This window comes from Hemitrygon akajei, unplaced genomic scaffold (genome assembly GCF_048418815.1).
Source record: "Hemitrygon akajei unplaced genomic scaffold, sHemAka1.3 Scf000076, whole genome shotgun sequence".
Taxonomy (NCBI): Eukaryota; Metazoa; Chordata; class Chondrichthyes; order Myliobatiformes; family Dasyatidae; genus Hemitrygon; species Hemitrygon akajei.
In genome coordinates this window covers 2,483,507-2,555,595 of record NW_027331962.1, presented here as the reverse complement: position 1 = coordinate 2,555,595, position 72,089 = coordinate 2,483,507, and the positions used below count along the sequence as shown (strand labels likewise).

General features: G+C 48.5%; 1 protein-coding gene across 1 annotated transcript; it reads right to left on the bottom strand.

Annotated features, from left to right (window-relative positions):
* Positions 1-22,373: 22,373 nt before the first annotated feature.
* LOC140722391 (uncharacterized) lies at positions 22,374-52,559 on the bottom strand. The gene is made up of 8 exons (XM_073037142.1): positions 52,489-52,559; positions 51,977-52,294; positions 37,696-37,822; positions 32,615-32,670; positions 32,129-32,193; positions 26,378-26,419; positions 23,190-23,233; positions 22,374-22,839 (listed from the first exon to the last, which is right to left on the bottom strand). Exons 1-8 carry the CDS (start codon positions 52,538-52,540, stop codon positions 22,836-22,838), a joined length of 708 nt encoding a protein of 235 aa, XP_072893243.1. The 5' UTR covers positions 52,541-52,559; the 3' UTR covers positions 22,374-22,835.
* Positions 52,560-72,089: the final 19,530 nt, after the last annotated feature.

Sequence of the window (72,089 nt, the reverse complement as noted above, 5' to 3'; positions counted from 1 at the left end):
GCTTTGTCCATGTCAGAACATTCCGTGTGATCCCATGTCCTCCTGCCAATCGGCCACGGCTTTGTCCATGTCAGAGCATTCCGTGTGATCCCATGTCCTCCTGTCAATCGGACACGGCTTTGTCCATGTCAGAACATTCCGTGTGATCCCATGGCCTCCTGCCAATCGGCCACGGCTTTGTCCATGTCAGAACATTCCGTGTAATCCCATGTCCTCCTGCCAATCGGACACGGCTTTGTCCATGTCAGAACATTCCGTGTAATCCCATGTCCTCCTGCCAATCGGACACGGCTTTGTCCATGTCAGAACATTCCGTGTAATCCCATGTCCTCCTGTCAATCGGACACGGCTTTGTCCATGTCAGAACATTCCGTGTAATCCCATGTCCTCCTGACAATCGGCCACGGCTTTGTCCATGTCAGAACATTCCGTGTAATCCCATGGCCTCCTGCCAATCGGCCACGGCTTTGTCCATGTCAGAGCATTCCGTGTAATCCCATGTCCTCCTGCCAATCGGACACGGCTTTGTCCATGTCAGAACATTCCGTGTAATCCCATGGCCCCCTGCCAATCGGACACGGCTTTGTCCATGTCAGAGCATTCCGTGTAATCCCATGTCCTCCTGACAATCGGCCACGGCTTTGTCCATGTCAGAACATTCCGTGTAATCCCATGGCCTCCTGCCAATCGGTCACGGCTTTGTCCATGTCAGAACATTCCGTGTGATCCCATGTCCTCCTGTCAATCGGCCACGGCTTTGTCCATGTCAGAACATTCCGTGTAATCCCATGGCCTCCTGTCAATCGGCCACGGCTTTGTCCATGTCAGAACATTCCGTGTAATCCCATGGCCTCCTGCCAATCGGCCACGGCTTTGCCCGTGTCAGAACATTCCGTGTAATCCCATGTCCTCCTGCCAATCGGCCACGGCTTTGCCCGTGTCAGAACATTCCGTGTGATCCCATGGCCTCCTGCCAATCGGACAGGGTTTTGTCCATGTCAGAACATTCCGTGTAATCCCATGGCCTCCTGCCAATCGGCCACGGCTTTGTCCATGTCAGAACATTCCGTGTAATCCCATGTCCTCCTGCCAATCGGCCACGGCTTTGTCCATGTCAGAACATTCCGTGTGATCCCATGGCCTCCTGTCAATCGGCCACGGCTTTGTCCATGTCAGAACATTCCGTGTAATCCCATGGCCTCCTGCCAATCGGCCACGGCTTTGTCCATGTCAGAACATTCCGTGTAATCCCATGGCCTCCTGCCAATCGGCCACGGCTTTGTCCATGTCAGAACATTCCGTGTAATCCCATGGCCTCCTGCCAATCGGCCACGGCTTTGCCCGTGTCAGAACATTCCGTGTGATCCCATGGCCTCCTGCCAATCGGACAGGGTTTTGTCCATGTCAGAACATTCCGTGTAATCCCATGGCCTCCTGCCAATCGGCCACGGCTTTGTCCATGCCAGAACATTCCGTGTGATCCCATGGCCTCCTGCCAATCGGCCACGGCTTTGTCCATGTCAGAACATTCCGTGTGATCCCATGGCCTCCTGTCAATCGGCCACGGCTTTGTCCATGTCAGAACATTCCGTGTGATCCCATGGCCTCCTGTCAATCGGCCACGGCTTTGTCCATGTCAGAACATTCCGTGTGATCCCATGTCCTCCTGCCAATCGGCCACGGCTTTGTCCATGTCAGAACATTCCGTGTAATCCCATGGCCTCCTGTCAATCGGCCACGGCTTTGTCCATGTCAGAACATTCCGTGTAATCCCATGGCCTCCTGCCAATCGGCCACGGCTTTGTCCATGTCAGAACATTCCGTGTAATCCCATGCCCTCCTGCCAATCGGCCACGGCTTTGTCCATGTCAGAACATTCCGTGTGATCCCATGTCCTCCTGCCAATCGGCCACGGCTTTGTCCATGTCAGAACATTCCGTGTGATCCCATGTCCTCCTGTCAATCGGCCACGGCTTTGTCCATGTCAGAACATTCCGTGTGATCCCATGTCCTCCTGTCAATCGGCCACGGCTTTGTCCATGTCAGAACATTCCGTGTGATCCCATGTCCTCCTGCCAATCGGCCACGGCTTTGTCCATGTCAGAACATTCCGTGTGATCCCATGTCCTCCTGTCAATCGGCCACGGCTTTGTCCATGTCAGAACATTCCGTGTGATCCCATGTCCTCCTGCCAATCGGCCACGGCTTTGTCCATGTCAGAACATTCCGTGTAATCTCATGGCCTCCTTGCAATCGGTCACGGCTTTGTCCATGTCAGAACATTCCGTGTAATCCCATGGTCTCCTGCCAATCGGTCACGGCTTTGTCCATGTTAGAACATTCCGTGTAATCCCATGTCCTCCTGCCAATCGGACACGGCTTTGTCCATGTCAGAACATTCCGTGTAATCCCATGGCCTCCTTGCAATCGGTCACGGCTTTGTCCATGTCAGAACATTCCGTGTGATCCCATGGCCTCCTGTCAATCGGACACGGCTTTGTCCATGTCAGAACATTCCGTGTAATCTCATGGCCTCCTTGCAATCGGTCACGGCTTTGTCCATGTCAGAACATTCCGTGTGATCCCATGTCCTCCTGTCAATCGGCCACGGCTTTGTCCATGTCAGAACATTCCGTGTAATCCCATGTCCTCCTGCCAATCGGACACGGCTTTGTCCATGTCAGAACATTCCGTGTAATGCCATGTCCTCCTGCCAATCGGCCACGGCTTTGTCCATGTCAGAACATTCCGTGTGATCCCATGTCCTCCTGCCAATCGGCCACGGCTTTGTCCATGTCAGAACATTCCGTGTAATCCCATGGCCTCCTGTCAATCGGCCACGGCTTTGTCCATGTAAGAACATTCCGTGTGTTCCCATGGCCTCCTGCCAATCGGCCACGGCTTTGTCCATGTCAGAACATTCCGTGTAATCCCATGGCCTCCTGCCAATTGGCCACGGCTTTGTCCATGTCAGAACATTCCGTGTAATCCCATGTCCTCCTGTCAATCGGCCACGGCTTTGTCCATGTCAGAACATTCCGTGTAATCCCATGGCCTCCTGCCAATCGGCCACGGCTTTGTCCATGTCAGAACATTCCGTGTAATCCCATGGCCTCCTGCCAATCGGCCACGGCTTTGTCCATGTCAGAACATTCCGTGTGATCCCATGGCCTCCTGCCAATCGGACACGGCTTTGTCCATGTCAGAACATTCCGTGTGATCCCATGGCCTCCTGTCAATCGGTCACGGCTTTGTCCATGTCAGAACATTCCGTGTAATCCCATGTCCTCCTGTCCATCGGCCACGGCTTTGTCCATGTCAGAACATTCCGTGTAATCCCATGGCCTCCTGCCAATCGGACACGGCTTTGTCCATGTCAGAACATTCCGTGTAATCCCATGTCCTCCTGTCAATCGACCACGGCTTTGTCCATGTGAGAACATTCCGTGTGATCCCGTGGCCTCCTGCCAATCGACCACGGCTTTGTCCATGTCAGAACATTCCGTGTAATCCCATGTCCTCCTGTCAATCGGCAATGGCTTTGTCCATGTCAGAACATTCCGTGTAATCCCATGTCCTCCTGCCAATCGGCCACGGCTTTGTCCATATCAGAACATTCCGTGTGATCCCATGTCCTCCTGCCAATCGGCCACGGCTTTGTCCATGTCAGAACATTCCGTGTAATCCCATGTCCTCCTGTCAATCGGCCACGGCTTTGTCCATGTCAGAACATTCCGTGTGATCCCATGTCCTCCTGCCAATCGGACACGGCTTTGTCCATGTCAGAACATTCCGTGTGATCCCATGGCCTCCTGTCAATCGGCCACGGCTTTGTCCATGTCAGAACATTCCGTGTAATCCCATGTCCTCCTGCCAATCGGCCACGGCTTTGCCCGTGTCAGAACATTCCGTGTGATCCCATGGCCTCCTGCCAATCGGACAGGGTTTTGTCCATGTCAGAACATTCCGTGTAATCCCATGGCCTCCTGCCAATCGGCCACGGCTTTGTCCATGTCAGAACATTCCGTGTAATCCCATGTCCTCCTGCCAATCGGCCACGGCTTTGTCCATGTCAGAACATTCCGTGTGATCCCATGGCCTCCTGTCAATCGGCCACGGCTTTGTCCATGTCAGAACATTCCGTGTAATCCCATGGCCTCCTGCCAATCGGCCACGGCTTTGTCCATGTCAGAACATTCCGTGTAATCCCATGGCCTCCTGCCAATCGGCCACGGCTTTGTCCATGTCAGAACATTCCGTGTAATCCCATGGCCTCCTGCCAATCGGCCACGGCTTTGCCCGTGTCAGAACATTCCGTGTGATCCCATGGCCTCCTGCCAATCGGACAGGGTTTTGTCCATGTCAGAACATTCCGTGTAATCCCATGGCCTCCTGCCAATCGGCCACGGCTTTGTCCATGCCAGAACATTCCGTGTGATCCCATGGCCTCCTGCCAATCGGCCACGGCTTTGTCCATGTCAGAACATTCCGTGTGATCCCATGGCCTCCTGTCAATCGGCCACGGCTTTGTCCATGTCAGAACATTCCGTGTGATCCCATGGCCTCCTGTCAATCGGCCACGGCTTTGTCCATGTCAGAACATTCCGTGTGATCCCATGTCCTCCTGCCAATCGGCCACGGCTTTGTCCATGTCAGAACATTCCGTGTAATCCCATGGCCTCCTGTCAATCGGCCACGGCTTTGTCCATGTCAGAACATTCCGTGTAATCCCATGGCCTCCTGCCAATCGGCCACGGCTTTGTCCATGTCAGAACATTCCGTGTAATCCCATGCCCTCCTGCCAATCGGCCACGGCTTTGTCCATGTCAGAACATTCCGTGTGATCCCATGTCCTCCTGCCAATCGGCCACGGCTTTGTCCATGTCAGAACATTCCGTGTGATCCCATGTCCTCCTGTCAATCGGCCACGGCTTTGTCCATGTCAGAACATTCCGTGTGATCCCATGTCCTCCTGTCAATCGGCCACGGCTTTGTCCATGTCAGAACATTCCGTGTGATCCCATGTCCTCCTGCCAATCGGCCACGGCTTTGTCCATGTCAGAACATTCCGTGTGATCCCATGTCCTCCTGTCAATCGGCCACGGCTTTGTCCATGTCAGAACATTCCGTGTGATCCCATGTCCTCCTGCCAATCGGCCACGGCTTTGTCCATGTCAGAACATTCCGTGTAATCTCATGGCCTCCTTGCAATCGGTCACGGCTTTGTCCATGTCAGAACATTCCGTGTAATCCCATGGTCTCCTGCCAATCGGTCACGGCTTTGTCCATGTTAGAACATTCCGTGTAATCCCATGTCCTCCTGCCAATCGGACACGGCTTTGTCCATGTCAGAACATTCCGTGTAATCCCATGGCCTCCTTGCAATCGGTCACGGCTTTGTCCATGTCAGAACATTCCGTGTGATCCCATGGCCTCCTGTCAATCGGACACGGCTTTGTCCATGTCAGAACATTCCGTGTAATCTCATGGCCTCCTTGCAATCGGTCACGGCTTTGTCCATGTCAGAACATTCCGTGTGATCCCATGTCCTCCTGTCAATCGGCCACGGCTTTGTCCATGTCAGAACATTCCGTGTAATCCCATGTCCTCCTGCCAATCGGACACGGCTTTGTCCATGTCAGAACATTCCGTGTAATGCCATGTCCTCCTGCCAATCGGCCACGGCTTTGTCCATGTCAGAACATTCCGTGTGATCCCATGTCCTCCTGCCAATCGGCCACGGCTTTGTCCATGTCAGAACATTCCGTGTAATCCCATGGCCTCCTGTCAATCGGCCACGGCTTTGTCCATGTAAGAACATTCCGTGTGTTCCCATGGACTCCTGCCAATCGGCCACGGCTTTGTCCATGTCAGAACATTCCGTGTAATCCCATGGCCTCCTGCCAATTGGCCACGGCTTTGTCCATGTCAGAACATTCCGTGTAATCCCATGTCCTCCTGTCAATCGGCCACGGCTTTGTCCATGTCAGAACATTCCGTGTAATCCCATGGCCTCCTGCCAATCGGCCACGGCTTTGTCCATGTCAGAACATTCCGTGTAATCCCATGGCCTCCTGCCAATCGGCCACGGCTTTGTCCATGTCAGAACATTCCGTGTGATCCCATGGCCTCCTGCCAATCGGACACGGCTTTGTCCATGTCAGAACATTCCGTGTGATCCCATGGCCTCCTGTCAATCGGTCACGGCTTTGTCCATGTCAGAACATTCCGTGTAATCCCATGTCCTCCTGTCCATCGGCCACGGCTTTGTCCATGTCAGAACATTCCGTGTAATCCCATGGCCTCCTGCCAATCGGACACGGCTTTGTCCATGTCAGAACATTCCGTGTAATCCCATGTCCTCCTGTCAATCGACCACGGCTTTGTCCATGTGAGAACATTCCGTGTGATCCCGTGGCCTCCTGCCAATCGGCCACGGCTTTGTCCATGTCAGAACATTCCGTGTAATCCCATGGCCTCCTGTCAATCGGCCACGGCTTTGTCCATGTCAGAACATTCCGTGTAATCCCATGGCCTCCTGCCAATCGGCCACGGCTTTGCCCGTGTCAGAACATTCCGTGTAATCCCATGTCCTCCTGCCAATCGGCCACGGCTTTGCCCGTGTCAGAACATTCCGTGTGATCCCATGGCCTCCTGCCAATCGGACAGGGTTTTGTCCATGTCAGAACATTCCGTGTAATCCCATGGCCTCCTGCCAATCGGCCACGGCTTTGTCCATGTCAGAACATTCCGTGTAATCCCATGTCCTCCTGCCAATCGGCCACGGCTTTGTCCATGTCAGAACATTCCGTGTGATCCCATGGCCTCCTGTCAATCGGCCACGGCTTTGTCCATGTCAGAACATTCCGTGTAATCCCATGGCCTCCTGCCAATCGGCCACGGCTTTGTCCATGTCAGAACATTCCGTGTAATCCCATGGCCTCCTGCCAATCGGCCACGGCTTTGTCCATGTCAGAACATTCCGTGTAATCCCATGGCCTCCTGCCAATCGGCCACGGCTTTGCCCGTGTCAGAACATTCCGTGTGATCCCATGGCCTCCTGCCAATCGGACAGGGTTTTGTCCATGTCAGAACATTCCGTGTAATCCCATGGCCTCCTGCCAATCGGCCACGGCTTTGTCCATGCCAGAACATTCCGTGTGATCCCATGGCCTCCTGCCAATCGGCCACGGCTTTGTCCATGTCAGAACATTCCGTGTGATCCCATGGCCTCCTGTCAATCGGCCACGGCTTTGTCCATGTCAGAACATTCCGTGTGATCCCATGGCCTCCTGTCAATCGGCCACGGCTTTGTCCATGTCAGAACATTCCGTGTGATCCCATGTCCTCCTGCCAATCGGCCACGGCTTTGTCCATGTCAGAACATTCCGTGTAATCCCATGGCCTCCTGTCAATCGGCCACGGCTTTGTCCATGTCAGAACATTCCGTGTAATCCCATGGCCTCCTGCCAATCGGCCACGGCTTTGTCCATGTCAGAACATTCCGTGTAATCCCATGCCCTCCTGCCAATCGGCCACGGCTTTGTCCATGTCAGAACATTCCGTGTGATCCCATGTCCTCCTGCCAATCGGCCACGGCTTTGTCCATGTCAGAACATTCCGTGTGATCCCATGTCCTCCTGTCAATCGGCCACGGCTTTGTCCATGTCAGAACATTCCGTGTGATCCCATGTCCTCCTGTCAATCGGCCACGGCTTTGTCCATGTCAGAACATTCCGTGTGATCCCATGTCCTCCTGCCAATCGGCCACGGCTTTGTCCATGTCAGAACATTCCGTGTGATCCCATGTCCTCCTGTCAATCGGCCACGGCTTTGTCCATGTCAGAACATTCCGTGTGATCCCATGTCCTCCTGCCAATCGGCCACGGCTTTGTCCATGTCAGAACATTCCGTGTAATCTCATGGCCTCCTTGCAATCGGTCACGGCTTTGTCCATGTCAGAACATTCCGTGTAATCCCATGGTCTCCTGCCAATCGGTCACGGCTTTGTCCATGTTAGAACATTCCGTGTAATCCCATGTCCTCCTGCCAATCGGACACGGCTTTGTCCATGTCAGAACATTCCGTGTAATCCCATGGCCTCCTTGCAATCGGTCACGGCTTTGTCCATGTCAGAACATTCCGTGTGATCCCATGGCCTCCTGTCAATCGGACACGGCTTTGTCCATGTCAGAACATTCCGTGTAATCTCATGGCCTCCTTGCAATCGGTCACGGCTTTGTCCATGTCAGAACATTCCGTGTGATCCCATGTCCTCCTGTCAATCGGCCACGGCTTTGTCCATGTCAGAACATTCCGTGTAATCCCATGTCCTCCTGCCAATCGGACACGGCTTTGTCCATGTCAGAACATTCCGTGTAATGCCATGTCCTCCTGCCAATCGGCCACGGCTTTGTCCATGTCAGAACATTCCGTGTGATCCCATGTCCTCCTGCCAATCGGCCACGGCTTTGTCCATGTCAGAACATTCCGTGTAATCCCATGGCCTCCTGTCAATCGGCCACGGCTTTGTCCATGTAAGAACATTCCGTGTGTTCCCATGGCCTCCTGCCAATCGGCCACGGCTTTGTCCATGTCAGAACATTCCGTGTAATCCCATGGCCTCCTGCCAATTGGCCACGGCTTTGTCCATGTCAGAACATTCCGTGTAATCCCATGTCCTCCTGTCAATCGGCCACGGCTTTGTCCATGTCAGAACATTCCGTGTAATCCCATGGCCTCCTGCCAATCGGCCACGGCTTTGTCCATGTCAGAACATTCCGTGTAATCCCATGGCCTCCTGCCAATCGGCCACGGCTTTGTCCATGTCAGAACATTCCGTGTGATCCCATGGCCTCCTGCCAATCGGACACGGCTTTGTCCATGTCAGAACATTCCGTGTGATCCCATGGCCTCCTGTCAATCGGTCACGGCTTTGTCCATGTCAGAACATTCCGTGTAATCCCATGTCCTCCTGTCCATCGGCCACGGCTTTGTCCATGTCAGAACATTCCGTGTAATCCCATGGCCTCCTGCCAATCGGACACGGCTTTGTCCATGTCAGAACATTCCGTGTAATCCCATGTCCTCCTGTCAATCGACCACGGCTTTGTCCATGTGAGAACATTCCGTGTGATCCCGTGGCCTCCTGCCAATCGACCACGGCTTTGTCCATGTCAGAACATTCCGTGTAATCCCATGTCCTCCTGTCAATCGGCAATGGCTTTGTCCATGTCAGAACATTCCGTGTAATCCCATGTCCTCCTGCCAATCGGCCACGGCTTTGTCCATATCAGAACATTCCGTGTGATCCCATGTCCTCCTGCCAATCGGCCACGGCTTTGTCCATGTCAGAACATTCCGTGTAATCCCATGTCCTCCTGTCAATCGGCCACGGCTTTGTCCATGTCAGAACATTCCGTGTGATCCCATGTCCTCCTGCCAATCGGACACGGCTTTGTCCATGTCAGAACATTCCGTGTGATCCCATGGCCTCCTGTCAATCGGCCACGGCTTTGTCCATGTCAGAACATTCCGTGTAATCCCATGTCCTCCTGCCAATCGGCCACGGCTTTGCCCGTGTCAGAACATTCCGTGTGATCCCATGGCCTCCTGCCAATCGGACAGGGTTTTGTCCATGTCAGAACATTCCGTGTAATCCCATGGCCTCCTGCCAATCGGCCACGGCTTTGTCCATGTCAGAACATTCCGTGTAATCCCATGTCCTCCTGCCAATCGGCCACGGCTTTGTCCATGTCAGAACATTCCGTGTGATCCCATGGCCTCCTGTCAATCGGCCACGGCTTTGTCCATGTCAGAACATTCCGTGTAATCCCATGGCCTCCTGCCAATCGGCCACGGCTTTGTCCATGTCAGAACATTCCGTGTAATCCCATGGCCTCCTGCCAATCGGCCACGGCTTTGTCCATGTCAGAACATTCCGTGTAATCCCATGGCCTCCTGCCAATCGGCCACGGCTTTGCCCGTGTCAGAACATTCCGTGTGATCCCATGGCCTCCTGCCAATCGGACAGGGTTTTGTCCATGTCAGAACATTCCGTGTAATCCCATGGCCTCCTGCCAATCGGCCACGGCTTTGTCCATGCCAGAACATTCCGTGTGATCCCATGGCCTCCTGCCAATCGGCCACGGCTTTGTCCATGTCAGAACATTCCGTGTGATCCCATGGCCTCCTGTCAATCGGCCACGGCTTTGTCCATGTCAGAACATTCCGTGTGATCCCATGGCCTCCTGTCAATCGGCCACGGCTTTGTCCATGTCAGAACATTCCGTGTGATCCCATGTCCTCCTGCCAATCGGCCACGGCTTTGTCCATGTCAGAACATTCCGTGTAATCCCATGGCCTCCTGTCAATCGGCCACGGCTTTGTCCATGTCAGAACATTCCGTGTAATCCCATGGCCTCCTGCCAATCGGCCACGGCTTTGTCCATGTCAGAACATTCCGTGTAATCCCATGCCCTCCTGCCAATCGGCCACGGCTTTGTCCATGTCAGAACATTCCGTGTGATCCCATGTCCTCCTGCCAATCGGCCACGGCTTTGTCCATGTCAGAACATTCCGTGTGATCCCATGTCCTCCTGTCAATCGGCCACGGCTTTGTCCATGTCAGAACATTCCGTGTGATCCCATGTCCTCCTGTCAATCGGCCACGGCTTTGTCCATGTCAGAACATTCCGTGTGATCCCATGTCCTCCTGCCAATCGGCCACGGCTTTGTCCATGTCAGAACATTCCGTGTGATCCCATGTCCTCCTGTCAATCGGCCACGGCTTTGTCCATGTCAGAACATTCCGTGTGATCCCATGTCCTCCTGCCAATCGGCCACGGCTTTGTCCATGTCAGAACATTCCGTGTAATCTCATGGCCTCCTTGCAATCGGTCACGGCTTTGTCCATGTCAGAACATTCCGTGTAATCCCATGGTCTCCTGCCAATCGGTCACGGCTTTGTCCATGTTAGAACATTCCGTGTAATCCCATGTCCTCCTGCCAATCGGACACGGCTTTGTCCATGTCAGAACATTCCGTGTAATCCCATGGCCTCCTTGCAATCGGTCACGGCTTTGTCCATGTCAGAACATTCCGTGTGATCCCATGGCCTCCTGTCAATCGGACACGGCTTTGTCCATGTCAGAACATTCCGTGTAATCTCATGGCCTCCTTGCAATCGGTCACGGCTTTGTCCATGTCAGAACATTCCGTGTGATCCCATGTCCTCCTGTCAATCGGCCACGGCTTTGTCCATGTCAGAACATTCCGTGTAATCCCATGTCCTCCTGCCAATCGGACACGGCTTTGTCCATGTCAGAACATTCCGTGTAATGCCATGTCCTCCTGCCAATCGGCCACGGCTTTGTCCATGTCAGAACATTCCGTGTGATCCCATGTCCTCCTGCCAATCGGCCACGGCTTTGTCCATGTCAGAACATTCCGTGTAATCCCATGGCCTCCTGTCAATCGGCCACGGCTTTGTCCATGTAAGAACATTCCGTGTGTTCCCATGGACTCCTGCCAATCGGCCACGGCTTTGTCCATGTCAGAACATTCCGTGTAATCCCATGGCCTCCTGCCAATTGGCCACGGCTTTGTCCATGTCAGAACATTCCGTGTAATCCCATGTCCTCCTGTCAATCGGCCACGGCTTTGTCCATGTCAGAACATTCCGTGTAATCCCATGGCCTCCTGCCAATCGGCCACGGCTTTGTCCATGTCAGAACATTCCGTGTAATCCCATGGCCTCCTGCCAATCGGCCACGGCTTTGTCCATGTCAGAACATTCCGTGTGATCCCATGGCCTCCTGCCAATCGGACACGGCTTTGTCCATGTCAGAACATTCCGTGTGATCCCATGGCCTCCTGTCAATCGGTCACGGCTTTGTCCATGTCAGAACATTCCGTGTAATCCCATGTCCTCCTGTCCATCGGCCACGGCTTTGTCCATGTCAGAACATTCCGTGTAATCCCATGGCCTCCTGCCAATCGGACACGGCTTTGTCCATGTCAGAACATTCCGTGTAATCCCATGTCCTCCTGTCAATCGACCACGGCTTTGTCCATGTGAGAACATTCCGTGTGATCCCGTGGCCTCCTGCCAATCGACCACGGCTTTGTCCATGTCAGAACATTCCGTGTAATCCCATGTCCTCCTGTCAATCGGCAATGGCTTTGTCCATGTCAGAACATTCCGTGTAATCCCATGTCCTCCTGCCAATCGGCCACGGCTTTGTCCATATCAGAACATTCCGTGTGATCCCATGTCCTCCTGCCAATCGGCCACGGCTTTGTCCATGTCAGAACATTCCGTGTAATCCCATGTCCTCCTGTCAATCGGCCACGGCTTTGTCCATGTCAGAACATTCCGTGTGATCCCATGTCCTCCTGCCAATCGGACACGGCTTTGTCCATGTCAGAACATTCCGTGTGATCCCATGGCCTCCTGTCAATCGGCCACGGCTTTGTCCATGTCAGAACATTCCGTGTAATCCCATGTCCTCCTGCCAATCGGCCACGGCTTTGTCCATGTCAGAACATTCCGTGTAATCCCATGTCCTCCTGCCAATCGGCCACGGCTTTGTCCATGTCAGAACATTCCGTGTAATCCCATGGCCTCCTGTCAATCGGCCACGGCTTTGTCCATGTCAGAACATTCCGTGTAATCCCATGTCCTCCTGCCAATCGACCACGGCTTTGTCCATGTCAGAACATTCCGTGTAATCCCATGTCCTCCTGTCAATCGGCCACGGCTTTGTCCATGTCAGAACATTCCGTGTGATCCCATGGCCTCCTGCCAATCGGCCACGGCTTTGTCCATGTCAGAACATTCCTTGTAATCCCATGGCCTCCTGTCAATCGGCCACGGCTTTGTCCATGTCAGAACATTCCGTGTAATCCCATGGCCTCCTTGCAATCGGTCACGGCTTTGTCCATGTCAGAACATTCCGTGTAATCCCATGTCCTCCTGCCAATCGGCCACGGCTTTGTCCATGTCAGAACATTCCGTGTCACCCCATGGCCTCCTGTCAATCGGCCACGGCTTTGTCCATGTCAGAACATTCCGTGTAATCCCATGGTCTCCTGCCAATCGGCCACGGCTTTGTCCATGTCAGAACATTCCGTGTAATCCCATGTCCTCCTGCCAATCGGTCACGGCTTTGTCCATGTCAGAACATTCCGTGTGATCCCATGGCCTCCTGCCAATCGGCCACGGCTTTGTCCATGTCAGAACATTCCGTGTGATCCCATGGCCTCCTGTAAATCGGTCACGGCTTTGTCCATGTCAGAACATTCCGTGTAATCCCATGTCCTCCTGCCAATCGGCCACGGCTTTGTCCATGTCAGAACATTCCGTGTAATCCCATGGCCTCCTTGTAATCGGTCACGGCTTTGTCCATGTCAGAACATTCCGTGTGATCCCATGGCCTCCTGCCAATCGGTCACGGCTTTGTCCATGTCAGAACATTCCGTGTAATCCCATGTCCTCCTGTCAATCGGCCACGGCTTTGTCCATGTCAGAACATTCCGTGTAATCCCATGGCCTCCTGCCAATCGGTCACGGCTTTGTCCATGTCAGAACATTCCGTGTAATCCCATGGCCTCCTGTCAATCGGCCACGGCTTTGTCCATGTCAGAACATTCCGTGTGATCCCATGGCCTCCTGCCAATCGGTCACGGCTTTGTCCATGTCAGAACATTCCGTGTAATCCCATGTCCTCCTGCCAATCGGACACGGCTTTGTCCATGTCAGAACATTCCGTGTAATCCCATGGCCTCCTGCCAATCGACCACGGCTTTGTCCATGTCAGAACATTCCGTGTAATCCCATGTCCTCCTGCCAATCGGCCACGGCTTTGTCCATGTCAGAACATTCCGTGTAATCCCATGTCCTCCTGCCAATCGGACACGGCTTTGTCCATGTCAGAACATTCCGTGTAATCCCATGGCCTCCTGCCAATCGACCACGGCTTTGTCCATGTCAGAACATTCCGTGTAATCCCATGTCCTCCTGCCAATCGGACACGGCTTTGTCCATGTCAGAACATTCCGTGTGATCCCATGGCTTCCTGTCAATCGGCCACGGCTTTGTCCATGTCAGAACATTCCGTGTGATCCCATGTCCTCCTGTCAATCGGCCACGGCTTTGTCCATGTCAGAACATTCCGTGTAATCCCATGGCCTCCTGCCAATCGGTCACGGCTTTGTCCATGTCAGAACATTCCGTGTAATCCCATGGCCTCCTGCCAATCGGCCACGGCTTTGTCCATGTCAGAACATTCCGTGTAATCCCATGTCCTCCTGTCAATCGGCCACGGCTTTGTCCATGTCAGAACATTCCGTGTAATCCCATGTCCTCCTGTCAATCGGCCACGGCTTTGTCCATGTCAGAACATTCCGTGTAATCCCATGGCCTCCTTGTAATCGGTCACGGCTTTGTCCATGTCAGAACATTCCGTGTGATCCCATGGCCTCCTGCCAATCGGCCACGGCTTTGCCCATGTCAGAACATTCCGTGTAATCCCATGGCCTCCTTGTAATCGGTCACGGCTTTGTCCATGTCAGAACATTCCGTGTGATCCCATGGCCTCCTGCCAATCGGACACGGCTTTGTCCATGTCAGAACATTCCGTGTAATCCCATGGCCTCCTGTCAATCGGCCACGGCTTTGTCCATGTCAGAACATTCCGTGTAATCCCATGGCCTCCTGTCAATCGGCCACGGCTTTGTCCATGTCAGAACATTCCGTGTAATCCCATGGCCTCCTGCCAATCGGACACGGCTTTGTCCATGTCAGAACATTCCGTGTGATCCCATGCCCTCCTGTCAATCGGCCACGGCTTTGTCCATGTCAGAACATTCCGTGTGATCCCATGGCCTCCTGTCAATCGGCCACGGCTTTGTCCATGTCAGAACATTCCGTGTAATCCCATGTCCTCCTGTCAATCGGCCACGGCTTTGTCCATGTCAGAACATTCCGTGTAATCCCATGGCCTCCTGCCAATCGGACACGGCTTTGTCCATGTCAGAACATTCCGTGTAATCCTATGGCCTCCTGCCAATCGGACACGGCTTTGTCCATGTCAGAACATTCCGTGTGATCCCATGGCCTCCTGTCAATCGGACACGGCTTTGTCCATGTCAGAACATTCCGTGTAATCCCATGGCCTCCTGCCAATCGACCACGGCTTTGTCCATGTCAGAACATTCCGTGTAATCCCATGGCCTCCTGCCAATCGGCCACGGCTTTGTCCATGTCAGAACATTCCGTGTGATCCCATGGCCTCCTGACAATCGGACACGGCTTTGTCCATGTCAGAACATTCCGTGTGATCCCATGGCCTCCTGACAATCGGACACGGCTTTGTCCATGTCAGAACATTCCGTGTAATCCCATGGCCTCCTGCCAATCGGCCACGGCTTTGTCCATGTCAGAACATTCCGTGTGATCCCATGGCCTCCTGACAATCGGACACGGCTTTGTCCATGTCAGAACATTCCGTGTGATCCCATGGCCTCCTGACAATCGGACACGGCTTTGTCCATGTCAGAACATTCCGTGTAATCCCATGGCCTCCTGCCAATCGGCCACGGCTTTGTCCATGTCAGAACATTCCGTGTGATCCCATGGCCTCCTGACAATCGGACACGGCTTTGTCCATGTCAGAACATTCCGTGTAATCCCATGGCCTCCTGCCAATCGGCCACGGCTTTGTCCATGTCAGAACATTCCGTGTGATCCCATGTCCTCCGGCCAATCGGCCACGGCTTTGTCCATGTCAGAACATTCCGTGTGATCCCATGGCCTCCTGCCAATCGGACACGGCTTTGTCCATGTCAGAACATTCCGTGTGATCCCATGGCCTCCTGCCAATCGGTCACGGCTTTGTCCATGTCAGAACATTCCGTGTAATCCTATGGCCTCCGGCCAATCGGCCACGGCTTTGTCCATGTCAGAACATTCCGTGTGATCCCATGGCCTCCTGCCAATCGGCCACGGCTTTGTCCATGTCAGAACATTCCGTGTAATCCCATGGCCTCCTGCCAATCGGACACGGCTTTGTCCATGTCAGAACATTCCGTGTAATCCCATGGCCTCCTTGCAATCGGTCACGGCTTTGTCCATGTCAGAACATTCCGTGTGATCCCATGGCCTCCTGCCAATCGGCCACGGCTTTGTCCATGTCAGAACATTCCGTGTAATCCCATGGCCTCCTTGCAATCGGTCACGGCTTTGTCCATGTCAGAACATTCCGTGTAATCCCATGGCCTCCTGCCAATCGGCCACGGCTTTGTCCATGTCAGAACATTCCGTGTAATCCCATGGCCTCCTGCCAATCGGCCACGGCTTTGTCCATGTCAGAACATTCCGTGTAATCCCATGGCCTCCTGTCAATCGGTCACGGCTTTGTCCATGTCAGAACATTCCGTGTAATCCCATGGCCTCCTGCCAATCGGCCACGGCTTTGTCCATGTCAGAACATTCCGTGTAATCCCATGGCCTCCTGCCAATCGGCCACGGCTTTGTCCATGTCAGAACATTCCGTGTGATCCCATGTCCTCCGGCCAATCGGCCACGGCTTTGTCCATGTCAGAACATTCCGTGTGATCCCATGGCCTCCTGCCAATCGGACACGGCTTTGTCCATGTCAGAACATTCCGTGTGATCCCATGGCCTCCTGCCAATCGGTCACGGCTTTGTCCATGTCAGAACATTCCGTGTAATCCTATGGCCTCCGGCCAATCGGCCACGGCTTTGTCCATGTCAGAACATTCCGTGTGATCCCATGGCCTCCTGCCAATCGGCCACGGCTTTGTCCATGTCAGAACATTCCGTGTAATCCCATGGCCTCCTGCCAATCGGACACGGCTTTGTCCATGTCAGAACATTCCGTGTAATCCCATGGCCTCCTTGCAATCGGTCACGGCTTTGTCCATGTCAGAACATTCCGTGTGATCCCATGGCCTCCTGCCAATCGGCCACGGCTTTGTCCATGTCAGAACATTCCGTGTAATCCCATGGCCTCCTTGCAATCGGTCACGGCTTTGTCCATGTCAGAACATTCCGTGTAATCCCATGGCCTCCTGCCAATCGGCCACGGCTTTGTCCATGTCAGAACATTCCGTGTAATCCCATGGCCTCCTGCCAATCGGCCACGGCTTTGTCCATGTCAGAACATTCCGTGTAATCCCATGGCCTCCTGTCAATCGGTCACGGCTTTGTCCATGTCAGAACATTCCGTGTAATCCCATGGCCTCCTGCCAATCGGCCACGGCTTTGTCCATGTCAGAACATTCCGTGTAATCCCATGGCCTCCTGCCAATCGGCCACGGCTTTGTCCATGTCAGAACATTCCGTATAATCCCATGGCCTCCTGCCAATCGGCCACGGCTTTGTCCATGTCAGAACATTCCGTGTAATCCCATGGCCTCCTTGCAATCGGTCACGGCTTTGTCCATGTCAGAACATTCCGTGTAATCCCATGGCCTCCTGTCAATCGGCCACGGCTTTGTCCATGTCAGAACATTCCGTGTGATCCCATGGCCTCCTGCCAATCGGCCACGGCTTTGTCCATGTCAGAACATTCCGTGTAATCCCATGGCCTCCTTGCAATCGGTCACGGCTTTGTCCATGTCAGAACATTCCGTGTGATCCCATGGCCTCCTGCCAATCGGCCACGGCTTTGTCCATGTCAGAACATTCCGTGTAATCCCATGGCCTCCTTGCAATCGGTCACGGCTTTGTCCATGTCAGAACATTCCGTGTAATCCCATGGCCTCCTGTCAATCGGCCACGGCTTTGTCCATGTCAGAACATTCCGTGTGATCCCATGCCCTCCTGTCAATCGGCCACGGCTTTGTCCATGTCAGAACATTCCGGTTGATCCGATGGCCCCCTGCCAATCGGCCACGGCTTTGTCCATGTCAGAACATTCCGTGTAATCCCATGGCCTCCTGTCCATCGGCCACGGCTTTGTCCATGTCAGAACATTCCGTGTAATCCCATGGCCTCCTGCCAATCGGCCACGGCTTTGTCCATGTCAGAACATTCCGTGTAATCCCATGGCCTCCTTGCAATCGGTCACGGCTTTGTCCATGTCAGAACATTCCGTGTAATCCCATGGCCTCCTGTCAATCGGCCACGGCTTTGTCCATGTCAGAACATTCCGTGTGATCCCATGCCCTCCTGTCAATCGGCCACGGCTTTGTCCATGTCAGAACATTCCGGTTGATCCGATGGCCCCCTGCCAATCGGCCACGGCTTTGTCCATGTCAGAACATTCCGTGTAATCCCATGTCCTCCTGCCAATCGGCCACGGCATTGTCCATGTCAGAACATTCCGTGTAATCCCATGGCCTCGGGCCAATCGGCCACGGCTTTGTCCATGTCAGAACATTCCGTGTAATCCCATGGCCTCCTTGCAATCGGTCACGGCTTTGTCCATGTCAGAACATTCCGTGTGATCCCATGGGCTCCTGCCAATCGGACACGGCTTTGTCCATGTCAGAACATTCCGTGTGATCCCATGGCCTCCTTGCAATCGGTCACGGCTTTGTCCATGTCAGAACATTCCGTGTGATCCCATGGCCTCCTGCCAATCGGACACGGCTTTGTCCATGTCAGAACATTCCGTGTGATCCCATGGGCTCCTGCCAATCGGACACGGCTTTGTCCATGTCAGAACATTCCGTGTGATCCCATGTCCTCCTGCCAATCGGCCACGGCTTTGTCCATGTCAGAACATTCCGTGTAATGCCATGGCCTCCTGCCAATCGGACACGGCTTTGTCCATGTCAGAACATTCCGTGTAATCCCATGGCCTCCTGCCAATCGGACACGGCTTTGTCCATGTCAGAACATTCCGTGTAATCCCATGGCCTCCTGCCAATCGGCCACGGCTTTGTCCATGTCGAACATTCCGTGTAATCCCATGGCCTCCTGCCAATCGGCCACGGCTTTGTCCATGTCAGAACATTCCGTGTGATCCCATGTCCTCCTGCCAATCGGACACGGCTTTGTCCATGTGAGAACATTCCGTGTAATCCCATGGCCTCCTGCCAATCGGACACGGCTTTGTCCATGTCAGAACATTCCGTGTGATCCCATGTCCTCCTGCCAATCGGTCACGACTTTGTCCATGTCAGAACATTCCGTGTGATCCCATGTCCTCCTGTCAATCGGACACGGCTTTGTCCATGTCAGAACATTCCGTGTAATCCCATGCCCTCCTGCCAATCGGTCACGGCTTTGTCCATGTCAGAACATTCCGTGTGATCCCATGTCCTCCTGCCAATCGGCCACGGCTTTGTCCATGTCAGAACATTCCGTGTGATCCCATGGCCTCCTGCCAATCGGCCACGGCTTTGTCCATGTCAGAACATTCCGTGTGATCCCATGGCCTCCTGCCAATCGGCCACGGCTTTGTCCATGTCAGAACATTCCGTGTGATCCCATGGCTTCCTGTCAATCGGCCACGGCTTTGTCCATGTCAGAACATTCCGTGTGATCCCATGTCCTCCTGTCAATCGGCCACGGCTTTGTCCATGTCAGAACATTCCGTGTAATCCCATGTCCTCCTGTCAATCGGCCACGGCTTTGTCCATGTCAGAACATTCCGTGTGATCCCATGTCCTCCTGTCAATCGGCCACGGCTTTGTCCATGTCAGAACATTCCGTGTGATCCCATGTCCTCCTGTCAATCGGACACGGCTTTGTCCATGTCAGAACATTCCGTGTAATCCCATGGCCTCCTGCCAATCGGCCACGGCTTTGTCCATGTCAGAACATTCCGTGTGATCCCATGTCCTCCTGTCAATCGGCCACGGCTTTGTCCATGTCAGAACATTCCGTGTGATCCCATGTCCTCCTGTCAATCGGACACGGCTTTGTCCATGTTAGAACATTCCGTGTGATCCCATGGACTCCTGTCAATCGGCCACGGCTTTGTCCATGTCAGAACATTCCGTGTGATCCCATGGCTTCCTGCCAATCGGCAATGGCTTTGTCCATGTCAGAACATTCCGTGTGATCCCATGTCCTCCTGTCAATCGGCCACGGCTTTGTCCATGTCAGAACATTCCGTGTGATCCCATGGCTTCCTGCCAATCGGCAATGGCTTTGTCCATGTCAGAACATTCCGTGTGATCCCATGTCCTCCTGTCAATCGGCCACGGCTTTGTCCATGTCAGAACATTCCGTGTGATCCCATGCCCTCCTGACAATCGGCCACGGCTTTGTCCATGTCAGAACATTCCGTGTGTTCCCATGGCCTCCTGCCAATCGGACACGGCTTTGTCCATGTCAGAACATTCCGTGTAATCCCATGGTCTCCTTGCAATCGGCCACGGCTTTGTCCATGTCAGAACATTCCGTGTGATCCCATGTCCTCCTGCCAATCGGTCACGGCTTTGTCCATATCAGAACATTCCGTGTGATCCCATGGGCTCCTGCCAATCGGACACGGCTTTGTCCATGTCAGAACATTCCGTGTGATCCCATGTCCTCCTGCCAATCGGCCACGGCTTTGTCCATGTCAGAACATTCCGTGTAATGCCATGTCCTCCTGCCAATCGGACACGGCTTTGTCCATGTGAGAACATTCCGTGTAATCCCATGGCCTCCTGCCAATCGGACACGGCTTTGTCCATGTCAGAACATTCCGTGTGATCCCATGTCCTCCTGCCAATCGGTCACGACTTTGTCCATGTCAGAACATTCCGTGTGATCCCATGTCCTCCTGTCAATCGGACACGGCTTTGTCCATGTCAGAACATTCCGTGTAATCCCATGCCCTCCTGCCAATCGGTCACGGCTTTGTCCATGTCAGAACATTCCGTGTGATCCCATGTCCTCCTGCCAATCGGCCACGGCTTTGTCCATGTCAGAACATTCCGTGTGATCCCATGGCCTCCTGCCAATCGGCCACGGCTTTGTCCATGTCAGAACATTCCGTGTGATCCCATGGCCTCCTGCCAATCGGACACGGCTTTGTCCATGTCAGAACATTCCGTGTGATCCCATGGCCTCCTTGCAATCGGTCACGGCTTTGTCCATGTCAGAACATTCCGTGTGATCCCATGGCCTCCTGCCAATCGGACACGGCTTTGTCCATGTCAGAACATTCCGTGTGATCCCATGGGCTCCTGCCAATCGGCCACGGCTTTGTCCATGTCAGAACATTCCGTGTGATCCCATGCCCTCCTGACAATCGGCCACGGCTTTGTCCATGTCAGAACATTCCGTGTGATCCCATGGCCTCCTGCCAATCGGACACGGCTTTGTCCATGTCAGAACATTCCGTGTGATCCCATGGCCTCCTTGCAATCGGTCACGGCTTTGTCCATGTCAGAACATTCCGTGTGATCCCATGGCCTCCTGCCAATCGGACACGGCTTTGTCCATGTCAGAACATTCCGTGTGATCCCATGGGCTCCTGCCAATCGGACACGGCTTTGTCCATGTCAGAACATTCCGTGTGATCCCATGTCCTCCTGCCAATCGGCCACGGCTTTGTCCATGTCAGAACATTCCGTGTAATCCCATGTCCTCCTGTCAATCGGCCACGGCTTTGTCCATGTCAGAACATTCCGTGTAATCCCATGGCCTCGTAGCTTGTTAATCGGTCACGGCTTTGTCCATGTCAGAACATTCCGTGTGATCCCATGGCCTCGTAGCTTGTTAATCGGTCACGGCTTTGTCCATGTCAGAACATTCCGTGTGATCCCATGGCCCCCTGCCAATCGGCCACGGCTTTGTCCATGTCAGAACATTCCGTGTAATCCCATGGCCTCCTGTCAATCGGCCACGGCTTTGTCCATGTCAGAACATTCCGTGTAATCCCATGTCCTCCTGTCAATCGGCCACGGCTTTGTCCATGTCAGAACATTCCGTGTAATCCCATGGCCTCCTGTCAATCGGTCACGGCTTTGTCCATGTCAGAACATTCCGTGTAATCCCATGGCCTCCTGTCAATCGGACACGGCTTTGTCCATGTCAGAACATTCCGTGTAATCCCATGGCCTCGTAGCTTGTTAAACAGCCGCATGTCTGGCACCTTGTCCAAGACTTTGTGAAAATACAAGTACACAGAATGATTTAACGACCTTACAGGGAAACACTGACGCAAGGGAATCTGATGGAAGAACCGTATGAGGCGAACGGGTTGGGGGTAAATCGGCATTCTGCAAAAAAAGAAACGATGCCATATTTCTGGCGCACAGGAGAGTTGAAAAAGAGGCCGAATCGGTGTCTCTGAAGGATAATAATTCTCCAGGCCAACTCAAGGTTTCAGCAACTCTTTAGAAACTTTAATGCATTTAATATTTAGCCATTCAACGGAAAATATTCCCTTCGAGCCGTTCAGCAGTCGACCGCCAGCCCGGTTAACCCCGACACAGCTGCCCGACAATTCGCAATGACCAATCACCCTCCCCGGCGCTGCGCTTTGGACAGTGGGAGGAGAGAGGGGAAACCGCAAAACTCCGCGGACGAACAACACACGTCGCCGGAATTGATCTCCGCGCTCCGCGACGTTAACCGCGCCTGAGTGGAATAGGTTTAAAATACTTCGCCATATAAATCACACAACGCCCATTATAGGATCTGGGACACTGTGTGGAGGTGAGAATTAAGCCGGTATGATACACACGAGTCGACATGTTAAGCAATGTTCCCGCCGGAAGGATGGGACACGAGGAACAAATCTAATGGAGACAAGGATAATGATTCTAAAGAAACAGTGAGAGACGTTTTGAAGGGCGGCTTCTTCCTCGATTGTCCTGTGTCGATTCCCGTCGCACCCATCGTCTCCTCGTCACCAGTGACGTCATCTGCGGAAACAAGACACAATTCAAGCCCTAAGGTGCGGCTGTTGGTGAGGGCAAATTACGAGTGATGTTTACTGAATCTGTGTCAATCACCGGGACAAAGCAACCCCAATTAATATATTTCACATCGCCATGCGCCCAGGAAAATTGCTCCTTTCAACATCAATACAACGCCGTGCTCTGCCGCCTCGCTCCAGTCTTGCATTGTTACTTGTCTCTAAGCTGCTCATCACAGGGCAACATCTGCGTAGGCACAACTATCGTCCCGGGTGACGCAAGGGCTTGATCTCAATGGATACGTCCCCTTTTCAACGGACGTTCTGCACCGACAGCCCAATGTTCGGCTCACATACCTCCTCACATCACTGTACACCGTGCGGTCTTCCGGAATAAGTCCCTGTCAACGTGAGGAAACCATTATGATTAGACATAATTAACAGCCAAAGCATCGGACGCAGCGATGAATTGAAAGAACATGAAAAGGCACCTACACGTATTTAAGAAATCGGCTCAAAAGGATCAGAGGGACAGTCGGATCATGATGAAAAAAGGATATGAGACACACAGTTGAGATCCTATTAAATATCGCAGGAGGCAGGAGATGTCCATAAGACCATAAGACACGGGAGAATTATGCCATTCTAAAATGCCTAATTTTGTTTACCCTCAGCCCCCGTCACCTGCCTTCACTCCGTAACTCTTCACGCCCTTATTAATTAAGAAACTATCAATCTGCTTCAAATAAACACTTCCATGTATTCAATTCCATTTGTCCTTATTCCAGCTTTTCCGTGTTTCCCCAGTTCTGCTGAGGCAGCTGATTCTATTTTGGTCAGACGTCATAAATAGCTTCAGGATTCCGCCTCTGGCTGCTGGATCGTTCCTGTCCAAACACCCAGTCTGTATCCCTTCCATTCACCTTCCTGCCTCGCATTGCCTCTGCCTGGAGCCTTGCCTCGCCTCGCCTCGCATTGCCTCTGCCTGGAGCCTTGCCTCGCCTCGCATTGCCTCTGCCTGGAGCCTTGCCTCGCCTCGCCTCGCATTGCCTCTGCCTGGAGCCTTGCCTCGCCTCGCATTGCCTCTGCCTGGAGCCTCGCCTCGCATTGCCTCTGCCTGGAGACTTGCCTCGCCTCGCATTGCCTCTGCCTGGAGCTTTGCCTGGCCTCGCATTGCCTCTGCCTGGAGCCTTGCCTCGCCTCACATTGCCTCTGCCTGGAGCCTTGCTTCGCCCTGTCTCTGCCTGGAGCCTCGCCTCGCCTCGCCCTGCCTCTGCCTGGAGCCTCGCCTCGCCTCGCCTCGCATTGCCTCTGCCTGGAGCCTCGCCTCGCCTCGCCTCTGCCTGGAGCCTCGCCTCGCCTCGCCTCGCATTGCCTCTGTCTGGAGCCTTGCCTCGCCTCGCATTGCCTCTGCCTGGAGCCTTGCCTCGCCCTGTCTCTGCCTGGAGCCTCGCCTCGCCTCGCATTGCCTCTGCCTGGAGCCTTGCCTCGCCTCGCATCGCCTCTGCCTGGAGCCTCGCCTCGCATCGCCTCTGCCTGGAGCCTCGCCTCGCCTCACATTGCCTCTGCCTGGAGCCTTGCCTCGCCTCGCATCGCCTCTGCCTGGAGCCTCGCCTCGCCTCGCATTGCCTCTGCCTGGAGCCTCGCCTCGCCCTGTCTCTGCCTGGAGTCTCGCCTCGCCTCGCCTCTGGCTGGAGCTTGGCCTCGCCTCGCCTCGCATTGCCTCTGCCTGGAGCCTTGCTTCGCCTCGCCCTGTCTCTGCCTGGAGCCTCGCCTCGCCTCGCATTGCCTCTGCCTGGAGCCTCGCCTCGCCTCGCATCGCCTCTGCCTGGAGCCTTGCCTCGCCCTGTCTCTGCGTGGAGCCTCGCCTCGCCTCGCATTGCCTCTGCCTGGAGCCTTGCTTCGCCTCACATTGCCTCTGCCTGGAGCCTTGCTTCGCCTCGCCTTGCCTCTGCCTGAAGTTTTGCCTCGCCCCGCCTCTGGCTGGAGCCTTGCCTCGCCCTGTTTCGAACTGTCTGTCTGTGTCCACGCTTTCGCTAGGTAAGTCGCTATCTAGCGTTGTGAACTGTTTCGTCGTGTTCAGCGTTCTGTGTTATGAGTCCTGGCTCTACGTCCTGTACCCATGGAGGGGTCCCGGCTCTGTGTTCTGCGTTCCTGTCTCTCCCTGGACTAAGGCTCTGGGTTCTCGTCATGTCCATGTGCCTCGCCCAACCCAGGAGTACCTTGCCCAGCCCAGTGCTGGGATTCCCTCGTCCTGTGCTGGGGTTCCCTTGTCCCGTCCAGGAGTCTCACGTCCCGTCCTGTGCCTCTCCTCGTCCTGTGCTGGGGTTCCCTTGTCCCGTCCAGGAGTCTCACGTCCAGTCCTGTGCCTCTCCTCGTCCTGTAGCCACGTCTTGTCCTCGCCGTGTTCTGGAGTCCGAGCCCGAGTCAAGACCCAGGTTCTGGGTCCTTGTCCAGTCTCTGGCTCGGAGTCCAAGCCCAGCCTCCCAGTTCCCAGTTCCATGTCCTGATTCCGCTATTCTCGTCAAGTCCTAGCCCAGGCCCGGAATCATTGTCTCGTCCAGGACCTGTGCCATGTCCAGCGTCCTTTCTTACCCACTCTCCTTGCTTCCTTCTCAAGCCTAGTCCTGTTTCTAGTAGTTCAGTGTCTGTATCTGGCTTTTGGGTCCGCTCCCAAACGCTACCCCCCCCCCCCCCCCCCCAATGACACCGGATCTGTCCAACTCCGTCGGAAAATCCGAGTAAGCAGCCCCGACGGACTCTATTTTGTCGATTCGTCATGTAATTTACTCCAGGAATTCCGACAGGTTTACAAGGCAGGATTTTCTGTGAAGCAAACAATGCTGACCATTCATCCCGTGCATAACCCTCTCAGTGATAGTGCAACCTATAAGCTATCCGGCCATTAATCTCCTGTCATTTACTTTCCTTCCTTGAAAGAGAATTGCAACATTCCGGCGCCCCAAAACAAGTCCATAATAATGTGAACACAAAGTGCTCTGCAGATGCTGTGGTCAAATCAAGACGTACAAAATAAAAGCCGGATGAACTCAGCAGGTCGGGCAGCATCCGTTGAACGAAACAGTCAGGACGAAGGGTTTTAACCCGAAACATTGACTGCTTCTTACAACGGATGCTGCCCGACCTGCCGAGCTCATCCAGCGTTTTTGTACGTCCGTAATAATGTGAAGCTTGGGGTATGATTGCTAATTCCTCTGCTCCCTCTGCAGCGGCCTATTTCAGAGCCCCGGGGTGTAGTTCATATCGTACCTTTAGTTCAGTTGCTTCTCTCCCTTCATCCCTTGCAGCTTCATTATAGTGAATGTGATCGCTCCCGTGTCCTGACACTGCCAGACTGATGGTTACTTCGAGCACTTAACAACTAATATGTTCATCCGCCATTTCATTGCCCCTCCCCCCAAAAACCTTTCGTGCCACTATGACGTCATTTCCGCTATCGAATGTCTCACTTTAGCTTCTGTTTCTGTCGGGATGAAATGGAATCAATTACTTCAAAGAGGGATTGACATAAAGATTCCCCTCACCATGTAAGTGGAGCTTCCACCCTGCCCATCGTTACCTGCGCCCTGCAAAGAGAAAACCACGTTTCATTTTTCTTTAAAAATTGTGACGTTTAACCAACTGCACAACAATTGTATTAGGACTCTGCTCAGAGAAGCAGGGTTTAAGCTCATTTGGCAGGCGGATGGGAACCGGAGTGATCGGGCTGAGGAAGGGAAAAACAGGAATAAATCAAATATAGCGTACAACAGATTATAGAAAGAACAAGCAGGGTATAAAGCTTAATGAAAGCCAGTGACATGAGTCACAGGGACGTGGTGCAGCTGAAGCAGAAAGCAACAAATACCGGAGTGAGAGTGCTGGATTTGCATGCACGCAGCATAAGGACTGAAATGGGTGATCCTGCAATTCCGCTACAGATTGGCAGGTATGACGTTGTGGCCATCTCATAACCTTGGCTAAAGGATGGCTGTCACAGAGAGCTGAACGCCCAGGGATATACGGCACATCGGAAAGATAGATCAGTTGGCAGAGAGGGCGGTGTGGCTCTGTGGATAAGAAATAATATTAAATCATTGGAAAGAGATGACTTAGGATTGCGAGGTGCAGAGTCTCCATGGGTTGGGCTAAGAAATGGCAACGTTAAAAAGGCCGTAATGACAGTTGTATACAGGCCTCCAAACAGCAGCCGGGATGTGGATTACAAATTACAGCGGGAGATAGAAAAGGCTCGTCAGAAAGGCAATGTCATGATAATCACTGGGGAATTTAACATGAAAGTGGATTGGGAAAGCCAGGCCAGTACTGAACCACAAGAGAGAGAATTTGTAGAATGTCTGAGGGATGGCTTTTCAGAACAGCTTGTTGTTGAGCCCACTAGGGGATCGGCTGTGCTGGACTGGGTGTTGTGCCATGACCCGCAAATGATAAGAGAGCTTAAGGTTAAGGAAACCTTAGTGAACAGTGAACACGGTTTGATCGAGATCACATTGAAATTTGAGAAGGGAAAAATAAAGTTTAATGTGTTTGACATTTCAGCGGAATCAAGGAAATTAAAATGGCAGGAGAGGGCAACTGGCCGAAAATGACCGGAGAGGGCAACTGGCCGAAAATGACCGGAGAGGGCAACTGGCCGAAAATGACTGGAGAGGGCAACTGGCCGAAAATGGCAGGAGAGGGCAACTGGCCGAAAATGACCGGAAAGGGCAACTGGCCGAAAATGACCGGAGAGGGCAACTGGCCGAAAATGGCAGGAGAGGGCAACTGGCCGAAAGTGACTGGAGAGGGCAACTGGCCGAACATGGCAGGAGAGGGCAACTGGCCGAAAATGACCGGAAAGGGCAAATGGCCGAAAATGACCGGAGAGGGCAACTGGCCGAACATGGCAGGAGAGGGAACTGGCCGAAAATGACCGGAGAGGGCAACTGGCCGAACATGGCAGGAGAGGGCAACTGGCCGAAAATGACCGGAAAGTGCAACTGGCCGAAAATGACCGGAGAGGGCAACTGGCCGAAAATGACCGGAGAGAGCAACTGGCCGAAAATTACCGGAGAGGGACATTTGCAGGAAGGACAGCAGAGCAGCAAGGCTGGAGTTCCCGCGGAAAATGAGGGACATATTCCAAGGAAGAGGACCGACACAAAATGAAGCTGGAGATATTGTAATAAGAGATGCAGAGATGGCAGAGGAACTGAATCCGGATTGCGCATCAGTCTTCACAGTGGAAGACGACTGCGGTATGCCCGCCATTCCAGAGTGTCAGGGAAGTGAAGATTGTGCAGTGAAAATAACGACTGAGAAGGTGCTCCGGAAGCTTAATGCCCTATGGGTGGATAAATCGGGTTCTGAAGGAAGTAGCTGGAGAGATTGCGGAGGCGCTAACGATGATCTGTTAAGAATCGACAGATTCTGGCATTGTACCAGATGACTGGGAAATTACAAATGTTACTTCGCGATTTAAGAAGGGTGGGAGGCAGCAGAAAGGAAACTATAGACCTGTTCGCTTGATATCAGTGTCTGGGAAGTTGTTGGAATCGATTTTTAAGGATGAGATTACGGAGTACCTGGAGGCACATGACAAGGTATGTCAAAGCCAGCATGGTTTCCTAAAAGGAAAATCCTGCCTGACAAACTGACTGCAATTCTTTCAGGAAATTACAATCAGGGTAGACAAAGGACATGTAGTAGACGTGGTGTACTTGGATTTTCAGAAGGCCTTTGACAAGATGCCGCACATAAGGCTGCCGAGCAAGATAAGAGTCCATGGAATAACAGAGAAGTTACTTCCGTTATGGTCGAAATGACAATAACAAGTGACTTGTCTTGAAGATAAGAGCCCATGGATTTACAGGGGAGTTACCAGCATGGGTGGAGCATTGGCTGGTCGGCACAAAACAGAGAGTGGGAATGAAAGGATCCTATTCTGGCTGACTGCCGGTGACCAGTGGAGTTTCACAGGAGTCGGTGTTGGGACAGTTACTTTTTACGATGTATGTCAATACTTTGAACTTCGGTATTAATGAATTTGCGGCTAAATTTGCCGATGATACAAAGATAGGTGGAGCAGCAGATAGTGTTGAGGAAACAGAGAGTCTGCAGAGAGACAGGGATAGTTTAGGGGAATGGGCAAAGAAGTGGCAAATGAAATACAATGTTGGAAAGTGTATGGTCATGCTCTTTGGTGAAATAAATAAACAAACGGGCAGCCTATTAATTAGATGTTGAGAGAATTCAAAATGCAGAGATGCATAGGGACTTGGGAGTCTTTGTACAAGATACACTAAAGGTTAACCTCCACGTTGAGCTGGCTGTGAAGAAGGCGAATGCAATGTTGGCATTCATTTCTAGACGTATAGAATATAACAGCAGGGATGTGATGTTGAGGTTCTATGAGGCACTTGTGAGAATACGCTTGGAGTATTGTGTGAAGTTTGGGGCTCCTTATGTAAGAAATGATATATTGACATTGGAGAGGGTTCAGAGAAGATTGACGAGAATGATTGTAGGAATAAAAGGGTTACCGTCTGAGGAACGTCTGGCAGCTCTTGGGCTGTATTCCCTGGAGTTCAGGAGAATGGGGAGTTAGCGGAGTTGGTGATCTCATAGAAACATTCCAAATATTAAAAGGCCTGAACCGATTAGATATGGCAAAGTTATTTCCCATGCTAGCAGATTCCAGGACAAGAGGGCACGACTTCAGCATTGAAGGACGTCCATTTAGAACTGAGATACGGAGAAATTGCTTCAGTCAGATGGTGGTAAATCTATGGAATTTGTTGCCATGAGTGGCTGTGGAGGCGAAGTCATTTAGGTGTATTTAAGGCAGAGATGACTTAGTTCCTGATTAGCCAGGGCATCAGCGTGTGGGTGAAATCAGGGGACTGGGGATGACTGGATGAAATGGATCCGCCGATGATTGAATGGCGGGGCACACTCGATGGGCCGAATGGCCCACTTCTGTTCCTATACCCTGTCGTCCTATGGTCTTATATAAACAGCGAAGGTATCAATTTTCACCTTTATTGCTGCTTGGAGTTAAATTGCACCGTTCGACGCACTGCTTTTTTTTTGATGCAGTGAGAGAGCAATATATTCACTTCTCTGACATCAGGAACACTTCTGAGCGGCATTGAACCATTCGTCACTGTTCAGTGATACAGTGGCGTGACTGATGTTACTGGATAAGGAACTCGCCGTCAGAACCATTCCTCTTGAAAGAATTTTCTGGATCAGAACGTCCACGTGACGGCCTGGGGGAATGGACTGGTGCTTATTGTAAACTGCTGTTTCCCGTCATGCTCGCATAGATCACAGCTGATCACAGACGGACATGTGCAAACTGGACCAGAACTTCCCACCGTGTGTGAGTGTGCAATCTCCCGCGTTACTCGCATTGATCCGACATTTGAAAAAGTTCCATCATGAAATATATTCCAGTCAGAGTACGATAGGTTTTTGCACAGTACACGCATTATGGATTCTGAGTAACTCGATTGAAGGAATTCTGCAGGAGCTGGAAATCCAGGTAGACACAGACAGACCGCCGGAGGAACTCAGCATTTCACACAGCGACAATGGAAATTCATGAGCAGCTGACGTTTTGGACGCGTCACCTCCTCTGTACAGGAAAGGAAGCGGAAAGTCGGCCGGATAAGAAGGTAGGGGAGAGGAAGGAAGTGTATCTGGAAGGTGATAGGTAAGGACTGGAGAGTGGATACGATGGAACCCCAATCGCAGAGGGGGATGCGCCATAGGTGAAAGTGAAGTAGCTTGATTGCCAGTGGGAGCTGATAGGCAGGTGAGGAGAAGAGATCAGACGCAAGTGATCGGAGGGAGGAGAACAAAGAATACCGGTCGTGTGAGGGTGATTTTCATGACGTCATGTTTGGGCTTTCCTTGAGGAATGTTCAGCGGGTAAATGGAAATGAGAACCGTGATCTTATGAACAGAAACATAGAAACATAGAAAACCTACAGCACAATACAGGCCCTTCGACCCACAACGTTGTGCCGAGCATGTCCCTACTTAAGAAACTACTAGGTTTACCTATAGCTTTCTATTTATCTCAGCTCCAAGTACCTATCCTAAAGTCCCTTAAAAGACCCTATCCTATCCGCCCCCACCACCGTCGCCGGCAGCCTGTTCCACACACACACCACTCTGTGAGTAAAAATACTTACCCCTCACATCTTCTCTGTACCTACTCCCCAGCACCTTAAACCTCTGTTTTCTTGTGGCAACCATTTCATCCATCGGAAAAAACCTCTATCTATCCACACGATCAGTGCCTATCATCTTGTACACCTTTATCAGGTCACCTCTCATCCTCCGTCACTCCAAGGAGAATAGGCCGATTTCACTCAACCTATTCTCATAAGGCATGCTCCCCAATCCAGGCAACATCCTTGTAAATCTCCTCTGCACCCTTCCTATGGCTTCCACATCCTTCCTATAGTGAGGCGACCAGAACTGAGCACAGTACTCCAAGTGGGTCTGACCAGGGTCCTAAATCGATGCAACATTACGTCTCAGCTCCTAAACTCAATCCCACGATTGATGAAGGCCAATACACCGTACGCCTTCTTAACCACAGAGGCAACCTGCGCAGCTGCTTTGAGCGTCCTGTGGACTCGGACCCCAAGATCCCTCTGATACTCCACACTGCCAAGAGACCTACCATAAATACTATATTCTGCCATATAAGATTATTAAGGGATTGGACACACTGGAGGCAGGAAGCATGTTCCCGATTATGGGTGAGTCCAGAACTAGAGGCCACAGATTAAGAATAAGGGGTAGGCCATTTAGAACTGAAATGCTGAAAAACTTTTTCACCCAGAGAGTAGCGGATATGTGGAATGCTCTGCCCCAGAAGGCAGTGGAGGCCAAGTCTCTGGATGCATTCAAGAGAGAGTTAGATAGAGCTCTTATAGATAGCGGGGTCAAGGGATATGGGGAGAGGGCAGGAACGGGGAACTGATTGTGTATGATCTGCCATGATCACAGTGAATGGCGGTGCTGGCTAGAAGGGCCGAATGGCCTACTCCTGCACCTGCTGTTTATTGTCTATTGTCTAATGCCATCATATTTTACCTACTAAAATGAATCACTTCACACTTATCTGGGTTGAACTCCATCTGCCACTTCTCCGTCCAGATTAAATGACTAATCATAGCCACAGGGCCCGATGGGCCCCACCGGCCGCGTTACCTATGTTATTTTCTTCCCTTTGCAAAACAATGAGTGAGATCATTGATGTGACAGAAACATCCAACCTGTTCATTCCTTGGGAGATTTTCATCGGGTTGCGATGTGCTCACGGTGTTTGCATCCAAGGTGCCTGTGAGACCAAAACAGACATGTCACAACGGTGAAGAGCATCGGGGGCCGTCGTTAAACACAAAGGGCGCCAAACCGACCCGAAAATGAAAAGGCCGGCGTGAACAGGAGCCGCATTCCCACCAGTCGCCAGAACCGGGTGACCCCTTGCAGAGAGGGCGAGTAACTGAGGGCCGATATCAACCAATATGAAGGGAAATTAAGTTGCATGAACTACCATTCCATCTCTACGCTGATATTGTAATATTGAGTTGAGAATTTCGACTTATTTAACTGGAAAACTCAACAACTCAAGTAACATTATCCGTGACCATTAGCTGAAATATGTGGGGGGAAAAAAGCGGCTTATGTGGACCAGAAACTCACATATTTGAATCACATGTTAAAATTTCCACAGGCTCAGTAAAACGGAGTTCACTCACTCGTTCTTCCTGAATCGATGTTCACGATATATGTGGATCGTAATGGTTCTTTCAGCCTGCACATTTAGGAACAAAGGTCACAACGTGATTTTCTCGGGGAGTGAATTTATTACACGGGCACGCAGATTGAGGACTGCTCCTACAATAATTCAACTGGATACTCTCTCGTCATTCCTTGATAGCCTTCGATTATCGGACACCCTGCTCCAGCCTAACTCAATCTGAACCAGAGTTTCCATCATCGGCTAAGTAAGGAATGCTTTATTTTGTCGCAGGCAACTTTAACCAGACAGACAGACAGACAGACAGACATACAGACAGACAGACATACTTTATTGATCCCGAGGGAAACTGGGTTTCGTTACAGTCGCACTAACCAAGAATACTGTAGAAATAGAGCAATATAAAACCATAAATAATTAAATAATAGTAAGTTAATCATGCCAAGTAGAAATAAGTCCAGGACCAGCCTATTGGCTCGGTGTGTCTGACACTCCGAGGGAGGAGTTGTAAAGTTTGATGGCCACAGGCAGGAATGACTTCCTATGACGCTCAGTGTTGCATCTCGGTGGACTGAGTCTCTGGCTGAATGTACTCCTGTGCCTAACCAGTACATTATGGAGTGGGTGGGAGACATTGTCCAAGATGGCATGCAACTTGGACAGCATCCTCTTTTCCGACACCACCGTCAGAGAGTCCAGTTCCACCCCCACAACATCACTGGCCTTACGAATGAGTTTGTTGATTCTGTTGGTGTCTGCTACCCTCAGCCTGCTGCCCCAGCACACAACAGCAGACGTGATAGCACTGGCCACCACAGACTCATAGAACATCCTCAGCATCGTCCAGCAGATGTTAAAGGACCTCAGTCTCCTCAGGAAGTAGAGACGGCTCTGAACCTTCTTGTAGACAGCCTCAGTGTTCTTTGACCTGTCCAGTTTATTGTCAATTCTTATCCCCAGGTATTTGTAAACCTCCACCATGTCCACACTGACCCCTTGGATGGAAACAGTGGTTATCTGAGGCTCTTTAACGTAGGAGAGCAAATTCGACATCTCATAGTGTTTATGCGTTTCAGTTTTAACTTCACTCAGCATTCCTTCCAGAAACCACCCGACTCCGGAACGCACAGTCTATGCCTGAACACCCTTTACGTTCTGACAAAAAAAACGGATATCTGCAGATGCTGGTAATCCGAGCAACACACTCAAAATGCCTGGAGGAACTCCTGAGTCCTGGCAGCATCAACTGAAAAGAGCTATAGTCTGCGGTTCGAGCCGAAATCTTTCGGCAGGACTGGAGAAAAAAGAAAGGCAGGAGTAGAATTGAAATGTAGGAGGAGGGGAGAGGGAAACGCCAGGCAGCAGGTGAAACTAGGAGGGGGAGGGATGAAGCAAAGAGCTCGAATTTGATTGGTGAAAGAGGCAGAAGGGCATGGAAGAAAGAGAAGTGGGGAGTGGTATAGGACCAGAGAGAGACGATGGGCGGGAAAGGAGACAGCAGGAGAGAGGGAAAAGGGATGGGAAGTGGTGGTCGGAGGCGGGGGTAGACGTGGAAGGTAGCGTTCCCGGTAGTTGTAGAAATCGATGTTCATGCCATAAGATATAGGATAGAAGCAGGCCATTCGGCCCATCGAGTCTGCTCCGCCATTCAACTCATGACCGATCCAATTCATCCAGTCAACCCAACTCCCCTGCTTTCTCCACATGTCACATACCGTGACCAGACATGAAAAATAAACTTTCAACACGGTCCTGTGTTCTGCTCATACTATACATGCCTTCCTTACTCCAGTAATTACTGCCTCTATAATAAATATCCGAAATGCTTGTGTTTATTAAGCACTTCGTCACCCTGCATTCCCACTTCCAGTGATTAATGCACAGATGGGCTGCTTTTCCCGAGATCCTGCATCCCTGTACAACACTGTCCGTTTTAGAAACATAGAAACATAGAAAATAGGTGCAGGAGAAGGCATTCGTCCCTCCGAGCCTGCACCGCCCATTCAGTATGATCATGGCTGATTCATCCAACTCAGAACCCTGTACCTGCTTTCCCTCCATACCCCCGATCACTTTAGCCACAAAGGGCCATATCTAACTTCCTCTTAAATATAGCCAATGAACTGTCCTCAACTGTTTCCTGTGGCAGAGAATTCCACAGATCTGTGTGAAGAGGTTTTTCCTCATCTCGGTCCTAAAAGGCTTCCCCTTTATCCTTAAACTGTGACCCCTCGTTCTCAATACCTTTCAACCTCGCTTCTTCCCACCGAAAGATATTCACTCCAGATTTCCCCACATCTAACTCCGGCCAGCAGGAGTCCGTACCTTCTATTTCAAATGTTCTTACTGTCCATTACGCTCTATTGGCTCTTCAGGGCAGGCAGTCCGAAATGCAGAAATTACATCCTGCAATCTGCGTCTGGGCAATGAAATGTCGTCAATAAACGCAATGCCTCCAACGCAGGCCCCAGACAACGTCAATCTTTCTAGCATGCTACTTTTCTAACATGCCACCTTTCTAATGTTGCGTACCCCGTAACTGGCTGTCTAACCAGCAGAGAAAGAAGAATTCGTTGGAGTCTGGTGCTACTATACTAAAGGTGTTTATTAATAAAAATAAGCAAAACCATATCAATAATGCAAATATACATATAAAACCAGTTAGCAGTAATAAACCTAAAAGTGTAGGAATAATAATAATCAATAATAAACAAGCTCTATCGATGTCGAGGGGTAAATAAATTGTCATAGAAAAGTATAAAGTTCAGTTCAGTTCATGAGTGCTGATGCAGTTATGGTTGTTGTATTGTAATCGTTGGAGAGGGAGAGAGGAGAGAGAGAGAGAGAGAGAGAGAGAGAGAGAGAGAGAGAGAGAGAGAGAGAGAGAGAGAGAGAGAGAGAGAGAGAGAGAGAGAGAGAGAGAGAGAGAGAGAGAGGAGAGAGAGAGAGAGAGGAGAGAGAGAGAGAGAGAGAGGAGAGATGAGAGAGAGAGAGAGAGAGAGGAGAGAGAGGTAACAGCTACAGTCAGGCAAACCTTCCTTTGCTTTCTTAATCCGTCGTATCGGTGTGGTCATTCAGTTATGACCTCTCCGTCCTTCAGCTAGACCGTTCTTCTGTGGTGGACTCGTCACTCTGGCATGAGTGGACACACACACAAGTCCCCACTGGCCCCTGCTTTACACTGATAGCCTTACTGACCGACCTCCTGGTTCGGTCTTCGAAGCCCCCACCTTTCTTGTGGGTTCCAACACTCAATCAGTGTCCACTGGCGTGTATGGAGGGTGTCTCTGCAGATCTGTCTTTTTATCCCTACTAACAGGGACTCAGCTATCCATCACTCCTGAATGACTGTGTCCATCAAATAAAGCCACTCCTTCAGTCCGCTGAGGAATGTTTATGAGCAACATAGTAGATAAATAACCCTTGCGGAAGTCATAATACAGTAATATCAACAGTCTCTCTCGCCCTCTTATCTGTAGCAAATGTTCTTGCCTGGGCTTTTATCTCTCTCTCATGGTCAGCATAGCAACAGTAATAGTTCGTGTTTCTCAGGGGGGGGGGAATGGTTAACTCTGTACCCCATTGTCCATCAGGTCTGTTCTTCATTCATAACACTAACATACCACCTTACAGGCACCTTGTAACTTTGTCACATGGTGGGAGCAGAATCATCTGCAGTTTAATGTGAAAAAGACACAGGAGCTGGTGGTGGACCTGAGGAGGTCTAAGGCACCGGTGACCCCTGTTTCCATCCAAGGGGTCAGTGTGGACATGGTGGAGGATTACAAATACCTGGGGATACGAATGGACAATAGACTGGACTGGTCAAAGAACACTGAGGCTGTCTACAAGAAGGGTCAGGAGCCATCTCTATTTCCTGAGGAGACTGAGGTCCTTTAACGTCTGCCGGACGATGCTGAGGATGTTCTACAAGACTGTGGTGGCCAGTGCTATCATGTCTGCTGTTGTGTGCTGGGGCAGCAGGCTGAGGGTAGCAGACACCAACAGAATCAACAAACTCATTCGTAAGGCCAGTGATGTTGTGGGGGTGGAACTGGACTCTCTGACGGTGGTGTCTGAAAAGAGGATGCTGTCCAAGTTGCATGCCATCTTGGACAATGACTCCCATCCACTCCATAATGTACTGGTTAGGCACAGGAGTACATTCAGCCAGAGACTCATTCCACCGAGATGTAACACTGAGCGTCATAGGAAGTCATTCTTACCTGTGACCATCAAACTTCACAACTCCTCCATCGGAGTGTCAGACACCCTGAGCAAATAGGCTGGTCCTGGACTTATTTCAACTTGGCATGATTAATTTATTATGATTTAACTATTTATGGTTTTATATTGCTATATTTCTTCACTATTCTTGGTTGGTGCGGCTGTAACGAAACCTAATTTCCCTCGGGGGTCAATAAAGTATGTCTGTCTGTCTGTCTGCCTTTCGGCATTCCCAGCCCGGAAACATCATTTAATGTTCTGCCTTGTGAGTCTCTGACCTTAGAGCATCAAATTCTCTACTCTTCCTTCCGGTAACCGCTCTCCTGTTTCTTCACTTCCCCCCGTCAGCCACCTCTTTCTGTACTCCCAGCATCGGGATAAGCATTTACCCCACAGATCTGTCCACCTGATTAACCATCTTTTCTCTCTCCCTTTGTGCCAATGTCCCCTCCTGTCAGATCCCCACATAATCACTCTATGACCTGCATATCTCCTCCCTCACATTTGGATACTAATATCTTGCTCGAGCCGTTCCCCCAACACCTTTACGCCCACCCCCACCCTTCTGTTCACTCCATAGAATCGATCCCCCTCCCATAAGGCCGGCTGTTCATTTTCCTGAACCGCCTCTTTCCTTCAGTTCCGGCTTGTTTAACTTGCTTCCTTCACCTGTTTTATCGCAAATTCACGCGAAAGCCCCCAGCGTCCCCTTTCTGCCACATGTTCCTTGCCCAGACCCCTGCACTATCAATACATGCCGATTTTCAGGATTCTATTTTAAAAGTCGCTTCTGACAAAATAATTTTGCAATAATTTGATGTAAAACCAGATTCGGAGAGGAAAAGCATTTACCGGCCAGTTATAATCAGGATCAACCAAACGATGACTGCGCCGATCAGGGTCACGCCAGGTACACCAAGCACAACGGCAAAGATTGCAGTATAGCTGGCGGTAGACTCTGCAGACTCTGGATATGGTCCTAAAACGCAAAACAAAATGAATGTTACGTTGCGAAAGCACTTTTTTTTTGAGTAGATCATAGGTTCGATTTGCAATATTACTGGTTAGTCTTGGAATCGTAGTTTGTGCCCCAGACATTTCACATTTTAATGCTTCTCCACGCTCTCAAATGCTCTGCTCGCCGCAATTAAGTTGTGGAGAACGTACAGAGATCAAGTGGATGGCCATCAAACATTACAACTCCTCTCTCGGAGTGTCAGACACCCTGAGCCAATAGGCTGGTCCTGGACTTATTTCCACTTGGCATGATTAACTTGTTATTATTTAATTATTTATGGTTTTTATTTTGCTATATTTATCCACTATTCTTGCTTGGTGCGGCTGTAACGAAACCCAATTTCCCTCGGGGTCAATAAAGTATGTCTGTCTGTCTGCCTGCCTGCAGTCCATAAAAACAACACTGTGTTCTATACACGACTTAAATTAATTTGACGGCCATTTACTTCCGGGCAGCACTGAACACGAGAGATAACGAGATATCGATTATTTAAAATTTATTTTTATTATTTTTTTTTTATCACCGGGCATTCTGCCCGTCCATGTTTTAAACTTCCATCCACCGGAGGCGTTACTTCACCACTTGCATCATATTCTTGTGCCGTCAACTGAAACCGTTTCTTTCGCCAGAGGAAACCCTGCGATTCAGTTTCAGACCTTCCCCCTTTTTCAGTTAACTTAGCAGTTCAGAAAATTAGGCAGCACTCCTCATCGCTGCCCAGACCTTGATTCATGCTTGCAGAGTTTCCAACAGGGAAACACGGAAATACATTGGACCAGCAAGGGCCCGTCACGCACACCACTTGTTGGGCAGTAACTGCCGTTCGAGTTGACTGTGATGAGAGTTTTGAATCCACGGTCGGATAAGTACTCCTGTAATATGATGGCAGAATATAGTATTAATGGTAAGGCTCTTGGCAGTGTGGAGGATCAGAGGGAACTTGGGGTCCGAGTTCCTAGGACGCTCAAAGCAGCTGCGCAAGTTGACTCTGTGGTTAAGAAGGCTCTTTGTTTAAGAAGGCGTACAGTGCATTGCCCTTCATCAATCGTGGAATTGAGTTTAGGAGCCGAGAGGAAATTTTGCAGCGATATAAGACCCTGGTCAGACCCACCTGAAGTACTGTGCTCAGTTCTGGTCGCCTCACTATAGGAATGATGAGGAAGTCGTAATAGTCAGGGGTACTTAAGTTACAGAGAAAGGTTGAACAAGTTAGGTCTCTATTCATTGGAGCGTAGAAGGTTGAGGGGGGATTTGATCGAGGTATTTAAAATGTTGAGAGGGATAGATAGAGTTGATGTGAATAGGCTGTTTCCATTGAGAGTAGGGGAGATTCAAACGAGAGGACATGATTTGAGAGTTAGGGGGCAAAAGTTTAAGGGAAACACGAGGGGGTATTTCTTTACTCAGAGAGTGATAGCTGTGTGGAGTGAGCTTCCTGTAGAAGTAGTAGAGGCCAGTTCAGTTGTGTCATTTAAGGTAAAATTGGATAGGTATATGGACAGGAAAGGAGTGGAGGGTTATGGCGCTGAGTGCGGGTAGGTGGGACTAGGTGAGATTAAGAGTTCGTTACGGACTAGGAGGGCCGGAATGGCCTGTTTCCGTGCTGTGATTGTTATATGGTTATATATGGTTATATGAGTGCAGAGGAGATTTACAAGGATATTGCCTGGATGGTGGAGCATGCCTTATGAGAATAGGTTGAGTGAACTCGGCTTTTTCTCCTTCCAGTGACGGAGGATGAGAGGTGAACTGATAAAGCTGTATACGATGATGAGAGGCATTGATCGTGTAGATAGTCAGAGACTTTTTTCCCCAGGGTTGAAATGGTTGCCACAAGAGGACAAAGGTTTGGTGACCGACCCATGGAGGTCAGTCACCAGTAGAGTGCTTCAGGGATCTGTTCTGGGATCCTTACCCTTCCTGGTTTTTGTAAATGACCTAAATGAGGAAGTGGAGGAATGTGTTAGTACGTTTGCTGATGACACAAAGGTTGAAGGTGTTGTGGATAGTATGGAGGGCTGTCAGAGGTTACAACGGATGCACAACTGGGCTGAGAAGTGGCAGATGGAGTTCAACACAGATAAATGTGAAGTGGTTCATTTTAGTAGGTCATATATAATGGCAGAATATAGTATTTGTGGTAAGAGTTTTGGCAGTGTGGAGGATCAGAGGGAACTTGGGGTCCGAGTCCATAGGACACTCAAAGCAGCTGAGCAGGTTGACTCTGTGGTTAAGAAGGCGTATGGTGAATTGGTCTTGAACAATCGTGGAACTGAATTTAGGAGCCGAGGGTTAATGTTGCAGGTATATAGGGCTCGGGTCAGACCCCGCTTGGAGTACTGTGCACGCTTCTGGTCGCCTCACCAAGGGAAACATGTGGAAGCCATAGAAAGGGTGCAGGGGAGATTTACAAGGACGTTGCCTGGATTGGGGAACATGCCTTATGAGAACAGGTTGAGTGAACTCGGCCGTTTCTCCTTGGAGCGACGGAGGATGAGAGGTGACCTGATGGAGGCGTATAAGATGATGAGAGGCTTTGATCGTGTGGATAGTCAGAGGCTTTTCTCCCCGGGGCTGAAATGGTTGCCACGAGAGGACACAGGTTTAAGGTACTGAGGAGTAGGTACAGAGGAGATGTCAGGGGTAAGTATTTTACTCAGGAAGTGGTCAGTGCGTGGAATGGGCTGCTGACAACGGTGCTGGAGGTGGATACGACAGGGTATTTCAAAAGGCGTTTAGATAGGTACACGGAGCTTAGTTAAATCGAGAGATATAGGTACGCCCCGTAATTATTTATGCAGGTACGTGTTCGGCATAACTTTGTCGGCCGAAGGCCCTGTATTGTGCTGTAGATTTTCTATGTTTCTATGCTTCTATGTTAAAGCTGTTGGGATTTCGGTACAGAGGAGATGTCAGGGGTACGTTTTTTACTCAAATTGTGATGAGTGCGTGGAATGGGCTGCCGGCAGCGCTGGTGGAGGCGGTTATGATAAGGTCTTTGAAAAGACTTTAGGGTAGTTACTTGGAGCTGAGATAAATAGAGAGCTATAGGTAAACCTAGTAATTTCTTAGGTAGGGACATGTTCGGCACAGCTTTGTTGGCGAACGGTCTGCATTGTGCTGTAGGTTTTCTGTGTCTCTATGTTTTTCTAATCAAAGCGTTCCAGACTTCCGCTGCCTTCTGTGAACACGAAACGAGGTCAAGGCCACACGAATCTGCGGGTAGTATGCCATCAATTTTCTGTTGAAATTCATTGCATGACAGATGCACATTTCCGGACAACGTCGTCACAGGTTCCGAGAAAAAGACATGGTCAGTGCATAGGTTGCGCAATTTTGGAAACTACATCAGGTTTCTCTGACCAAAACAGGCAACGGCCTGCAAGCTATAATAAGAACTGGTATTTTAGCATCTCTGCTTCTGATCTCAATAGACAATAGACAGTAGGCAATAGACAATAGGTGCAGGACTAGGCCATTCGGCCCTTCTAGCCAGCACCGCCATTCACTGTGATCATTGCTGATCATACACAATCAGTACCCCGTTCCTGCCCTCTCCCCATATCCCTTGACCCCGCCATCTATAAGAACTCTATCTTACTCTCTCTTGAATGCATCCAGAGACTTGGCCTCCACTGCCTTCTGGGGCAGAGCATTCCACATATCCACCACTCTCTGGGTGAAAAAGTTTTTCCGCATCTCAGTTCTAAATGGCCTACCCCTTATTCTTAAACTGTGGCCTCTAGTTCTGGACTCATCCATCAGCGGGAACATGCTTTCTGCCTCCAGCGTGTCCAATCCCTTAATAATCTGAAATGTTTCAATCAGAACCCCTCTCATCCTTCTAAATTCCAGTGTATACAAGCCCAGTCGCTCCAGTCTTTCAACATATGACAGTCCCGCCATTCCGGGAGTTAACCTTGTGAACCTACGCTGCACTCCCTCAATAGCAAGAATGTCCTTCCTCAAATTTGGAGACCAAAACTGCACACAATACTCCAGGTGTGGTCTCACCAGGGCCCTGTGCAGCTGCAGAAGGACCTATTTACTCCTATACTCAATTCTTATTGTTATCAAGGCCAGCATGACCTGCTGTACCTGCATGCTTGCTTTCATTGACTGATGTACAAGAACACCTAGATCTCGTTGTACTTCCCCTTTTCCTAACTTGACTACATTTAGATAGTAATCTGCCTTCCGGTTCTTGCCTCCAAAGTGGATAACCTCACATTTATCCACATTAAACTGCATCTGCCATACATTTGCCCACTCACCCAACTTGGCCAAGTCACCCTGCATTCTCATAACATCCTCCTGACATTTCAGACTGCCACCCAGCTTTGTGTCATCAGCAAATTTGCTAATGTTACTTTTAATCCCTTTATCTAAATCATTAATGTATATTTTAAACAGCTGCGGTCCCAGCACCGAACCTTGCGGTACCCAACTGGTCACAGCCTGCCATTCCGAAAGGGACCCGTTAATCGCTACTCTTTGTTTCCTGTCAGCCAGCCAGTTTTCAATCCATGTCAGTACTTTGCCCCAATACTATGTGCCCTAATTTTGCCCACTAATCTCCTATGTGGGACTTTATCAAAAGCTTTCTGGAAGTCCAGGTACACTACATCCACTGCCTCTCCCTTGTCCATTTTAATACTTACATCCTCAAAAACTCCAGAAGATTACCACACCTGGAGTATTGTGTACAGTTTTGGTCTCCAGGGTTAAGGGAGGACATCCTGGCTGTAGAGGAAGTGCAGCGTAGATTCACGAGGTTAATTCCTGGGATGTCTGGACTGTCTTACGCAGAGAGGTTAGAGACTGGGCTTGTACACGCTGGAATTAAGGAGAATGAGGGGGGATCTGATTGAAACTTATAAGATTATTAAGGGATTGGACAAGATAGAGGCAGGAAATATGTTCCAGGTGCTGGGAGAGTCCAGTACCAGAGGGCATGGTTTGAGAATAAGGGGTAGGTCATTTAGCACAGAGTTAAGGGAAAACTTGTTCTCCCAGAGAGTTGTGGGGGTCTGGAATGCACTGCCTCGGAAGGCAGTGGAGGCCAATTCTCTGGATGTTTTCAAGAAGGAGCTAGATAGGTATCTTATGGATAGGGGAATCACGGGATATGGGGACAAAGCAGGAACCGGGTATTGATAGTAGATGATCAGCCCTGATCTCAAAATGGCGGTGCAGGCTCGAAGGGCCGAATGGTCTACTTCTGTACCTATTGTCTATTGTCTATTAGTCTAGCATGATTTTCCTTTCATAAATCCATGCTGACTCGGACTGAGCCTTCTACTGCTATCCAAATGAGTCGTAATTTCCTCTTTTATAATTGACTCCAGCATCTTTCCCACCACTGACGTCAAGCTAACCGGTCTATAATTCCCTGTTTTCACTTTCCCTCCTTTCTTGAAAAGTGGGACAACATTAGCCACCCTTCAATCTAGCAGGAACTGTTCCTGAATCTATAGAACATTGGAAAATGATTACCAATGCGTCCACGATTTCTAGAGCCACCTCTTTAAGTACCCTGGGATGCAGACCATCAGGACCCGGGACTTATCAGCCTTCAGACTCAACAGTCTATCCAACACGGTTTCTGGCCTAATATGAAGTTCCTTCAGTTCATCCTTTACCCTAGTTCCTTTGGCCACTATTACATCTGGGAGATTGTTTGTGTCTTCCCTAGTGAAGACAGATCGAAAGTATCTGTTCAACTCGTCTGCCATTTCCTTGTTCCCCATAATAAATTCACCCGTTTCTGTCTTCAATGGCCCAATTTTGGTCTTAACTGTTTTTTTGATATTCACATACCTAAATAAGCTTTTGCTATCCTCCTTTATATTCTTGGCTAGTATACCTTCGTACCTCATTTTTTTTTTCTTGGCGTATTGCCTTTTTTGTTATCTTCTGTTGCTCTTTTAAAGCTTCCCAGTCCTCCGGTTTCCCGCTCATCTTTGCTATGTTATACTTCTTCTCTTTTATTTTTATACTGCCCTTTTCTTCCCTCGTCAGCCACTGCTGCCTCGTACTCCACTTAGGATCTTTCTTCCTCTTTGGAATGAGCCGATCCTGCACCTTCTGCAAAATTCCCAGAAATACCTGCCATTGTTGTTCCACTGTCTTCCCTGCTAGGGTATTGTTCCATTGAACTTTGGCCAGCTCCTCCCTCATAGCTCCATTGTTCCCATTGTTCAACTGTAATACTGACACATCTGATTTTCCCTTCTCCTTCTCAAATTGTAGGTTAAAACATATCATATTATGGTCTCTACCTCCTACTGGTTCCTTTACCTCGAGGTCCCTGATCAAATCCGGTTCATTGCACAACACTAAATCTAGAATTGCCTTCTCCCTGGTAGGCTCCAGAACAAGCTGTTCTAAGAATCCATCTCGGAGGCACTCCACAAACTCCCTTTCTTGGGGTCCAGTGCCATTCTGATTCTCCCAGTCTACCTGCATGTTGAAATCCCCCATGACAACTGTATCATTACCTTTGCGACATGTCAATTTTAACTCTTCATTCAACTTACACCCTACATCCAGACTGCTGTTTGGGGGCCTGCAGATAATTCCCATTAGGGTCTTTCTACCCTTAGAATTTTTCAGTTCTATCCATACTCACTCTACATCCTCTGATTCTATGTCCCCCCTCGCATGGGACTGAATATCATTCCTCACCAACAGAGCCACCCCACCCCCTCTGCCAGTCAGTCTGTCGCTTCGATAAGATGTATATCCTTGAATATTCATTTCCCAGGCCCTGTCCGATGAAGCCATGTCTCTGTTGTTCCCACAACATCGTACTTGCCAATTTCCAACTGAGCTTCAGGCTCATCTACTTTATCCCTTATACTTTGTGCATTCATATATAATACTTTTAATTCGTTACTCCCCTCTCCTTTCATATCAATTCCTATTTCACTTGGCCATACTGTATGATCTCTTCTTCAGCTTTCTACTCCATTGATTCTGTTGTCCTTTTAAACTTTTCTTATTTTCAGTTTCCCTTTAACTCCATCCTTATATTTCCAGTTCATCCCCTCCCCCCACTACTGAGTTTGCAGTGTTGCAGTGGCAAACCTGTCTGCCAGAATGCTGGTCCCCCGGCCTATTAAGGTGCAACCCATCCCTTGTGTACAATTCATCCCTACCCCAAAACAGATCCCAGTGGTCCAAGAATGTAAATCGTTGCTTCCTGCACCTCAACTTGCATAATTTGTACCAATCACCAGTTGGTTTTGGAAAGACACTGTCAGAGTCAAACAGGACTGATTTATCCCAACAAATATTCTAGCATTTACCCGCCTTTGAGTCATTTTCAATTTAGCCTCCCGGACGGCGACATCTGCTCCAGGTGCGTCCTTAGGGACAGCATTAAGGAACTGGAGATGCAGCTCGATGACCTTCGTCTGGTCAGGGAAAGTTAGTAGGTGATAGAGAGGAGCGATAGGCCAGTAGTCACACCGGGGCGTCGGGAGACAGGTAAGTGGTAACAGTCAGGGAAGGAAGGGCAAGAGTCAGATGCAAGAGGTTACCCTTACGGTTGTGTCCTTAAAAATAAGTACTGTTGAGTACTGTTGTGGAATGGTCAGCCTACATGGAGGAAGCAGCAGTGCCCTTTGATACAGAGTCTGGCCCTGTGGCTCAGAAGGGCAGGGAAAGGAGGAGGATGGCAGCAGTAATAGGGGACTCTATAGTTAGGGGGTCAGGCAAACGATTCTGTGGACGCAGGAAAGAAACGCGGATGGTAGTTTGCTTCCCAGGTGCCAAAGTCTGGGAGGTTTCTGATCGCGTCCACGATATCCTGAAGTGTTAAAGTGAACAGCCAGAGGTCGTGGAACATATTGGTACCAACGGCACAGGTAGGAGAAGGGACGAGGTCCTGGATACATACTACAGGCAGTTTGGAAGGAAGTCGAGAAGTAGGACCTCAAAGGTAGCAATCTTGCAATTACTGCCCGTGCTACGCCGCAGGGAATATAGGAATAGTGTGAGGTGGGGGAAAACCGCGTGGTTGAGGGATTGGAACAGGGGCAGGCATTCAGATTTCTGGATAATTGGGGCCTCCTTTGGGACAGGCGTAACCTGTATAAAAAGGACGGGTTGCAATTGGGGAACAATATCTTGGCCTGGGGCGGGGGGTGGGGGGAGGGTTTGCAAAGGCTATTAGGGAGAGTTTAAAGTAGAATTTAAAGTCGGGTAGGAACGGAACTGAAGAGACGGTGGAAAGGGCGATTGGCTCCCAAACTGAGAAAGCTTGAGACGGTGCGAGAGGGAAGATAGGCAGGTGATAGAAAAGGCGGACGCTCAGACCCATGTTTTGAAATGGGTCTATTTTAACGCAAGATGCATAATGAACAAAGCAGATGAGCTCAGAGCGTGGTTCAAACACTTGGGGCTATGATGTTGTGGCCATTACAGAGACTCTGATATCTCAGGGGCAGGAATGGTTGCTCAGAGTGCCAGGCTTTAGATGTTACAGAAAGGACAGGGAATGAGGCAAAAGTGGTGGGGATGTGGCACTACTGATCAGAGATAGTGTCACGGTTGCAGAAAAGGAGGAAGTCATGGAGGGACTAATGAGTCACTGTGGGTGGCAGTCACAAACAGCAAGGAGGTCAATAAATCTACTGGATGTTTTTTATAGACCACCCAAAGCTAACAGGGTCATCGAGGAGCAGAGGGGGGACAGATCCTTGAAAGGTGTAACAATAACCGGGTTGTCATGCTGGAAGATTTTAACTCCCCAAATATTGGTAGGCATTTTCTGTTATGGTCCGGTCCGGAACCCGGACTCCGGGTCTTGTAGCCGTCCCCTCCTTTCACCCTTAAGCCCAAATAGGATCATCTTGGCTTAAGGAGGCGCACCTGATGCCTATCGGCTGGCAGGTATATATAAGGGGCTCTGGGATTGAGTCTAGTTGGGGGTCGTCCTGCCTTGGCTGAACTCCGGGATCCTCCTGCCTTGCCTGAACTCCGGGATCCTCCTGCCTTACCTGAACTCCGGGATCCTCCTTCCTTGCCTGAACTCCGGGATCCTCCTTCCTTGCCTGAACTCCGGGATCCGCCTTGCCTTGCCTGAACTCCAGGATCCTCCTGCCTTGCCTGAACTATCTCTGAACCCCAGAATCACCTTGAACGCCACGTCCCTCACGCACGCCACGGTCTCCCCATCTTGTACTATCATTTAGTTGTTCCTGTCCTGCCCCTAGTACTTCAGAGCCTGCGGCCTGCATTTGGGTGCAGTCTCCATGTGCCCATTGTGACATTTTCCGAGAGCAAGGGGTTTACATGGGGCGGAGTTCGTTAGATCTGTTCATGAAGGTTTTCTGACACATCATGTAGATAAGCGTGCAGGAAGAGAGGCTGTACTTGATCCGGAGTTAGGAAAGTAACCTGGTCAGGAGACGGGTCTGGCAGCGGGACAGAATTTTGGAGATAGTGATCACAATTTTATCTGCATTACCATAGCATTGGAGAGAGATAGGAACAGACATGTTAGGAAAGCGTTTAATTGGAGTAAGGAAAAATGTGAAGCTATCAGGCAACAACCTGGAATAAATTGGCGACAGACGTTTACCGGAAAATGTACGGAAGAAATGTGGCAAATATTCAAGGGGATATTTTCGTGTCTTTCTACACAGGTACACTCCAACGAGAAAGGGAAAGGATGGAAGTTACAGAAACTGTGGGGTACGAAGGCTGTTAAAATCTAGTGAAGAAGAAAGGAAAAGCTTACTAAAGGTAGGAAGCAGGAAGGAGCATAAGAATGAAATTAGGAGAGCCAGAATGGGCCATGAGAAGAATTTGGCGGGCAGGATTAAGGGAAACCCCAAGGCAATCTGCAAGTATGTGAAGAGCAAGAGGATAAGATGTGAGAGAATAAGACCGATCAAGTGTGACAGTGGAAAAATGTGTATGGGACCGGAGGAGATAGCAGAGGTACTTAATGAATACGTTGCTTTAGTATTCACTACGGAAAAGGATCTTGGCGATTGTAGGGATGAGTTACAGCGGACTGAAAAGGTTGAGTATATAGACATTGAGAAAGAGGATGTGCTGGAGCTTTGGGAAAACATCAAATTGGATTAGACTCCGGGACCGGACAAGATGTCCTCCAACATACTGTGGGAGGTGAGGGAGGAGATTGCTGAATCTCTGGGAATGTTCTTTGCATCAGCAATGGGGACGGGACAGGTTGTGGAAGATTGGAGGTTTGCAGAGGTTGTTCCATTATTCAACAAGGGAGTAGCTAGCCCGGGAAGAGATAGACCAGAGAGTCTACTTCAGTGGCTGGAAAGGAACCTGGGAGGCAGGATTTATGAACATTTGGAGAGACAGAATACGATTAGGAGTAGTCACCATAGCTTTGTCAAGGACAGGTCCTGCCTTACCAGCCTGATTGGATTTTTCGAGGATGTGACTAAACACGTTGATGAAGAGACAGCAGTGGATGTAGTGTATATGGATTTCGGAAAGACATTTGATAAGGTACCCCATGCAAGGCTTATTGAGAAAGTAAGGAGGCATGTGATCGAAGAGGACCTTGCTTTGTGGATCCAGAACTGACTTGACCACAGAAGGCAAAGAGTGGTTGTAGACGGGTCGTATTCTGCTTGGAGATTTGTGATCAGTGGTGTGCCTCAGCGATCTGTTCTATGACTCCTTCTCTTCGTGATCTTTAAAAATGACCAGGATGAGGTAGTGCAGGGATGTGTTAGAAAATCTGCTGATGACACAAAGGTTGGGGGTGTTGTGGAGAGTTGACAGAAGTTACCGGATACATCGATAGGATGCATATCTGGGATGAGAAGTGGCAGATGGAGTTCAACCCAGAGAAGTGAGACGTGGTTCATTTTGGCAGCTCAAATATGATTGCTGAATATAGTAATAATGGTGAAACTCTTGGCATTACGGAGGATCAGAGTGATCTTGAGGACCGAGTGTACTGGATACTCAATTCTGCTGCGCAGGATGACTCTGTGATCAAGAGGCATACGATACATGGGCCTTCATCTAACGTGGGATTGAGTCTGAGAAGCGAGAGGTAATGTTACAGCGACATATGATCCTGCTCAGCCCCCACTTGAAGTACTGTGTACAGTTCTGGTCACCTCTCTACAGGAAGGATGTGGATGCTATAAAGAGGTTTACAGGGATGTTGCCTGGATTGTGGAACATGCCTTGTGAGATAAGGTTGAGTGAACTTGGCCTTTTCTCCTTGGAGCGACGGGGGATGAGAGGAGACCTGATAAAGCTGCAGAAAATGATGAGAGGTATTGGTTGTGTGGATGGCCAGAGGCTTTTCCCTAGGGTTGAAATGGTTGATACCAGACGGCACAGTTTTAAGGTGCTTGGAAATAGGTTCAGAGGAGATGTCAGGGGAAAGTGTTTTAACGCAGAGAGTGGTGCGTGCGGGGAATGGGCGACCGGCGACGGTCTTTTAAGAGACTCCTTGTCAGTTACAAGGAGCTTTGAAAAATAGAGGGTTATGCGTAACCCTAAATAATTTCTAAAATAGGTCAATGTTCGGCAGAGTATAGTGCCCGAATGACCAGTATGGTGCTGTAGGTTTTCTATGTTTCTAATAGGATTGCTGGTCCCCACAAGAATTGAAACGCCGCCCTTATCAACGGGGTCCGGGCAAATTAGCGATGCTGTATCAAGGGTCTCAGCCGCTCCCACATCGGTCTCCGAAAACTCCAGCTTCACTGACAAATTCACGCGCACTACGACCCCAGATCTCTAGGGTATTTCAATAATTAACAGACCCTATTGTGTGGGCCTCAACGACCGTCGCCGGCAGCCTATTCCACGCACTCAGCACCCTCTGCGTGAAAACCTTACTCCTGACATCTCCTCTGTATTAATGTTTATCGCCGTGCCACAGAAATAACGCAAATTTATACTTTGTTTTCAGACCCTACACCACTCAACTCACACAGGTCAATGCCCCAGTCATTGTAAGTCCAGTTCTGTACATTTTGCTACACAACTGAAGACCTTTGCGTGCAAACTGACCCAGGTGTACCTGGAAAGTGCTCTGCCTGATATCTTCGCTCAGGATTCATCAGAACATAAAACCCAAAGACATAGGAGCAGAATTAGACAATTTGTCCCATCGAATCAGGTCAGCCATTTAATCATGGCCGATCCTTATTTTCCCCTCGCCAGTCCCACTCCCGGGTCTCCTCCCCGCAACCTCTGATGTCGTGCCCAACTAGGAATCTGTCGAGCTCAGCTTTGAACATACCCGACGAGATGGCCTCTACAACTTCCTGTGGTAATTAATTCAACAAGTTCACACCACCATCTCGGCACTTCTGTTTTAAATGGACGACCCTCTATCCCTAGGCGGTGCCCTCTTGTCCCAGATTCCCTTATCATGGGAAAATATATTTCCACATCTCGTAGGTCAGCATTTACACATTCGGGAGTTTCAATGCCACCTTCTCCCTCCATAATTCTGAAGTCCCGCGAATACAAATCCAGGGGCATTAAACCCTCCTCGTATGAAAATCATTTCATTCCGAAAGTCACCCTTATGAACCTGCTTGGGACCCTCTCCAACGCCAGCACACAGTTTCTCAGATGGGGCGCCCGACAGTGTTCACCGTTCCCAAGGGAAGGCGTCAGCAGTACCTTGTAGAGCCTCAGCAGCGCATCCCGGCTCTTGTGTTCCAGACCTCTTGAACTGAATTCCAGCATTGCATTTGCCTTCCTCACCACCGACTCAATGCAATTCCAGAAGGAGGAAGTACGGTCCAGTTTAAATGAGCAAAGGGTTAATTGGCAATGTGATACATAGACACAGAGAGCCCGGAGGGGAATTCCGCACGGCAGGGTATGAGGAAAATCAATGCCTTTGAATGGAAAATCCTCCAAAAAGTAATGGATATGGCCCAGTCCATCACGGGTAAAGTCCTCCCCACTATTGAGTGCTTCTACCTGAAGGGTTGCCGTAGGAAAACAGCACCGTCATCAGATATCCTCACCACCCAGGACATGCTCTTTTCACGGTGCTGCCATCAGGTGGAAGGTACAGGAACCTCAGGACTCGCACCACCAGGTTCAAGAACAGTTACTGTCCTTCAGCAATCAGGCTCTTGAACAAAGCTGATAACTACACTCACTTGCCCATCCAGTGATATGTTCCAACAACCAACAATCTCACTTCAAGGACACTTCATCTTGTCCTTTCATGTTAACAATATAACCATATAACAATTACAGTACGGAAACGGGCCTTCTCGACCATTCTAATCCGTGCCAAATGCTTACTCTCACCTCGCCCCACCGACCGGCACTCAGCCCTATTCAATTTTACTTTAAATGACAATATCGAACCTGCCTCTACCACTTCTACTGGAAGCTCGTTGCACACAGCTACCACTCTCTGAGTAAAGAAATCCCCCCTCTTGATACTCTTAAACTTTTGCCCCTTAACTCTCAACTCATGTCCTCTTGTTTGAATCTACCCTACTCTGAATGGAAAATGCCCATCCACGTTAACTCTATCTATCCCCCTCATAATTTTAAATACCTCTATCAAGTCTCCCCTCTACCTTCTGCACTCCAAAGAATTCAAGATTTCTCTGTAACTTAGGTGCTGAAACCCAGGTAACATTCTAGTAAATCTCCTCTGTACTCTCTCTATTTTGTTGACATCTTTCCTCTAGTTTGGTGACCAGAACTGTACACAATATTCCAAATTTGGCCTCACCAATGCCTTGTACAATTTTAACATTACATCCCAACTCCTATACTCAATGCCCTGATTTATAAAGGCCAGCGTACCAAAAGCTTTCTTCACCACCCTATCCACATGAGATTCCACCTTCAGGGAACTATGCACTATTATTCCTAGATCCCTACTGAATTCCTCAATGCCCTACCATTCACCATGTATGCCCTATTTTGATTATTCCTACCAAAATGTAGCACCTCACACTTATCAGCATTAAACTCCATTCGCCATCGTTCAGCCCACTCTTCTAACTGGCCTAAATCTCTCTGCAAGCATACCAAAGAACAGTCAGGGTTATATTGTATTTATCACCGGAGGGAAAGAGATAGCGTGACTCCGTGTAACTCTGTCTCACTTACCAGTGACACGCAGAGTGACGGTCTCTGAGGTTTGCGGGCCTCTCACTGGAACCATTTCCACATGGTATTCCCCACTATCCAGCAGGTTCACCGACTTCAGCAGAAGCGACCCACTGGAGATGAGTATCTCAGCCCGCGATAAGTAGGCATCGTCAATATACACGTTTTGTCCGATCCACCGGGCGACTGTTCTCCCATTAAAAAGCCATCTTCCTTGACTGACTTTTCCCGACGTCCGCACTGAAAATGACGCATCATCCCCGACGGTGGCCGATATCTGGCTTTCCTCCACGTTGATGATAAACTGCTGAGACTCACCTGAGGAAGAGAAAATCGGATGAGGGAAAAGCGACAAACGCGGATAGATACAAGAACTGCACGTCGCTCAATCAGTACAGACAGCTGTACTTAACTCAATGAGATCGTCTTTTATAACCTGCCCTTCCATCCTCCAACCACCCGGCGGTCTGTTGATTATCTGACCACCAACGGTTTAAGGGCGTGACCCTCACCCGCCGTTATGAGGAGACAAAGAACGAGAGCTGCGAAGGGCAGTCCCGACATCCCGAGAGAGCAGCGCCGATCTCTGTTACACTCGGAGACTGAGCCGCACTTCCTGGTTTGCGGGTCAGATATCTGGTTTCTGACGTCACAAGCGGCAGCGCTGATTGGATCAGAGAGTCTGTACTTTGCTCAAATCTACATCAAATCCTGTGTGCTGTTCTACAAATAACTGCTGTTGTGTGGAATTCGATACTGATCTCAAAGAGAGTTTCTCTCACCCACCGACATGAAGAGAAAGAGAGAGATTAAAGTGAACATCATCCACGCGATCCCGAGAGAGCGGCGCCTGTCTCTGTTACATTCGGAGAGTGAGCCTCATTTCCTGGTCTCCGTGGCAGATGTCGAGAGTGCGTGAGAGCTGTTTGGTTTGCAGAACGAGAAACGAGGAAAATAAACAAATTTAAGGAGCTGAATAAACAAAAGGCTATTCGGCCTTCGAAAATCTGCTGTCATGTTTAACCAGCTGAGGTAGCACTTTCCTCAAAACTGCACTCCTCTGAAGTAGATAGAATGGTTGAGTGTTGTCGCCGCACGTCAGCGGCTGGATTCTATACGGTGATGGAGGAGATCTGGTATCGGTATGTCAACAAAGACCGGGATATGTACGGACCTGCAAGGTGGGGAGCGTTCTGACTGTTTCCATCACCGTCTGGTGTGCGGGCCCCAATGCCCGGGATCGACACAGACTGCAAACAGTTGTGTACACAATCACACCCATCACGGTACAAGCCTCACCATAATCCAGGACATCTTGAAAACGTTGCGCCTCCAGAAGTCCAGGTCCATAATTCGGGACCATCGCCATCGGCATTCGGAATATGTGCCCTTCCCATTATTACCATCCGGAATATGCTCACTTGACATTAGTTAGAACCGCTCAATGCTCCAGTCTCATTACCACCATCCGGAATATGTTCTTGTCTCATTACTACCATCCGGGATATGTTCTTGTCTCAATACCTCCATCCGGGATATGTTCTTGTCTCAATACCACCATCCGGGATATGTTCTTGTCTCATTACAACCATCCGGAATATGTTCTTGTCTCATTACTACCATCCGGGATATGTTCTTGTCTCAATACCACCATCCGGGATATGTTCTTGTCTCAATACCACCATCCGGGATATGTTCTTGTCTCATTACTACCATCCGGGATATGTTCTTGTCTCAATACCACCATCCGGGATATGTTCTTATCTCATTACTACCATCCGGGATATGTTCTTGTCTCAATACCACCATCCGGGATATGCTCTTGTCTCATTAAAACCATCCGGGATATGTTCTTGTCTGATTACTACCATCCGGGATATGTTCTTGTCTCAATACCACCATCCGGGATATGCTCTTGTCTCATTACTACCATCCGGGATATGTTCTTGTCTCATTACTACCATCCGGAATATACTCTTGTCTCATTACTACCATCCGGGACATGTTCTTGTCTCATTGCCACCATCCGGAAGAAGGGACATGACTCTGAAGACCCACGCTCAATGATTTACCTGCTGTCTCATTGCCACCATCCGGAAGAAGGTACATGACTCTGAAGACCCACGCTCAATGATTTACCTGCTGTCTCATTGCCACCATCCGGAAGAAGGGACATGACTCTGAAGACCCACGCTCAATGATTTACCTGCTGTCTCATTGCCACCATCCGGAAGAAGGGACATGACTCTGAAGACCCACGCTCAATGATTTACCTGCTGTCTCATTGCCACCATCCGGAAGAAGGGACATGACTCTGAAGACCCACGCTCAATGATTTACCTGCTGTCTCATTGCCACCATCCGGAAGAAGGGACATGACTCTGAAGACCCACGCTCAATGATTTACCTGCTGTCTCATTGCCACCATCCGGAAGAAGGGACATGACTCTGAAGACCCGCTCAATGATTTACCTGCTGTCTCAATGCCACCATCCGGAAGAAGGGACATGACTCTGAAGACCCGCTCAATGATTTACCTGCTGTCTCAATGCCACCATCCGGAAGAAGGTACATGACTCTGAAGACCCAGGCTCAATGATTTACCTGCTGTCTCAATGCCACCATCCGGAAGAAGGTACATGACTCTGAAGACCCACGCTCAATGATTTACCTGCTGTCTCATTACCACCATCCGGAAGAAGGTACATGACTCTGAAGACCCACGCTCAATGATTTACCTGCTGTCTCAATGCCACCATCCGGAAGAAGGGACATGACTCTGAAGACCCACGCTCAATGATTTACCTGCTGTCACAATGCCAACATCCGGAAGAAGGGACATGACTCTGAAGACCCACGCTCAATGATTTACCTGCTGTCTCAATGCCACCAAACGGAAGAAGGTACATGACTCTGAAGACCCACGCTCAATGATTTACCTGCTGTCTCAATGCCACCATCCGGAAGAAGGGACATGACTCTGAAGACCCACGCTCAATGATTTACCTGCTGTCTCAATGCCACCATCCGGAAGAAGGGACATGACTCTGAAGACCCACGCTCAATGATTTACCTGCTGTCTCAATGCCACCATCCGGAAGAAGGGACATGACTCTGAAGACCCACGCTCAATGATTTACCTGCTGTCTCAATGCCACCATCCGGAAGAAGGTACATGACTCTGAAGACCCACGCTCAATGATTTACCTGCTGTCTCAATGCCACCATCCGGAAGAAGGGACATGACTCTGAAGACCCACGCTCAATGATTTACCTGCTGTCTCAATGCCACCATCTGGAAGAAGGGACATGACTCTGAAGACCCACGCTCAATGATTTACCTGCTGTCTCAATGCCACCATCCGGAAGAAGGGACATGACTCTGAAGACCCACGCTCAATGATTTACCTGCTGTCTCAATGCCACCATCCGGAAGAAGGTACATGACTCTGAAGACCCAGGCTCAATGATTTACCTGCTGTCTCAATGCCACCATCCGGAAGAAGGTACATGACTCTGAAGACCCACGCTCAATGATTTACCTGCTGTCTCAATGCCACCATCCGGAAGAAGGGACATGACTCTGAAGACCCACGCTCAATGATTTACCTGCTGTCTCATTACCACCATCCGGAAGAAGGTACATGACTCTGAAGACCCACGCTCAATGATTTACCTGCTGTCTCAATGCCACCATCCGGAAGAAGGGACATGACTCTGAAGACCCACGCTCAATGATTTACCTGCTGTCTCAATGCCACCATCCGGAAGAAGGTACATGACTCTTAAGACCCACGCTCAATGATTTACCTGCTGTCTCATTGCCACCATCCGGAAGAAGGGACATGACTCTGAAGACCCACGCTCAATGATTTACCTGCTGTCTCTGCAATCGGATTTCTGAACGATCCATTGATCCATGAATTCGACCTCACAGTTCCTCTTTTATTTATTTGTTCATTTACTATTTTGTTATTTCCTTTATTTATTCGTTCATTCAGTTGTTTACGTATTTAAATAATTTGTACATTTTATGCATTTATTATGTATTTATGTTACGCCGCCTGGCGTTTATGACAGCAGTGATAGCAATTCTCTGAATGGGTCTCCCCGATGGAGAAGGATTCCCCATTGCTGGAGCGGCCATTGCTGGAGCGACCATTGCTGGAGTGGGGAATTGTCAGCGTGGGCCGCCTTTAGTTAAACAAGCTTAGGCGAGATCACGCTTGGACAAACGCAGACGCATGCTCCAAATAAGGATTGAAGTTTCTGGTAATTTGATTTCTTTTCAGTGTTATGACATAGCTATCACGCTGAGAATAGATGTGGAGTCAGTGTCGTGTTCCTTGTGTGAGATTTAGGGAAACTGAGATACCACCTCTATCCCCCGCATAAATACATCTGCACAATGTGCATCGGGTGCAGCTCCTGAGGAAGCATGTTGAGGAACGGGAGTTGCTGTTCGATGAGCTTCGATTCACACAGGACAATGAGGAAGTGATAGGTAGAAGCAACAGGGAGGGAGTCGCCCGAGATGAAGGGGGCAGTATCATGGGTGATCGGCAGGAGAGTGGAACGGAATATACAGCAAGAGCATTGCCCCCTTGTGGCCATGCCCCTCAATAATAAGTATATCGCTTTAGATGGGGTTGGTAGGTTGCCGGGGCGTGGGAATGACCAGGAAGAAGATTCTGCGAACAACTCTGTGGCCCAGAAGCGAATGGTGGAAGAGGAGTGCTATGGTGATTAGGGATTTCCTCAGTTAGAGGACCAAGACGCATATTCTGTGGACATGGAAGAAATACCCGCTTCCTCTCGGAGTCACACGTCCGAGCACCATGATGAGTTTATCATGAAAGAGGCGAAGCTGCGCTGTTGCTATCTGACGCGGGCAAGCGGTCTGCCTGGTGGACTGAGAGCTCCTTGGGCTGGAACGCGGCATTCAGAGTGTGGGAGGTGAGCCGTCTCGGTGACACAGAGAACCCAAATAGACCCCATTAAAAGACCGTCAAACACTCATGTGCAGGAAAAAAGATCAAACCGTGAAAACAAATGTAAACAAATGGCATAGATACCAAAATAAGAGACAGGTTCTGCATTCAATAAGCGGTGAATCTCTGGAATTCACTTCACTGGAGGGTTGTGGAGTGCCCACCCCTGACTGAATTCAAAGATTACTCGTCATCAAACGAATTGGAATTCATAGATCTGCCTTGAATTTGTTGACTGACAGAGCAGGCTTAAGGCTGTGACTGTCTAACTGATGCTCCAATTTCCGATGTTCTTATCGTTTTCTTATTGAAATCCTTCGTTTCCCTTCGAAACAGGAATTTTAACCTTCAGCACTGTGCTCTTCTCTCTAATGAAAGTACATTGGACGGAAAAATGCTACAGAACAGTTACACTGTGCCCCCTCGCTTCACTCTGGGCTGATATCCACCGTACCCCTTGCTCCTCTGGTCGACTTCGGTTCTCTGGCCAATTCCGTGCACTTCCAGGAGCAGGACCTGAACCGCTGGCAGGCTTGTTGGACGAATCTTTAATGTTTATGTGGAATTCGCGTGATCTCCGGTGCATGTAGACAATTCGCGTGTTGCTTTGTGCTTAATTGTCTGAAGATTGCAGCGATAACGGCTCTGAAGATGAACGTCTTACAGATTTGTGTGATGCTGGAAATTGCTGCTGTATATCTGAAGAGGTATTTTAATTATTTTACACGCTTGGTGCAATGTTTTGAAATCAGACAAGGCGATTCTAAGGATTCAGAAAAGACCTTGGAGGTTGAAAGAGACAAGGCGCGGGGTGGAAGGGGGGGGGGGGGGAGCGGCTCGGGGAGGCGTGCGACCGTTGCTCCCATGTTCACCTCGGGTCTGTTTCTTCCACACTGCCCCCTTGTGGTGACCAAACAAACTAACAAATAAATAGACAACTAGATAAATGAATAAATAAATACAAACAAATTGTGCAAACAATATTATGGAAATAGCACGGATAGAAAAATAAGGGATGGGTTCTACATTCAATAAGTGGTGAATCTCCGGAATTAAATACACTGGAGGGTTGTGAAGTGCCCATCCCTGACTGAATTAAAATATTACACGTCATCAAAGGAATTGGACGATATCGATCTGCCTTGAGTTTGTTGACTGACAGATCAGTCTTGAGGCTTTGAATGTCTAACTGCTGCTCTGATTTCCTATGTTTACAGATGCTTGATGCTCCAATCACTGAACATGAACTTCAGAAAGCTATGTTGTCAATGCTATCAGGTAAAGCTCCTGGACTTGATGGCTATTCGGTAGGATTTTACAAAATACAATTACTCTCTCCATATCTATTGGAAGTATTTCATGAATCTTTTGAGAAGGGCATTTTACCTTCTTCTTTTTATGAAGCTTCTGTTTCCGTAATCCTTAAGAAAGATAAAGATCCTACTGAATATTCATCATATAGACATATTTCAAAATTAAATGTAGACGCAAAAATTCTCTCTAAGATATGGCTAACCGTTTTGAAATTATAACAAAATTATTTCTATGGCACAAACAGGCTTTATTAAAGGCCGCTACTCATTGCCCAATGTTCCGAGATTGATTAAAATTATATATTCATCATCATCTAAGAAACCCCAATGTGTTATTTCTATTGATGTAGAAAGGCATTTGACAGAGTTGAGTGGGCATATCTGTTTAAGGTATTAGAAAAAATTGTTTTGGTATTAATTTAATAGAAGGATTCAAATGATCCATAAGAACCCTACTGCTACTGTTATTACGGATAATCTTAGGTCCTCTTTATTTCACTTTCACGAGGTACTAGACAGGGATGTCCATTAAGCCCTTTATTATTTAATCTTGTACGGGAGCCTTTGGCCATAATACTTCGTGAAGCTAAAAATATTCATGGTATCTCTATAAATGGGACTATACATAAGATTTCTCTTTACGCAGATGATCTTTTGGTTTATATTTAGAACCCTGAAGAATCCATTCCTAATCTTATGGACATAATAAATGATTTTGGACAATTTTCAGGATATAAACTTGACTTAAATGAAAGTGCACTGTTTACACTAAATGCTTCTATTTCCATATATAACGATATTCAATTTAGAATTGTTGATTCTTTTAAATATTTAGGTATTATAATTACTAAAAAATACAATGATCTTTAAAAAGTTAATGTAGTTCCATTAATGTAATTTATGAATCAATTATTTTCTGGATGGAAACCACTCACACTTTCTTTGATAGGTCGTATCCATGCCGTGAAAGGGATGATTTTAACCAGACATTTATAAATTTTTCAAAATATACCTATCTTTTTAAATTAAAAAAATTAGATCAAATTGAATGTATTATTTCGTCCTTTATTTGGAATAATAAAAGACCAAGAATTAATAAGCACCGTTTACAAAAATCTAAAAAAGATGGTGGACTTGCACTTCCTAATTTAAGACTGTATTATTGGGCTGTTAATACTCGACAATTATGTTTTTGCACGACAAGAGCCAAAAACCAGCTTGGATTGATTTGGAACTTCCATATTTGCACGAATCGGATTTGCTGGATACTATTTTGAATATGAATCCTTTAGTAAGAGGTTCTGTTGGTAGAATTTATAATTTATTTTTACTACAAAAGATAACCTCTCACTAAAGGTTAAACAAGATTGAGAGAGTGAACTTAATATGACTTTTGTTAACGAAGATTGGTAGCGAGTTCTGAAAATTGTCAGTTCTTCTTTGATATGTGCCAATCACTGTTTAGTTCAATTTAAAATTGTTCACTGTTATTATGTAACAAAGGAGAGACTATCTAAAATATTTCCTAACATAGACAATTACTGCGATAGTGTAAAACTGAATTAGCCACTTTGTCTCAAATGTTCCGGTCATGTCCTTCATTAAAATCCTTTTGGAAATCTTAATTTTCTACAATTTCTAAAGCTCTGATAATTATTTACAACCTGATACATTAACTGCCCTATCTGGAATAGTTCCGCATCATATTCAGGGTATTTCATTTTCAGACCAACATGTAATTGCATTTGTTACATTGTTGGCAAGAAGGGCTATTTTATTAAAATGGAAAGACACCTCTGCCCCTACCTTAATTCAATGGTTTTCTCAAGTAATGTTATGTCTCAGATTGGAAAAAAATCAGAAGTAGAACTTTTGATCCTCGATTTGATTTTGAGAGAGGGTGGGGCTCTTTTACCAAATATTATCATTTAGTTTGAATTATTTTATATGGTTTCCTTCCAATTTCATTTAAAATAAACATGAATTGGCGGTTGATGATTCATTTTTTATGTATATGGACGATGGTAAGTCGTATTGCTCCGGGAGTTGATTGCTAATGTTTTTTTGTTCTTTTTTTTTCATTATCCTTCATTTCTTTATATAATTTATTTCATTATCATATATTATCCTTTTTTGATAAGTTTTTTTTCTTCAGCTTTATTAATTGTTGAAGCTCTGTATCATCTTATTACTGTCGAAGATTATGTATGAATAAAAAGATTTAAAAAATGAAAATTAATATATTTCATTACAGTAATTAATTTCCTGTTTTATTCATTTGTTTCAGCCTGTTTCATTGCTACAAATCTCAAAACAAAACAGGTGAGCTCTACCTGCAGTCTGTTTCTGAGCCACCTGAAATCTCTTTTACACACCAAACATTCCCTCGCCCTGTTACAGAGTGTAATTACCCTCCCCCCTCTAACTCCATCTTGCATTACACAAACACAAACCCACAGTGTCTTCTCGCTCAAAGTGCGCACCTGCTCTCCTTTTCGCTTTCCAGGGGTCCTCTGGTTTATCCTGGTTTTACTATCAAATTACATATCCACCACCCCTTGTTACCACTGTCCATCACCTCTCAACCCCTGCCGTGGTCTCCATTTTTACACATCTGACGTCACTCCCATCTTCCAATCAGCCGCGCTTAACTGGACACCTCTGTCACGTGTCGGCTCCCTTCGCACCCTCAATGCTCGACTCTTTATATAAATATCTCCCTCTTTATCATTCAGAAGATGACAGGCGATGACAGTGGAGAATTCCTTGATACATTTTCTAACACCATTTCGACTCTCTGCCCGGAGCAACTGCCCATCAAAGCCTCGCAGCTGGATCACTTATCCGACACTAGATCTTGCACCAGCCGACTTTGTAAACTATCTCACTGCCCTGGTGGTGTTCTGTATCGCTGCAGGGTCTCGACACGACCCGTGACGGCTCATTGCCCTCCCCAGGTTTTGCATGACCGCTGATATCCCAACATTTATTGTGTCCATAATTTCCACACTCTCTCTTCTGTCCTTTCCAGTAATACATTTTGTACGTGACCTGCTGTAGTCTTAATTTCGCAGGTGCATGTTCAGTTTCCTCAATAATAGACCGCTGCAAATTCCCCAAGCTAGAGGTCAAACTTACCTCGCCTCATTTCTCAATTTCCCCATCTTCCGCTTTCATCAAACAGCGAAGTCTCCTTAACCGCGCTCTGTAGTAACTTCGGTAAAACATAACTTGGTGATAAATAACTTGGAGTTAGAGTTGGAGAAGAGGACAAACAAAGGTTTAACACACTCCATTGTCAGACCTTGTGAAACCTCCTGTTGCAGATGGTCAGATCCAAGAGTCGTGCTTATATACCTATGTCAGTGTCATTCAGACTCTGCTTTCTCACGGCACCTGTTCCCCCACAAAGTTCCGCCTTCCCCACAAGTACAAAACAATATGCGCCAACCTCCTCAGCTATTTGCCTTCTTCCTCAATTTACTTCTGTGCGCTCTTTTGCAAAGAACCGAATTTTAACCCTTGACAATCTTTTCTAATTATTCACAATTGCAAAGCAGGCTTTTGTTGAAGGCAGCACAGATTATATAGATTGGGAGCATTTAGAACTACAGCTGCAGGGAGAATTTGTTTTTTTCAGTGTAATGTCTCCCAAATTGGAAGAAAGAAACTCTCTAAGTAAACAGGTTCTGGTTCACGCCTCCAATTCCCATCACGGGTGCCTAAAATATCGCAGTTACGTCATTATTTATCACCAAGGTATTCGTGACCGTATATTCCTGCCGCCCACCGACTGTGAGTCTGAGGTTGCAGTCAGATCGGCCGAGATCTCCTGAAGTCGGGGAGCCGGCCCTATATGGCGATTAGTCGAGCTGAGTTTATGTTTGAAATGTCAGTGGGTTAACTTCAACAGTTCGTCCGATATTCTTTCTGGATTAAAATAAGTGACTAAATAAATTGAAACTCGTAAAAAAACGTGTTTTTGCGATCAGTTTACAAAGGAGTATTTGTGAGCTGCAGTGAGGATTTGTCAATAGTGACGTCACCATCGTGAACCACGTGGGAACTTGCGGGGACTTGGTTGGACAAGAGCACAGATGTACAGTCTCTGATTGCACTGCCGACAGGGTTCACGGCCCTCAACATAGGGAGCCAATCAGAAAGAAGGAATAAGTTCTTTACCCTGGCTGTTACTAATCTGTTTACTTTTTTCTTTTAATTCGCGACCAAGAGATAGAGGCCTTGAAATTCTGAACATATTTAGTAGAGATAATATGAAAAGAAATTCTGGACGCTGAGGGGACGAGTCAGAACGTTTCTGGCCAATCAGCTACGAGATTCTTGAGTGATGTTTTAGTCAGAGTGCTGGGGGCGGAGGTGGTGGTGGAAATGATTATCTGACGTCACTGTTTACTATGATCTGATAATGAAACCTGCTGCCCCAGTGACCCGCGACCAGCTACGCTGGGGTGGAGCACCTCAGCGGAAATAGGCTTTAAAATGCCTTCTGATACAAAACATACAATCCAGGACATAGTCAATTGATCAGACAGCATCCATGGGGGCGCAAAGGAATATCAACTCGTACTGGGAGCCATTTTACCTGAGCGCCCATAACACATCAATTCACCAGCCGCTTACACTGCATGAGAATAACAGCGTTGAAGAGACACGTGTTCAACAACAAAGGATGCACCTTCTGCAATCCCACCAGACACCCGCGCGTTTATTCAATCACCGACCGAGTGTTGCATTTTGTCAATATCTCAGACACCTCAAACACGGCATCCTAGTATTAATGTTCTACTCATGGTCAATGTCTGGGCCTGAATTTTGTAATTCTCTGTGAATTTGTCACCATAAAGTGTTATCATTTTTTCCAAGACTCCTTGTTTACGTTACTGTTATGATCCAGCAACAATTAATATATAATTGAGACAGTTTTTTTTATAACAAATAAAACATTTATTAAACACTGCTAAAAAAAGCCCAAAAGTTAAACAACGACTAACTTAACCGGAAGTTGGCTGCTATGCGGCAGCTTGAACAATTCTTAAAGCGATAATGTGACACTCGAGAGACTTATGACGGAGACATGGATAACGGTTGTAGATAAAAAGTGAGAGATGTTTTGAACGGTGGCTTCTTCCACGATGATTGTCCTTCTCATGTGTGAATTCCCGGCCAACCGTCCTCTTCTATTCACCAGTGACGTCATCTGAGGAAATAGTTAAACAATTCATGTTGGCTGTCTTAGCAACCGGAAGGAAATAAAGTTGGTGAGTCAAAATACGGGCGATATTTCATTATTCGGCATCAGAGATCGTGTCAATGAGAATTTGCAGACAATTTATCAGTTTCGCAAGGCCACAGGCCCACGACAATTATTCCTCTGAATAGCAATGACTTGCTGCCCGTCGCCGCCTGACCCCAGTCCCACAGTGTTACATGTCTCTCATCTGTTAATCACTGGGTAACTTGGAATCACTCACAGCCGGGGCTCTGCTCAACTCATCGGCTTGACAATAATGAATGTGTTCCCTTTGCAAGTTATACTTGGCATCGACAGCCTGGTGTTCTGCTCACTTACCTCTTCAGATCACTGTAAACAGATCGGTCGCCCAGAACCAATCCCTGTTAAACGGAAGTAAATCATGTGATCAGCAAAAGTTAATAACAAACGCAGTCTGTGAGAGAGGAGAATTGGAAGGACACCGAAAAAGACTTCCACACATGTAACAAATCGGCTCGGAAAGACCGTGGGACAGAGGGACCAGGGTTAAGAGAGATCTTATTACATATCGCAAGAGTCGGGAGAGATCCAGTAGACCATAAGACACAGGAGAAGAATTTGGCCATTCGGCCCGCGAAGGCAGCTCCACCATTCTATCATGGCTGATCCATTACAATTCTCAACCTCAATCACTTGCCTCTTTATGTACGGTCTGACACCCTGATCTATCAACTTGCCTTCTGTCCGTAATGTTTGACACCGTTATTAATCAAGGAACGATCAACTCAGTAGTCCTCGAGCAGGATTCACTGTAGTTTAACTGGCAGGGAGTAAAGCAGGAAAGTGCAATGTTGCCATCACTGACTTTGAGGCCGCAGCCATATCCGGCAATAAACTGCACGGATACACCACACTCCGGCTGAAGATATTGCTCCTGATGCCTCTTTCAAAGGGAGCTCCTTGAATTCTGAGTTTGTGTCCTCTGGGCACAGAGCGCCCCGGGATCAGAGTCCTCCTCTCCACGTCCTCTCTATTTAGGGCTTTCAATATCCGAAGTTTCAAAGTTATCGATCCCTCAATCTCCTGAACTGCCGTGAGCTTTGGGGTAGAGTCATTAAACGCTCCTCATACCTGAAGTCTCCCTGAAGGCAAGCTAAGGCGCCTAATGTGTTGAGAGAATTGGCGGAGGTTATAGTGGACGTGTTAGCAATCATTCGTCAGAACTCTCTAGACTCTGGGCAGGTCCCGGCGGATTGGAAGACAGCAAATGTCACGCCAATTTTTTAAAAAAGGATGTAGGCGAAAGACGGGCAACGATAGGCCAGTTAGCTTAACATCTGCAGTTGGGAAGATGCTTGAAGCTGCTATCAAGGAAGAAATAGCGTAACATTTAGGAAGAAGTGGCCCCTTTAGACAGACGCAGCATGGATTCAGAAAGAGCAAGGTCTGATTGACAAACGTACTGGAGTTCTTTGAGGATATAATGAGTGCAGTGGATAGAGTGGAACAGGTGGATATCGTACACTTGGATTTCCAGAAGTCGTTCGATAAGGTGCCGCACAAGAGATTTATAAATAAGATACGGATGCAGGGAGTCGGAGGAAGTGGATTGGTTAACCAATACAAGGCAGACAGTTGATGTAAATGGGCGTTTCTCCGGTTGGCTGTCAGTGGTGAGTGGGGTGCCGCAGGGGTCGGTGCTGGGCCCGCAGCTGTTTACCATTTGCATTGATGATTTGGAAGAGGGGAGTGAGCGTAGCGCAGCAAAATTTGCTAATGACACTAAAATGAGTGGAAAAGCAAATGGCACAGAGGATGTCCTGACACTGTCATACTGATGGTGTGCTCCACAGTGCAGACTAACACATGATACTTCATGAGTTCATCCGCCATTTCTGTGTCTCCCATTGCTGCCTCTTCGACTTCATTCTCGCTGTCGAATGTCTCACTTCAGGGTCAGTTTCTTACTGTGTGAAATGGAAACAATTGCATCTAAAAGGGATTGATGCAAATAATTCCCTCACCGTGTAAGTGGAGTTTCCATCTTCTGCATTGTTCCTTGCGCCCTGAAAAGAGAAATTAAAGACTTCTATTGTGACGTTTAAGCTTGCGCTGAACAGTTGTATTCTGTCTCTCCACATGTAAACCCCGAGGGTATCAATCTTCACATTCATTGCAGCTTGCAGCAATATTGCACCATTCGCCATTCGACGCACTGCGTGTTTCTGATAGAGTGTGAGAGCAATATCTATTTTCTCTGACATCAGGAGCGCTCCCGAAAGACATAAATTCATTCGGAAACACTCAGCAATAAGGGTAGCATGATGCATGTTACTTGATGAGGAACTCCTCTTCAAAACCATTCATCTTGAGAGATAAGTCTGGATCAGAATGTGCCCGTGACAGATTCGGGATATGGACTTGTGGCCTCAGGACGCTGACCGTATTTGCTCTTTCTCGTAAACGCTCACAGAGATCATTGCTGATCACAGTCAGACAGGTTCAGATCTGACCATGTGTTCCCTCTGTGCCTTAGCCTCATTGCTCGGACATTTAGAAAGTCTTTCACGAAATAGATTCCACTCAGAGTAAGATATGTTTTTGCAGAGTACGAGAATTATGGATTCTGTGCAAACCACAGATGTCACCAGTGAAGAAATTCTGCAGGTGCAGAGCAAGACGCACAAAATGCCGGAGGAACCCAGCGTTTCAGATAGATATTTAGATATGTTTAAATTGTCGGTATCTACGGGTGAGGTGCCGGAGGATTGGATGATACCTCATGTTGTTCCGTTTTTTTTTCTTAAAAAGGGCTCTAAATGTAATCCGAGAAATTATAGGCCGGTATGTTTGACGTCAGTAGTAGGTAAATTATTGGAAGGAGTACTAGGAGATAGGATCTACACGTATTTGGACAGACAGGGACTTATTAGGAAGCGTTAACATGGCTTTGTGCGTGATAAGTCATGTTTAACCAATCTATCAGAGTTTTCTGAGAAGGTTACCAGGAAAGTGGGTGAAGTGCAGGCCGTGGATGCTGTCTAGCTGGACTTCAGTAAGGCCTTTGAGCACGTCCCGCGTGGGAGGTTAGTTAGGAAGATTCAGTCGCTGGGTATACATGGAGAGGTAGTAAATTGCATTAGATATTGGCTTAGTGGAAGATGCCAGAGAGTGGTAGTGGAGGATTGCTACTCTGAGTGGAGGCCTGTGACTAGTGATGTGCCACGGGGATCAGTGCTGGGTCCATTGTTATTTGTCATCTGTATCAATGATCTAGATGATAATGTGGCAAATTGGATCAGCAGATTTGCTGATGATACAGAGATTGGAGGTGTAGTGGACAGTGAGGAAGGTTTTCAAAGCTTGCAGAGGGATTTGGACCAGCTGGGAAAAAATGGGCTAAAAATGGCAGATGGAGTTTAATGCAGACAAGTGTGAGGTATTGCACTTTGGATGGAGTGCAGTAAAAGGGAGGGATGTGGGAATATAGATGTAAAATTCCCGAAAAGTGGCGTCACAGGTCGATAGGGTCGTAAAGAGAGCTTTTGGTACATTGGCCTTTATAAATCAAAGATTAGAGTATTAGAGTTGGAATGTTGTGGGGAGACTATATAAGACATTGGTGACGAAGAATGTGGAGTATTGCCTGCAGTGTTGGTCAGCTAAGAGACTACTAGACAGGTATTTGAAGGAATGGAAGGATGGCGTTACATGGGAGGCAGGGTTTTAGGGTCGGCACAAGGTTGTGGGCCGAAGGGCCTGTACTGTGCTGTACCTTTCCATGTTCTATAATTACCGGAAGGATATTAATAAGGTTGAAAGAATGCAGAGAAAGATTACAAGGATGTTGCCGGGACTTGAGAAACTGAGTTACAGAGAAAGCTTGAATAAGTTAGGACTTTATTCTCTGGAGCTTAGTAGAATGAGGGGAGATTTGATAGAGGTATATAAAATTATGATGGGAATGGATAGATTAAATGCAAACAGGCTTTTTTCCACAGAGGCTCGTGGAGACAAAAAACTGAGGTCATGGGTTAAGGGTGAAGGGGGAACAGTTTAAAGGGAACATTGTGGGGGAGGGCTTCTTCACACAGACAGTGGTGGGAGTATGGAATGAGCTGCCACATGAAGTGGTAAATACAGGCTCACTGTTAACATTTAAGAACAACTTGGACATGTACATAGATGAGAGGTGTGTGGAGGAATATGGTCTTGGCGCAGGTCGGTGGGACTGGGCAGATAAATGGTTCGGCACAGCCAGGAAGGGCCAAAAGTCCTGTATATGTGCTGTAATGTTCAATGGTTCTATGGTTCTATCAATGGAAATGAATAAACAATCGACGTTTTCGGCCGAGACTCTTCTACTGATCTGGAAAGGAAGCGGAAAAGCAGAGAAAACAGTGGAGAGGAAGGTTTTCTAGCTGGAAGGTGATAGGTGGGCCTGGACACTGGGGAAAGGTAAAGGGCTGAAGAGGATGTTGGACCATGGCAGAAATGGAAGGGGAGGGGCACCAGGGGAAGTTGTTGGGCAGGTGGGGGAGAAGATATTTGAGTCCAGAGTGGAGAATAGGTGGGAAGCGAACAAAATGCCGATCGGAAAAGGTCGACCGATGTTCGCTTGCAAAACAATGACCGAGATCATGAACATAATACCAAGATCCAACCTGTTCATTTCGTGAGAAATTTTCATAGGTTCCCGATGCGTTCACGGTGTTTGTATCCAAGGTGCCTGCAGGAACAAAGCAGATACGTCACAGCGGTGAAGAGCATCAGGGATGCTTATACAGCAGATGTCAATCCGGCCATAAAACAAAATGCCAGAGATAGCATGAACTACATTCCATATAACCATATAACCATTACAGCACGGAAACAGGCCATCTCTGATCTTCTAGTCCGTGCCGAACGCTTACTCTCACCTCTTCCCACTGGCCCGCACTCAGCCCAAAACCCTCCATTATTTTCCTTTCCATATACCTGTCCAATTTTACTTTAAATGACAATACCGAACCTGCCTCTACCACTTCTACTGGAAGCTCGTTCCACACAGCTACCACTCTCTGAGTAAAGAAATTCCCCCTCGTGTTACCCTTAAACTTTTACCCCCTGTCTCCCACAAACGCCAGAGCCAGGTAATAATAATTTAGGTCAGATACAGAAAGGAAAATACCATACCGTCCCTCCAATTATATTGTAATCCTCATTTGAAAATTTCCACTTTTTTAACTGGACATCCCAACAACCCAAGCAGCATTATTCGTGACCGTGGATGAAAACCTCCAGCTTCTGTGCACTAGGAACTCCCATATCTAAATGAAATATTAAGATTTCCAGGAGCTCAGTAATAGAACAGTTGAAATGCAGCTCACTCACCCTTCCTTCCGGAATTGACGCTCGTGTCATATTGGGATCGTGGCGGATCTCTGATCCTGAATAAACAGAAACAAAGGACAAAATATGAACCCGGCAGGAAGTGAGTTTCTTGCACTGATACACCGAATGATATAATTCCCATTCATCCATTGGATACTCCCTGGTTTTTACTTGAATCTATTCCGGCTATCAAATGCCCGATTCCAGTCCTACTCGATCTTTACAACAGTGGCCATATTGGATTGCACAGCGAGAGTGTTTCGGGCTTTCAGATCTCAGTTTGTCAGGGGAAAGTGACACATGTATCACTGAACGCTTCCGCTTTCAGACAAATGTTCACATTTCAAGAAAACAACGCCCACGTGAAAGCTTAATGCTGATTCTGTCCACGGACTGTCCCTGATCTGTGGAATGATTCCGGAATTGCTGATCGATTTTAGCAGCTTTTGGGAAATGAGATGTAAAAACACAAACAGGTGGAGACGCAGCGATCCCCGTTTATTTTTTAATCATCAGACGAGAGGCGAGGATTAACCGACTGCTCCATGATACCCGAAGTTGATTGTTGGCGTCAGGGTAATATTCAGTCACATATGGTAAAGTTATTTCCCATGGGAGGGGATTTTAGGACAAGAAAGCACGGCTTCAGGATTGAAGGGAGTCCATTTAGAACAGAAGTGCGGAGAAATTACTTTAGACAGACTCTGGTAAATCTGTGGAATTTGTTGCCACGAACGGCTGTGGAAGACAAGTCACTGGACGCATTTAAAACAGAGATAGTTTCTTGATTAGCCAGGGCATCAACGGGTATGGGCAGAATGCAGGGGAGTGGCGGTGACTGGAAGAATTGGGTCAGTCCATGATTGAATGGCCGGGCAGACTCAATGGGCTGTTATGGCTAACTTCTGCTCCTATATGGTCCAACATCCCAATTGTTCTGGCATTCTGAGTCCTACTTCTCTTCTTGTATCTCATGCTCTTATGGTCTAATATCCGTTACCGCCCACCGAAAGGACATCAGTGCCTGGTGGGCATCTCCACCCATGCACCGTTCGTGTTCCATTCCTGAACCTTGCACATGAACCGTCAGCAGGTATTTATCTATTTCCCTCTAATTTGCTTCATTCGCCTGTCGCATCACAAGTTCGCATTAAAGCTTCCAATATCCCACTTATGCAAAAAAAGAAAAAAAAGTTCTAACCCACGAATTAAAAGTAGAGGCGATATTTGGAGAAAATATGCATTTACCCGCCAGTTCTCCTCGCGATCAACCATCCACTGACTCCGCCGATCAGGCCCATAGCAAGTAAACCAAGTACAATGCCCACGATTGCGCCAGAGCCGAGGGTGCAATTGCCATCTGTTTTTGTTGATAACACACAAGGAAATATATATATCTTACATTCCGAGAACATGTCTTTATCAGTGGCAAGTTCATTTTCACAACAATTTGACTGAGTCAGTTTGGAGTCGTATATTGTGTCACAAGGATCATTCCTGGAATGAAAGGGTTAACATACGAAGAACGTTTAATTGCTCTGGGTGTGTACTCGTTTGAATTTAGAAGGATGGTGGAGGATATCCCATTACAAATTTCCGAATGGAACCATAGAAACATAGAACATTACAGCACAGAAAAGGCCCTTAGGCCCTTCTTGGCTGTGTAGAACCATACTTCTGCCTAGTCCCACTGACCTGCACTTGGAGCATATCCCTACATACACCTCTCATCCATGTACCTGTCCAAGTTTCTCTTGAATATTAAAAATGAGACCTCATTTACCAGTTCACCTGTGAGCTCATTCCACACTCCCACCCAATTTCTGTGTGAAGAAGCCCCAACAATGTTCCCTTTAAACTTTTCCCCCTTCACACGTAACTCATACCCTCTGTTGATTTTTTTCTCCCCCGGCCTCAGTGGAAAAAGTCGGCTTACATTAACCCTATATATACCCATCATTATTTTATTTTCCTCTATCAAATCTCCCCTCACTCTTCTACGCTCGGGAATAAAGTCCAAAGTTTTTCAACCTTTCTCTGTAACTCAGTTTCTCAAGTCGCAGAAACATCCTACAAAACCTTCTCTGCACTCTTTCAGCCTTATTAATGTTTTTTTTTCCTGTAATTAGGTGACCAAAACTGCATGCAATACTCCAAATTTGGACTCACCAATGTCTTATACAACCTCACCAACATTCCAACTCTTATACTCAGTACTTTGATTTATAAAGGCCAATGTACCAAAATCTCTCTTTACGAGCCAATCTACCTGTGACACAGCCTTCAGTGATTTTTGTATCTGCATTTCTTAATCCCTCTGTTCTACTGCATTCCTCAGTGTCCTACCATTTACCTTGTATGTTCTACCTTGGTTTGTCCTTCCAAAGTACAATACCTCAGAATTGTCTGCAGTAAACTACCATCAGCCATTTTACAGCTCATTCCCCCAACTGGTCCAAATCCCTCTGCAAGCTTTGAAAACCTTCCTCACTTGTCCACTACACCTCCAATCTTTGTATCATCAGCAAATTAGCTGATCCAATTTACCACATTGTCATCGAGATCATTGATATAGATGACAAATAACAGTGGACCCAGCACTGATCCCTGTGGCACACCACTAGTCACAGGCCTCCACTCAGAGTAGCAATCCTCCACTACCACTGTCTGGCTTCTCCCATTGAGAAAATATCTAATCCAATTTACTACCTCTCCATGTATAACTAGCGACTGAATCTTAATAACTAACCTCCCATATCAAAGGCCTTACTGAAGTCCATGTAGACAACATCCACTGACTTCCCTTCATCTGCTTTCCTCGTAACTTCCTCGAGAAACTCTAATAGATTGGTTTGAACATGACCAACCACGCACATAGCCATCTTGACTCTCCCTGGTAAGTCCCTGTCTATCGAAATACTTGTAAAGCCTTTCTCTTAGTAATCCTTCAAATAATTTACCTGCTACTAACGTCAAACTTACCGGCCTATTATTTCTCGGATTACTTTTAGAGGCTTTTTTTTAAACAACGGAACAACATGAACACCTCACCCGTAGATACCGACATTTTAAATATATCTGTCAGGACCCCTACAATTTCAACACAAGTCTCCAACAAGGTCCGAGGGAATACCCTGTCAGGTTCTGGGGATTTATTTGCTCTGATTTTCCTCAAGACAGCAAGCACCTCCTCCTCTTTAATC

Coding starts and splice junctions, on each gene's coding strand:
- LOC140722391 (XM_073037142.1), bottom strand. CDS start 52,540: ATGTCGGGACTGCCCTTCGCAGCTCTCGTTCTTTGTCTCCTCATAACG. Junction 32,671..37,695: donor ATCCTGATTATAACTGGCCG/GTAAATGCTTTT, acceptor CTAAATGTGCAG/GCTGAAAGAACCATTACGAT. Junction 23,234..26,377: donor GTGGAAGCTCCACTTACATG/GTGAGGGGAATC, acceptor TCACGTTGACAG/GGACTTATTCCGGAAGACCG.